Below are 72,089 nucleotides of genomic sequence, written 5' to 3'. Positions count from 1 at the left end.
TTCTTTTTGTTTGCTTTCTAATTCTTTAAGTTGTGAGGTTAGACAGTCAATTAGAAATTTTTCTTGTTTTTTGAGGTAGGCCTGTAGTGCTATGAACTTCCCTCTCAGAACTGCTTTCGCTGCATCCCATAGATTTTGTGTTGTTGTGTGTTCATTTTCATTGGTTTCCAGGAAGTTTTTGATTTCTTCCTTGATCTCCTCGGTGACCCATTCATTGTTTAATAACATGCTATTTAGCCTCCATGTGTTGAAATGTCTTTGCATGTTCTTGTTGCAGTTGATTTCTAGTTTCATGCCATTGTGATCTGAGAAGATGCTTGATATGATTTCAATCTTCTTGAACTTGTAGAGATTTAGTTTGTGTCCTATCATGTGGTCTATCTTTGAGAATGTCCCATGTGCACTTGAGAAGAATGTGTATTCTGTAGTTTTGGGGTGTAATTCTCTGTAGATATCTATTAAATCCATTTGGTCTAGTGCTTCATTTAGAGTCTCTGTTTCCTTGCTAATTTTTTGCCTAGAGGATCTATCCAGTGCTGTCAACGGGGTGTTGAAGTCCCCAGCTATGATTGTATTGTTGTCGATTTCTCCTTGGAAGTCCTCCAGAAGATTTTTAATATATTTTGGTGCTCCTATATTGGGTGCATATATGTTTATCAAGGTTATATCTTCCTGTTGGATAGATCCTTTCAATATTATGTAGTGGCCGTCTTTGTCTCTAGTTATGGTCTTCATTTTGAAATCTATTTTATCAGATATGAGAATTGCTACCCCAGCTTTTTTTTGCTTTCCATTTGCTTGGAAAATTTTTTTCCATCCCTTCACTTTCAACCTATGTGAGTCTTTTGTTGAGAGATGGGTCTCTTGTAAACAACATATAGATGAGTCATGCTTTCTTATCCAATCAGCTACTCTGTGTCTCTTTATGGGAGCATTCAGTCCATTTACGTTTAAGGTGATTATTGATATGTACTTATTTATTGCCATTTTTGTTTAGTGTGGTTCTATTTTTGTTCCCATTTCTACTGCTAATTACAGCAGTCCTTTTAACATTTCTTGCAGTGCTGGTTTGGTGCTAATGTATTCCCTTAGCTTTTTTTTGTCTGGGAAGCTCTTTATTTGATCTTCTATTTTGAATGATAGCCTTGCTGGGTAGAGTAGTCTTGGATTCAGATTCTTGTTTTTCATGACTTTGATTACTTCATGCCATTCCCTTCTGGCCTGTAGTGTTTCTTGTGAGAAGTCAGCTGAGAGCCTTATGGGGTTCCCTTTGTAGGTAACCTGTTGCTTATCTCTTGCTGCTTTTAGGATTCTCTCTTTGTCTTTAATTTGTGGCATTTTAATTACTATGTGTCTTGGTGTGGGCCTGTTTGGGTTCTTCTTACTTGGGACTCTCTGTGCTTCTTGAACTTGAATGCCTTCTTCCTTCACCAAATTAGGGAAGTTTTCTCTCACTATTTTTTTGAATATATTCTCTATCCCTTGCTCCTTTTCTTCTTCTTCGGGGACTCCTATGATGCGAATATTATTACGTTTCCAGTTGTCCCATAGTTCTCTTAAGCTGTCTTCCTGTTTTTTAATAGTTTTTTCCTTTTGTTTTTCTGATTGGTTGATTTTTTCTACCCTGTCTTCTAATTCGCTGATCCGGTCCTCAGCTTCCCCTACTCTGCTTTTTAAACCTTCCAATGTGTTTTTCATTTCGGATATGTCATTTTTTATCTCTTCTTGTTGGTTTTTAATTTCCATTTGGCTTATTTTCAGTGTCTCTATGTCCTTACTCATGCTGTTCAGCTTCCTCAAGATCATGGCTCTGAATTCTAGCTCTGTTAACATGCCTAATTGCTCCACATTGATCTCATCTTCGGTGGAGGTGGTTTGCTTTCATTTGGCTTCTGTTTCTGTGTTTCACCATTTTAGCTATCACTCTGGGCTTTGGAGCCTGTCAAGTTCTCCCTGTGGGTGTTGGTGTTCTGCTGTTTGTGGCTCCCTCTCCTGTGTTTAGATGAGCGAGGGAGGACCCGCATTGAACACCACTGTCAAGTCTTACTTTCCTGGTTAAAGCTGCCAGCCCAGGAAACGTACTGTTATCCTCTAGCTTTTTGCCTGGAAGCTAGCAGTCTAGGTTAATTGATGAGTTTTGGGTTGTCAGTTGATTGAAAAACTCCCTCTGGTGCTCAGCCAAGGGGCTTTCACGAGGGTGGGGCAGATGCTGGTCCTTAGTGAGCCTCAATTAACACTTCAATGGCCCACAGGGTGGGGTTGGATCTCCGAGGGAGGGGCTGCTGCCTCTCTCAGAGCCCTGGGAAGAAGCAATGTGGCCACCGTCCTGAGTGGCTGCACTCAGCCAAAGCTCCGAGAGCCCTCCAAACCCCGAGTGTCCCGACACAGTTCCAGTCCAGTCCGCCCTCCCTCCGCCGGAGCCCAAGGTGAGTGGCTGTGGCTGTTTCAGCCTCTGTCCCGGCTGCGCTGTGGGGCCGCCTGGGAGTGTAACCCGCGGGCGCCGCTTATAGCTAAGGCCGCTGCCGAGTTGCCGACCGTGGGCTCCAGCCCCGTCTCGCGCCTTCGCAAGCCTACCGGGATGGAGTCAGTGTCCCTCGTTGTATGGTCCTCGCAAGCTGCTTTTCTGTTGGTTTTTCCCGTCGATTTGTCTGTGTTATAGTTGTAATTCCAGTTTGGTTCTGGGAGACGGTCTGTGTAGCTCCGTTCACTCCGCCGCCATTTTTCGGTCTCCCGGTTGGATCTTTTTAAAGAGGTAACGTTTGAGTCAAGCTTTGAAGAATGAATAGGGTTTGGAAAGGTTATGTGGACAAAGGAGCATTCCCTTAAAGAAAAGGTGGGAATATCTGCTTAACTGTAATCAGCATGGCTTTTCAATCCTTAATCTCATCAAGAGAACATCCCATCTAAAAGTGGAAGGAAAGCTTCCCATTTGTAACTCAGATACCCAAGACATAATTTCAGGCCAACCCTTCTGGCTCTGACTTGTGTCTTAAATTTCCAACACTGTGTCATATAAGGCATATGATTTTGTCTTCAGATGAGCGGATGGTTTTGTAAGAAGTAGATGACCTGAAAAATGGATATGATAAAAACAAACTTCAACGTGACTGAATTTGTGTTCCTGGGGCTCTCATCAGAGCCAAAGGTGCAGCTCATTCTTTTTATTGTGTTCTTGTTCTTCTATGTATTAACGGTGGTTGGAAATATTATTATTATCACTGTTATCCACATAGACCCTCGTCTCCATACCCCCATGTACTTTTTTCTTACTAATTTATCCTTTCTGGATATCTGCTACACCTCCACCAATGTCCCACAGATGCTGTCCAACATGGTGGGAAAAAAGACCATCCCATTCTCCAGCTGTGCTACTCAGATGTACTTCTCCCTCACCTTTGGAATGGTTGAATGTGTTCTCCTCGGTGTCATGGCTTACGACAGATATGTAGCCATTTGTCATCCTCTTCATTATACTGTCATTATGGACCAAAACACCTGTGTCCAGCTAGCAGCCATTTCTTGGTCCAGTAGCTTCCTGATTTCCATGATTATCAATGCCTTCACTTTGAGTTTGCCCTACTGTGGGCCCAATGTCTTGGATCACTTTTTTTGTGAGGTACCCTCTGTCTTGAGATTGGCTTGCACTGACACCTCATTTACTGAGAAGGTGGTTTTTATCTTCAGTATCATCATCGTCTTCATTCCTTTTCTCCTCATTGTTGTTTCCTATGCCAGAATCCTTTTATCAGTTCTCAGGATGAGGTCAGCCTCCGGGAGGCACAAGGCACTATCCACCTGTGCCTCCCATCTGACAGTGGTCGCCTTATTCTATGGAACTGCCATCTTCATGTACATGAGACCCCAGCTGAAGTCTTCCAGGGCCGGGGGTAAGATCATTGCGGTGTTCTACACTGTGATCACACCGATGCTCAACCCCTTGATCTATAGCCTGAGGAACCAGAATGTGAAAGGAGCTTTAAAGAGAGCTATTGCAAAACAGAAGACATAAGATTTGAATGAGACACCAAGGTTAACTGTCCACCTAAGATAATTGACTTCTGAATATGAAATGACAGAGTAAAAAATAGCTTGGACAGTCAACATCCTCTCTTTCATACATAAAAGACACATAAATCCAGCTGCAAGCTCTTCAGGAATATCTTCTCCAAAGTCAAACTTAGCTTCAATGTGTCAGAACAACTCCCTCTATTGTATGTCTATTTCCTTACTCCCTGAAAAATCTTGGTTCTCTAAAACCATAGAATGTCTGAAAGTAATTGCTTGGAATTACATCAGTAAATAAGCAAGGTGAAAGAACTTACTCCTGCTAGGAAGATCGAAAGCACTTTGATAGAGAGAAGCATTCTTAATTTCCAACTCAGGTACTGAACTTCAGATAAAGGGTTTTTGGGTGCAACATTTCACCTCTATCTTAAATTTGTAGTTTTCAAGGGAAAAAGACCCCACATCTACTTTGTGCTTTGGATCTGTAGTAAAATATTGCTTAATTTAAATTTCAACTGAGCTTTACCCTTCCTTCAGATCCTGGTGTGTAGTATGCCTTTTTGCAATGGGTAAATAAATCTGAGCTTATTTGACTACAGTTTTGTTCCTGGTGGTCTTAGGTTAATTGTGTGGATGAAAAACAATAATGGTAAGCAGCAGAAGATTTAATCAAATATTAATTTATGTGTTCATTCATTCATTCATTCATTCATTCATTCATTCACTACATAGCATTGAATAACTATATAACATAATGTTAAATAAAATAAAAATACTTATTGTCTTCATGTATACATATATACAATATACATATAATATATATATGTATACTGACGAATGGTGATAAATGCAATAAAGGAAATAATTATCAAATTATTGGCAGTGGCAGACAGTAATAGGTTGAGTGACCTCCGAGGAGGCTGCCTACAATGACAAGAGGAGAGGTTAAAGTATGTTGAGAAACATCTGTAACAAAAACAAATTAATAAAAGAAAAGAAAAGAAAACAAACAAACCAACCTTTTTAGCTAGAGGGTGGTTGTAAACAGAGACTGGAGATGTGAGAGAGTTTGCTCTATTTGAAGGAATAAGAAAACCAATGAGAAGCAGAGCAGCAGGCACCAGCTAGACCACGCAGGCTGAGTTGACGGTGATGAGGAATAGGGATTTGTTCTCAATATAATGTATTATGAAGAAGGGTGATATGACACAACTGATTTTGTTGTTGTGAATCCTCACTCAAAGATATTTTCCCATTGATTTTCAGATAGAGTGGAAGGGATGAAGGGAGAGAGAGACACATCAACTGGTTGCCTCCCGCACAATTCCAACAGGGGCCGGGGATGGAACTTGCAACTCAGGTATGTGCCCTTGACCAAGAATCAAACCCAAGACCCTTCAGTCTGTGGGCTGATGATCTAGCCGCCGAGTCAAACTGGCCAGGGGGGACACAACTGATGTTTTAAAAAGGTTTTTCTTTTGCTGTGTGGAAGACAGACCGACGGTATTACCTTTATAATTCTTTGAATGAAGAGGATAGCAAAATACAACTTAGCGTTAATATACTTGGTAAACCTAAATATGGCCTGTGATTAACATGCTGTTAAATTAGAGATAAACTGTTTTTAAAATTGTTTCTCACTCTTTTCACATTTTATTAGAGTAAAATAAAAAGAATGTGATTTACCTTTTAGAGATAACCAATGATAAAAATGCACCCATTTGTTTTACCTAAATGTAAAGTCATCTAGGTCAGTAAATGAAGCATCTCTGATGGAATGAAGTACACATCACTTATTAAAAACTGATTACAAACTGAACAGAAAAATCACCAATAAAATAATCAAATTTATTCCATAGTATGTCTTTTTTAAAATTCTTACCTGAGAATTTTTTTTTTTTTAATTTTAAAGAGAAAGAAAGGGAATGGAGGTGGGGTGAGGAGAGAGAGAGAGAGAGAGAGAGAGAGAGAGAGAGAGAGACAGTGATGTGACAGAGAAACATTGATCTATTGCCTCCTGTGCATGTCCCAACCAGGGATCAAACCTGCAATCTAGCTATGTGCCCTGACTGGGAATTGAACCCTTAACCATTTGTGTACAGGACAATGCTCCAACCAACTGAGATACCTGGCTAGGGCTGTAGTATGTTTTTTAATATTTGCCTTAATATACAAATGACTTGATGTATTTTATATGTTTTCAATACATGAACAAGGATTAGAAACTTAAAATTTAACCAACTTTCTTTGAACAATTGATTTAAAGTGAAAGGTGGCATTTAAAATTCTTATAAACATCACTGAATAAGAAATACCTGCTTAGTTGGCTATTTATAAATTAGAAACAAACAAAAAATACTGCAAAACCTTTCTCATGTGGGCCACATATAGCCAAAACATGAAAAACAAGTGGAATTGAATCTTTGCTTTTCTAGTAAGTCATTATTTATACCAATCATTGGACCTCATCGATTCAGTTTGACTAGATTGTTTGGATCAGTACTTGGAATGGGATGAACTAAGAAAAACGATGCCATCCAACAGCCCACTATCTTAGTTCTCAGGCTCTGCAAGCAAGTGTTCTTCCTTTCCTGTTTGCTTCTATTGATATAAGAGGAAAATATAATGCTTCAAGACATCCAACTGATAATTATGTACATGTGATATTACCATCATTGCTAGAACCAACAACAATTAATTTCAAGACTAACACAAATACTGGTGAACTCAACAGTTGTTGGTCATTCACAACATCAAATGTCCAATTGAATTATTTCCTCCCTACATTTATTTGAAATCATGACAACATGAAGGCAACACAATTAAGAAATACACGAACTACTACTTTGACTATTTTAAATAGAATTAAAGCTCACAATAAACAAAATACTTAGAGAATGGACTACTGTTATGACCTAAATTTTCTCAGTGCTTGATTGATCAGTATTATTGCATATTATGGAAGACTAGGTTTAGAATGAGAATAATGCCAAGGTTTAATTAAGCTATGTTAATATAAAGAAATCATTTCTTTCCTATGGACCTTATTTCCTTCATTTACAAAATTAAATAGTTGTCGGGTTAGAAAATCTTTAAGAATGTATGTATGTATGCATCTACCTATCTCTTTCTATCATCTCTCTATCCATATCTAGATATCTCTGTTTTCTCTAGAACAGATGTATTACCAAATTGATATAAATCTGTCAAAATTTCTTCTGAAATAGCTATATATTTTCACCTTTTTAGTTTTGGCTGGTTAATTATAAGAACAACAACGCACTGTTGAAAAGTTTTAATGTCATCACTGTAGGTATAGGGACCATTACTATTATACACCATGTTATCAGCTTTCCTAATGGGCACCTTTCTTTTAAAAGTAAAAAATGAGAATTTAGTATCCAAGTTAGTTAGTATAAGAATTGCAAAATATTGAAAGGGAAGAAAGTCATGGTGAAACTAATTATTCCTCATCAATATGACTTTGTCAGCATACTCAGAAAGTTGAAATGCTTCTTTTATAGTCTCCTTTTGGCTCTTTCTCTCACTTATTCATGTTATAGTGACTTCTCTAGCCTGTTTGACCTTGCAGAGATTCAGTTCACCAGAGTCATAGGCAAATGTGAGTCTTCCAACAAGCACTTCACAGAACAGTCTTGTCTAAATCCTGACTGATCAATCTAACCAATGTAGTCATGAATCTAGCCCTTAAGAGAGGTTCCCCAAATCTCTTCCCAAATTATGATCATCCCTGTCATTTTCTAAAATGCTCTATGTTTCTCTATCCTATGGAACACTTGATTAGAATTCAGAAGGAATTAGTTCTAATCCTAGCTCTACCACTTGTTATAAAATAAGAAAACGTTGGCATGGTATTTAAACTTCTATAACTCCAGTTTCATTATCTTCAAAAATAGGGCTAATAATGCTGTCCTAAGAAATCTCAAATCTCATACATTTTTTTTTCAGTAAATTTTCTGAGACTCAAAATTGGGACTGGATTTTGGTAGTTCTTCTCTCGTCCAGCAGGATGTGGCATTGATTCACTTCTTATGTACCAGAAAAACAAAAACAAAAAACGAGCCCACCTTAAAGTCTCACAGTCTACCAAAGAGGCCTTCATTTTCAGGAGTACATTTTTTAATGTTATAAAAGAAATATGTGCACTGTACTTCTCTAACACAGAAAAAAGATGCCGTTAAGCCCAAAAGTGCTTAAATACTCTACTTAGGTTTTTCATATATATTAGTATTTGAACTAGGGCCCTTTTGAGAGTGAAAGGTAGCATTATTGATACTCCAGAACAATAGGCAAAAAACAGCAACAAACTGTCTTGAGCTAGAGAGACAACTGTCCACAATATCATTATCTTGCTTACTTCTCATAGCAACCTCATGCTTGTAGGTATTATTGGTAACATTTCACAAATACAAAAACCCTGGAAGGTGAGTCTAGGAGTGATTTATACAAGAAATGATTATTGATATGCAACATAGAAGTGTGTGTTTTCTAGGTGGGTTAGTAGAGTTGTAGCATAGGAACTAGTATAAACAAAAGTATACAAAGGGAGAAATTGCATGGTGTATTGAGTTCAATGTGATTTGAACTTCTGTGAGGCGGGATGTGGAAGGAAATGGCTGAGATGAAGCTGAAAACGTGGAATTTCAGATGTCACCTATGAATTCCGTTAATAGTGTTGACTTCATTATGGGCTCCTAGCTCATTCTCCTAGAACCAGGTTTAGTGAGAGGACTTGCTCTTCTCATCAACACTTGATCTAACAGAGTTAAACACACAGACACCATGATGTGCTCACTATTGCAATGGGGGCTTGGGGCTATCAAAGAAGAAGGGTGTAGAGAGGGCAGAGATTTGGGAAGGACACAGAGGTAGAAAAGTACGAGGGTTATTGAACAAATAGTTTTATAGGAGAATATGTTGAGCAAAGAAAGCAGGGAGAAATAATACCAGAGAGGTGGTTTAAGGAAGGGGACCTGGAATCTTAAGCAAAGGACTTTGGCAATGTTATAGTCCTTTATGAATAGAAGAGGGATAACTATGAAATAGATAAGAGACCTGAGATGCTAATTATTCCAGGTGTCTTCTCTAAGGCAGATATTGAAGGTAGGAACTTTAGCTTAAATCCCTCCCCTGGGAGAAGACCAGACATAGGCTACATGTAAAAGTTTTATTCATGCCCCATTAAGAAAAGCTCACCATCTTAAACCTGCTGGAGGCGCTGTCATATACACAGACATACTAGCTTAGGGGCTAGGGTGCTATACCCATTTCCTCAAAGGTTGACCTGCTGATGGATTTGTGACAGGATTTCAGGGAGCAAAGAGAAATCTTCTTTATTGAACTACACCCCTCCTCCCACTGAACACCCAGGCAAAATGACTCATGGGCATGTCCTGTGGTTCCAGACTCTTTGCTTTTGATTACTATCTTTCCTTATTCTGGTATTCCCGACCTCATTTGCTTCCCTCTTTAATTTCTGAGCCACATTTCAGGAACAACTCAGATGCCCCCTCCTCCATAAAGGTACCCTGAGCTCCCAAGGGAAAATGTTATCATTCTAGTGCGAGCTTACAAAGCACTTTGTCTGCAAATCTTTTTGGACATTTATTTTTATTTTTTCTGTAATACAGGGTATTTGCATTTATCATATCTTCCTATGGGTATAAATTATATGCAATTAGAATTATATATAATCATATATATACATATATAATCATATATATTTATATAAAATCATATTGTCCACCATGTCATAAACACAGATTGTTAAAAAAAAACAACAACTCTCATCTGAGTTTATATAGCTTGAGCATGGAGGAAGCAAAGTTGAATCTAAGCTTTCTTCTACTCTGACAGCTCCCCTTTTAACCACTTCTGCATCAATTTTTTTTTATATTACACTTTTTGAGTAAAAAGAAACCAATTTACATGATTTTTGAAGTCTATAATACAGAATATAATTGACACATTTACCTTTGTTATGATTTTATTACTGGACAAAAATATGTAAAAATAGAATTCAGGCCTTTTCAAATATAAGACATTTGTTGATCGACTTATTTGAGTAAACTAATAGTATACCAGGTAAATAATAGTCCTTATTTTATTGATGAAACAGCTGAAGTACAGAGACAGTAAGGTATTTATCTGAAATAATTATTGGTAGGATTGGGCTAAGAGCAAGGTGGTCAATTCTATCCATTTTTCTCTTGCCATTATAAATTGATATGTATGCTTCTACCACCAACTAGGTGGAAAATAATTTCCTCGCTTTATTGCATCATAATGATAGCGCAAATATGGATAGTTAAAATATAAATGCAGGAAAAATAGAAACAACTAATTTTTATTAAGTATTTGCATATGACAGATTATTTACAGAGATTACTGCATGTCCTTTGAAAAATACCAAAAGGTAAGCATTATTATTCTCATTTAGTAAATGAAGAAATCTTCTGGAGATCAAGTAACTTGCCTAAAATCACATAGCTAGAAAACAGCACAGCCTTGGTGAGGGCTTCTTTCTAAATAGTCCAAAGCTTGAATGTTTGTTGTTTAGTCAAAATGAAAAGTGTGGCCCTTGGGTCAATTTATTTTTCATTTTTAAATTATTTAATTATTATTTTTTGTTAATTCTCACCTGAGGATAGTTTCTATTGATTTTTTTTTTTTTTTAGATGAGAGGAAGGAAAGGAAGGAGCCTGGATGTGAGGTGGGGGGAAGGGGGAGAGGGAGGGAAAGAGAGAGAAACGTTGATGTGAGAGACACATTATTTGTTGCCTCCTGCACGATACCAACCAGGGCTGGGGATCGAACCTGCAACCCAGGCATGTGTCCTTGACAGGTAATCAAACAGACCCTTCTGTCACAGGCCTATGCTCTAACCATTGAGAAAACTAGCCAGGGCCAATTTTTTGAAAAAAATCTTTACCTGAAGATATGTTTTTATTGACTTTTTTAGAGAGAGACAAAGGGAAGGGGGTGGGGAGAGAAAGAGACATCAAAATATTGATCAGTTGCCTTCCATACGAACCTTGACTGGGGATCGAACCTGAAACCTGGGTATGTGCAACCTTGGTTTGCAGTTGTTCAAGAACAAAATTCAGCGGAATGAAGTTGAAGATATAATTGGCTTTGTTAAGTGATTCATCAATCAGACAACATCCCATCTAACAAGCAGTAGAGTGGACACAGACAGGGGTTGTACAAAATGAAAGGTTTTTATATGAAGAAGGCTAGGGTAAGAGAACTATTAACAAAAGAAGAAAAGGAATTGTTTTTAGACCAGGTCATCTTTGTTTGGGGGTCAAGGGAACTGCAAAGGGTTTTATTGTGCAGTTATCTCTTTTTTCTATGGGGCTGGGGGTGGGGGTGGGGGTGGGGTGAAGAGAGCCAAAGTGAGATAACCTCATTGGTATTGACCAGAAAATCCCAAACTGGTGTCTAAAGATTATATTTCTGGGATGGGTTAAAATAGCAACCAGGGAGGCATCAAGTCTAGATTTGGTATCATGGGCTTTACCACAAGTGATGCTATTTTGGGCCTGTAGTTTTCTCTTTAACATAGTTAATGGAATAAGAACATCTTTTATTTATTTATTTTTTCTTCTTACTTTTCACAGAGCCTATATATTTACACATTGGATTATAGAAGGACCTGAAGGCTAAATCTCTGGACTGCCAAATCTATATCTGTCTATTAACTACTGTACTTTCCCCATAAGGTAACACCAGGAATGTGCTTTTGGAAATTCATGATATGATTGGATAAGTTTGAACCAAGCAGTTGCCACTCCTATGTAATGACACTCATTAAAAAGCTTGATAAATAATGGGTCTTTTATTCCTAAAACTCTGGTGTTTTGCATAATGAATGGAGCTACTCGACACGTAAGGACAAGCATTGTTTCCCTGTCCTTTGACTATATTGCACTGGAGGAGGATTGGGGTAGAAAGATTATCGACTGTAAGTATTCAAACTGATGGTGTGATGGAATTTCAGCACATCTGAGAACAACATAGATTTCTCCAGATCTCAGTCTCTTGTCTTTTCCATGCTATCAATACCTGACATTCTTATTTCTTTGTTAAAAATTCGTAGTTCTGAGAACACGTAAAGAAAAATTATATTGTCTTCTAATGCCAGTCACTGATAGATCAGAGTTAATGAGATTATTATCTAATAAGGGCCTAGGGATGATGGTGGAAAGCATGGTTACCCTTGGCATCAAGGAAAAGGTGAGGGTCTAATTAAGATCAGAAGAGAAGGGGAAAAAGGTATAGGGAACATCTTAGAGGGAAGCAGGAAAACAAATCCTGTAGGCATTACAATCATGCTAACATTAGCCTCAGCAATGGATTCAAACTGTATCTTTCACAGGGTCCCAGAGTCTTGTGGTTGCCCTGAGGCCCAAAAGGATGTCAATATGTGAAGCTGAGAAAACATACATGCCCACCACTTCAAAATATGGGGCGGAGGAGATCAAAGGGATCCAGAGATTATTTGGTAAAACCAACCACTTGCCAGAAGGAAAGACTGAAGACAGAAAAGAGAAGGACCTGGATTATTGGGGGCAGCAGTTTCAGAGAGATAATACAGTAACTGCAAGCACACCAAACTCCTTGTTGACAAACGTGTGCCTTCTGTTCGTACCCTCCAGAATCTGGCATATGCTTAGCATTTCCAAGTTTTTGCTGAACATGAGTGGATGGATCCTGGGCTGAGTTAAATCATTTCTCACACCAGCCCCATTCCCATGCATTTAACTACATTTTCTCTAAGAGAAGAGAAATATTCGACATTTAGACCTATCATTCTCCATGACTCTGAAAAAAAAATATGCTTAAGAGTTTATTTCCCTTATCAAGTCCTATCTCCATTTTTAATAAATGTTTAAGCAAATTTTTTATAAAAAAGTAATGAATCTTGCTCAGCACATTTTTCAAAAATATTAATTTATATTTCCTTCAGATAACAGAGTTAAGGGTTACAGAAAACTTTTCTGAAATTAGGATTCATTCAACAAATAACTTGGGTAGTGTTTACTGGAAAGTTATTTTCAGTTTTTAAATCTGTCACCATTCTTCTGCCACTATCACGTATACAGAGTTTCATTTTTTGTTACTTCTAAGGTTTTTTTCCAATTAGTTTTTTGAGAGCGGCTTTCACATCCTTGTTTCGTAAACTATAGATCAAGGGATTCAACATGGGGATGATGACAGTGTAGAACACAGAGGCCCACTTGTCTTGGTCCAGGGAGTAGCTGGATGTCGGCCTCAGGTACATAAACATGACGGTGCCATAGAAAAGTGTGACGCCCGTGAGGTGAGACCCACAGGTGGAGAAAGCCTTAAGGCGTCCCTCAGCTGAGTGCATTCTGATGATTGCGACGAGGATGTAGGCATAGGAGATGAAGATGATGAGGATGGTGCTGAATTCAATGAAGCCACACAGACTAAAGAGCAAGATCTCACTGATGTAGGTGTCTGAGCAAGAGAGGGCCAAGAGTGGTGGGATTTCGCAGAAGAAGTGGTTGATGATATTGGAGCCACAATAATTCAAACTGAAGGTGAGAGAAGTGTGAGCTACTAAACTCACCAGACCAGCCAGGTAAGAGCCCAGCATGAGGACCAGGCAGACTCGCTTAGACATGAGAGTGCTATAGTGGAGGGGTCGACAGATGGCCACAAAACGGTCATAGGCCATGGCAGCCAGGACATAGCATTCAGCATCCACAAAACCTACAAAGAAAGCAAACTGGGTGGCACAGCTGGAGAAGGAGATAACTTTGTGCTTTGTTAGGAAGTCAGCCAGCATCCTGGGAGCAATGGCTGAGGAGTAACCCAGGTCGACAAAGGAGAGATTGCAGAGGAAAAAGTACATGGGTGTGTGAAGTTGAGTATCTGTTATGATCAGGATAATCATACCAACATTCCCCACTACATTGACCAGGTAGACCAAGAGGAAGACCACAAAGAAGATAATCTGTAGCTGAGGGTCCTGCGTGATGCCCATAAAGATAAACTCTGTCACCATTGAGTGGTTTTCTTTATCCATCTTTTTAATTTTATGTGTGCCTGGATTTGGTTTATTGTTTGGAGTAAGCCTTAAAAATCTTCCCAGTGATTAGATTTTATGACTCATAGGGTAACTCAAATGACTTTGGTGAAGGTGATGGTTGTGTGTCCTCTCTAGGTGCCTGGTCAAAATAGAAGATAGTAATGTCTTGGGGATTTCTGCTTCTCCAAAGACTTTGGTGCTCTGAGGTCATTTGTCATATGGTGCCAAAGCATGACCTGATCTATGCATTATCCACTTTACTAATCAGTAAAGAAGAGAAGTTTTGAGTGTTCCTTCCTTCTTTCTAAAACAAAGCAGATGGATATGAACACAGATATGAATAAATATTAATTCTCATTATAGATAGGCACACACACACACACACACAAGAAATAACCAGGAATCTCAAAGTATGACACAACCCATCCTATGCATACACACATTTACAGTATGTGAAATACTTGGAACAGAGGGTGAACAATATTAGAAAAAGCAGTGGATAATAATAATTTTGAAAAAGCAGGAGTTACTGAGTGTTAAATATAGGCCAGAACTTTGAGTGATTTACACATATTACCTAATTTTATCCTTACAATAACCCTATGAAGTCTATTTGCATCTTATATAGGAAAGAGCAAGGCTGGATACCAAATAACTTCAACAAAGTGGACAACCAGTAAATAGCAGAGCTGGTTCTGTCTGACTTGAGTCTGGAGTTCACTTTTTTGTCCTCTGCCTATATGTGATTGAATGGAGGTGAAATATGTTAATTTTTGTGCCTGCCTTTTCTTTTTTCTCCATGTCTTGCCTATCATGAATGCACACTGACCTAATTCTTTGGTTTTCTTGATCTTTAGAAGCAACCAGGGGATTGGCATGGGGTATAATGAGGATGAAGACACAGCTGTGTCTCTGGACAATTTTATTGCCTAGTCAATAGGTTGTTGCATAGCTCAGTTCAAAGTTACAAATCATGATCCCTCACTCAGGGGGAGTTAAGAAATCACTATACAACTCTGCGGTCACACAGGAGCCACATTTGTTAAACTATTTTCTCTTTCATTGGATGACTATGCGGTCCATTGAAGAATTCTAAAAAGGAAGAGGCAAAACCAAACAAAACCAAATCAAATGAAGGAATTAAGAAAAGTAGCATCCTCTACCTCTATCTGAAGGGAGAAGTCAGAGTGCCTATTTTAATTGGTTTATTGCTTAGGAAAGACAAGAAAGCAGATAGCATAATGTGTCCTTCATGGGGGTGTAGACATTCATAACAGGTTGTCTTAAATCCTAGTGGATGAAAGCATTGCTCCCCATGTTATATATACGAATATATATAAATAGCTAAAGTTCAACCAATATAACTCTTTAAGAAATGGTACAATAGTGAGTAAATAAGCATATGTCCTAGTTAACAATAAACTCAAATGTTTTTTTTTTTTTTAATCCTCACCCGAGGACATTTTTCCATTTTTTGTTCAGACAGAGTGGGAGGGAGAGAGAGGAAGAGAGAGAGAAACAGACAGAGTGGGAGGAAGAGAGAGAGAGAAACATCGACGTGAAAGAGACACATCGAGTGGCTGCCACCCGTACCACCAACCAGGGCCGGGGACAAACTGCAACTAAGGTACATGCCCTTAGCGGGAACTGAACCCGGGTCTCTCTGGACCACAGGCCGATGCTCTAACCACTGAGCCAAACCGGCCAGGGCTGAACTCCAATGTTTTTTAAAAAACATTAAAATATTGCAAATATAGACCAACTGTATTTTAGATTTTGATCTATCACCTGCTTTTGCATGTTTAAATGAAAGAATACTGAAGTAAGAATTTGGAATCATGGTTATAGTCCTGATTTTACCACTAATTAATTTTTTGGACTTCATGAATTGCTGTATTAGACAGAGCTTCCTTAACTGTGAAATGAATGGGATGGAGAAAGGGAATTATGTGGAGCTTTCCAAATCTATAATTTTTTGAATCCAGACTTATTATGAGCCAAAAGCCAAACCCATAGCCTGTGTCTCATTTTGAAAATTTAAAATCGAATGGACCTTGTGCCAAGCAAACCCATGCTCAAAGGAGTACTGGAGAGTGTAATGCTCTATTCTCACCAGGTCACAGCAATTTCTCTTTCTGTCCCAAATACTGACCCATGACCTGACCTGTTTTCTACCTGTTGGTGAGTGGTTGAATGTCTCCTCTTCTCTTGGTGGATTATACTGAACAAATATTCTGAGAAGTATCCAAAGACAGTGAGTCACTCTGGTAGTTGGCTCTGAGCTACTTGTTCATCCCACCTGTGCTCCTGTGTGCAGGAGGTATTTAAGTCTCAATCACAAATAATCCCCAGAAGAAATATGATGAAATTCTTTCTGCATTCACAGTAGACCTGAAGATTTGATGAACTGTTATTCCCTAAGGATTTCACTCTCTCTGCCTTAAGCCCTAATAATAAAAGAAGGAAGCACAAGAGAATTCTTATCAGCCACTCTAGTTGTGATTATTGAGTCTACCATAGGGCTGCATGGATTCCTATACCAGCCTTAAGCTGCTTGTATGGTGTGATTTCGTTGGTAATTTAGAAAGGTCTGTTTGCTGATGCTTGAAAATCCTTCCACAGAGGTTGATACTTGCCACTCTATATGGAGCGGTTCATATTTAAATGTACATGTGGTAGCCAGCAGTGTGTAGGATGCCCAGTGGTGCTTACCCATCATTAAGATTCACCAGCACTCCACAAGTATTATTGGGACAATAATTTAGAAATTAACTTAGCAGAATTGCCACTTTTATGTCATTAAGTCTTACTATCAAAGAACATGTATGTCTTCGTACATCTTCAAATCCACTTTTGTATCTTTCTGAAATTTTTCTTCACAGAATTCTGCACATTTTTTTTTCATCTGATTATACTTAGGATTTTATGTTTGGCAATCATACACGAGAGCTTCTCTTCCACGTACATTTTCTAACTGGAGATATTTGTGTTTATGAGGTTATTAGGTTAATTCTACATTTTGCTAATTTACTAAATTTTCTCTCCCTCTCCCTGATTTTGCCAGCTATAAAATCTATTTAAATGCAACTTTGTTAATGGCTAGTGACTACTAGGTAAGTGTCCCCTGGAACAGTAGGTCTCTACCCTTTCAGACTGAAGGGATCTCTTTTTTGTAGCAAGTCCCCTCTGCTTTTTATATCGTTTCCTCGGATTCTGAAATGATATTCATAGATTATTTAATTTACCTACACACACGATTTAAAGGGGAGGAATAAAAATTAAATAACTTATAATAAAATAATACATATTTTAGTAACTAACTGGTGAGGCATAACTACATAATGAAAAAGGCAAATGCTTGCATATATATTGGAAGTCTCCATAAATGTAACAGTTAAACATGCAAGCTGATATGAGTTTGTTATATAGGCACCTCAAACAATTTTTGAACTTTCTAGCTTATGGCATACATTTCTGAAATGATGAATGGCTCTTTGTAAAGCCTCCAGCCAATTTTTTTCTCTCCTTGAGTTACTTAATAAATGCCGATTAAGTGGCATTTTGTTATATATGAAATCCATCCAACAATACGTCATATTGATATTTATTTTTCTGTAAATTTTGTTTTATTCCTTCTACTCTTTTTTTAAAGAAAAACATTTTTAAAGAAAATCTCAAAACACATTATGCTATTTTACAGTAAACAGTTTAGTATGTATCTTAAGTTGATAAGAACTTTTATTTATTTATTAATTTATTTATTTTTGTTACAGATGTTTCTCCTTTTCCCCCCACTGATTCCCTCCCCCTCTCCCTCCCGACCCTATCCCCACCTTTGTTGTCCATGTCCATTGTTCATACATACATGCATATAAGATCTATGGTTTATCTCCCCCCCCCACCCCTCTTCAGGAGATTGTCAGTTTGTACCCCACTTCCATGTTTCTGCCACTACCCCGTTCCTCAGACTGTTATGTTCATTATATTCCACAAATAAGTGAGACCATGTGATATTTGTCTTTCCCTGCTTAGCTTTTTTCACTCAGGATAATTTTTTCCAGTTCTCTCTATGTAATCTCAGAGGATAAGAGATCTTTCTTTCTTAGAGCTGCATAGTACTCCATTGTGTATATGTACCACAGCTTTCTTATCCATTTGTCTACTGATAGACATTTGGGCTGTTTCTAGATCTTAGCTATTGTAAATAGTGCTCTTACAAAAAGAGGGTACATATATTCTTTCTGATTGGTGTTTCAGGCTTCTTAGGGTATGTATATTCCTAGAAGTGGGATCACAGGGTCAAATGGCAATTCAATTTTTAATTTTTTGAGGTAACCCCATATTGTTTTCCATAGTGGCTGCACCAGTCTGCATTCCCACCAGCAGTGCACTAGAGTCCCCTTTTCTCTACTCCCTTGCAAACACTTGTTGTTTGATGATTTGTTGATCGCAGCCATTCTGACAGGTGGGAGGTGATACCTCATATTTGTTTTAATTTGCATCTCTCTGATGATTAGTGATGTGAGCATTTCTTCATATGTCTCTTGGCCATTTGTATGTCCTGTTTGGAGAGGTGTCTATTTAGTTCCTCTGCCCATTTTTTAATTGGGTTCTTTGTCTTCCTTTTGTTGAGTTGTATGAGCATTCCATATATATTGGAAATTAACCCCTTATCTGATATATCATTGGCAATTATGCTCTCCCATACAGTGGGTTGCCTTTCCATTTTGATGATTGTATCTTTCGCTGTGCAGAGCTTTTTAGTTTGATGTCGTCCCATGTGTTCATTTTCTCCTTTGTTTCTGTTGCCTTAGGTGATGTATCAGTGAAAATTCTGCTGCATATGATCTCTGAAATTTTGTTGCCTTCATTTTCTTCTAGGGTTTTTTATGGATTCATGAGTCACATTTAAGTCTTTTATCCATTTTGAGTTTATTTTTGTGTATGGTGTAAGGTGAAGTCTTGTTTCTTTTTTTTTTTGCATGTAGCTGTCCAATTTTTCCAACACCATTTATTAAAGAGGCTGTCTTTACTCCACTGTATGCTCTTGCCACCTTTGTCAAATATTAATTGAGCATATTGCCTTGGGTCCATTTCTGAGTTCTCTATTCTGTTCCTCTGGTCTATATATATGATCTTGTGCCAGTACCAGGCTGTTTTGATTACAGTGGCTTTGTAGTATAACCTGAAATCTGGTAATGTGATCTCTCCAACTTTGTTCTTCTTTTTCAAGATTGCTGTGGCTATTCGAGGTCTTTTTTGGTTCTCTATGAACTTTTGAAGTATTTGTTCTAGTTCTGTGAAGTGTGTCATTGGTATTTTGATGGGGATTGCATTGAATCTAGATTGCTTTGGGTAGTATGGACAGTTTAATGATGTTGATTCTTCCAATCCATGAACAAGGTATGTGCTTCCACTTTTTTATATCTTCCTCTATTTTTTTTTTCTGTGACCTGTAGTTTTCTGCGAATAAGTTCTTTATTTCTTTGGTTAAGTTTATTCCTAGATATCTTAATTTTTTTGCTGTGATGGTAAATGGGATTGTTTTTTTTAGTTTCTCTTTCTGTGAGTTCATCATTGCTGTATAAGAATGCCATCAGTTTCTTGATTTTAATTTTGTATCCTGCTACTTTGCCAAATTCATTTATTAAGTCTAGTAGATTTTTGATGGAGTCTTTGGGGGTTTTCTGCATACAGTATCATGTCATCTGTGAATAATGACAGTTTCACTTCCTCCTTTCCCATTTGGATCCCTTTTATTTTTTCCTCCTGTCTGATTGCTGTGGCTAAGACTTCCAGTACTATGTTAAATAGGAGTGGCGAAATTGGGTATCCTTGTCTTGTTTCTGTTCTTAAGAGAAATGCTTTTAATTTTTGCCCATTTATTATGATGTTGGCTGTAGATCTTTCATATATGGCCTTTATTATGTCAAAATATGACCCCTCAATTCCCATATTGCTGAGTGTTTTTTTTTGTTTGTTTGTTTTAATCAGAAATGGATGCTGGATTTTGTCAAATGCTTTTTCAGCATCTATTGATATGATCATATGAATTTTATCTTTCATTTTGTTTATGTGTTTTATCACATTTATTGATTTTAAATATTGTACCAGCCTTGCATCCCTGAGCTGAATCTCACTTGGTCATGGTGAATGATTTTTTTGAGGTATTGCTGCATTCAATTTGCTAGTATATTTGTTCAGGATTTTGACATCTATGTTCATCAGGGATATTGGCCTGTAGTTTTCTATCTTCGTAGTGTCTTTCTCTGGTTTTGAAATTAGAATTATGCTGGCATCATAAAACAAGTTTGGAAGTCTTCCTTCTTGAATTTTTTGAAATAGTTTGAGGAGAATGGGGATTAGATCTTTCAATGTTCAGTAAAATTCCCCCCTGAAGCCGTCCAGGCCTGGACTTTTTTTGCTGGGAGAGTGTTGATTACATCTTCAATTTCTTCCATTGTTATTGGTCTGTTCAAGTTTTCTATCTTTTTCTGGTTCAGTTTTGGGAGACTATGTGTTTCTATAAATTGGTCCATTTTGCTTAAATTGTCTAATTTGTTGCCGTATAATTGTTCATAATATTTATTAACAATCCGTTGTATTTCTGTGGTGTCAGTTATTGTTTCTCCTCTTTCATTTCTGATCTTGTGTATTTGGGTTCTCTCTCTTTGTTTCTTGGTGAGTCTAGCTAAGGGTCCACCAATCCTGTTTATCTATTCAAAGAACCAGCTCTTTGTTTCATTGATCCTTTGAATTGTTTTTTTGGTTTCCATATCATTTATTTCTGCTCTGATCTTTACTATTTCCTTCCTTCTACTTGCTCTGGAGTTTTCTTTTTGTTTGCATTCTAGTTCTTTAAGTTGTGAGGTTAGATTTTCTGTTAGAAATTTTTCTCGCTTCTTGAGGTAGGCCTGTAGTGCTATGAACTTCCCTCTCAGAAGTACTTTCGCTGCATCCCATAGATTTTGTGTTATTGTGTGTTCATTTATCATTGATTTCCTGGAAGTTTTTAATTTCTTCCTTGATCTCCATGGTAACCCATTCACTGTTCAATAACATGCTATTTAGCCTTCTTGTTTCCAAATGTCTTCGCATGTTCTTGTTGCAGTTGATTCCTAGTTTCATGCCATTGTGATCTGAGAAGATGCTTGATATGATTTCAATCTTCTTGAACTTGTAGAGACTTAGTTTGTGCCCTAACATGTGGTCTATCTTTGAGAAAGTCTCATGTCCACTTGAGAAGAATGTGAATTCTGCACTTTTGAGATGTAATTCTCTGTAGATATCTATTAAATTTAATTGGTCTAGTGCTTCATTTAGAGTCTGTGTTTCCTTGTTAATTTTTTGTCTAGACGATCATCCAGTGATGTCAGCAGGGTGTTGAAGTCCACTACTATGACTGAATTGCTGTCAATTTCTCCTTTGAAGTCCTCCAAAAGATTTTTAATATATGTTGATGCTCCTACATTGGTTGCATATATGTTTACCAAGGTTATATCTTCCTGTTAGATAGATCCATTCAATATTATTTAGTGGCCTTCTTTGTCCCTAGTTATGGCCTTCATTTTGAAATCTACTTTATACTTTATCAGATATGAGTATTGCTATCCCAGCTTTTTTTTTGCTTTCCATTTGCTTGAAATATTTTTTTTCCATCCCTTCACTTTCAACCTATGTGAGTCTTTTGTTGTGATGTGGGTCTCTTGTAAACAACATATATGTGAGTCATGCTTTCTTATCAAGTCAGCTACTCTGTGTCTTTTTATCGGAGCATTCAAACCATTCACATTTAAGGTGATAACTGATATGTACTTATTTATTGTCATTTTGTTTAGCGTGGTTTCATTTTTCTTTCTATTTCTTCTACTAATTTCAGCAGTCCTTTTAGCATATCTTGCAGTGCTGGTTTGGTGTTAATACATTCCCTTAGCCTTTTTATTTTTTTGTCTGGAAAGCTCTTTAATTGACCTTCTATTTTGAATGATAGCCTTACTGGATAGAGTAGTCTTGGATTCAGATCCTTGTTTTTCATGACATTGATTACTTCATGCCACTCTCTTCTGGCCTGTAGTGTTTCTGTTGAGAAGTCAGCTGAGAACCTCATGGGGTTTCCTTTGTAGGTAACCTGCTGCTTATATTTTGCTGCCTTTAGGATTCTCTCTTTGTCTTTCATTTTTGGCATTTTAATTATTATGTGTCTTGGTGTGGGCCTGTTTGGGTTCTTCTTACTTGAGGCTCTCTGTGCTTCTTAAACTTGAATGCCTTCTTCCTTTACCATGTTAGAAAAGTTTTCTGTCATAATTTCTTCAAATATATTCTCTAACCCTTGCCCATTTTCTTCCTCTTCAGGGACTCCTATGATGCGAATGTTATTATGTTTCAAGGTGTCCCACAGTTCTCTTAAGCTATCTTCCTGTTTTTTAATCCTTATTTCCTTTGGTTTTCTGATTGGTTGATTTTTTCTAACCTATCTTCTAATTCACTGATATGGTCCTCAGCTTCCTCTACTCTGCTGGTTAGTCCTTCCAATGTGTTATTAATTTTGCCATGTCATTCTTCATTTCCACTTGGTTGGTTTTCAATGTCTCTATATCTTTGCTCATGGTGCTGATGTCCTTACTCATGCTGTTGAGCTTCTTCAAGATCATAGCTCTGAACTCTACCTCTGATAATTTGCTTAGCTGCATTTCATTGATCTCATCTTCGATATAATTCTCTTGTTTTTTCATTTGGGATTTGTTTCTTTTTTTCACCATTTTGGCTATCTCAGTGGGTTTTGAAGCCTGCCAAATTTTCCCTGTGGGTGTTGGTGTTCTGCTGTTTGTGGCTCCCTCTACTGGGTTAGAATGAGCCTGGGTGGGCCCCTGTTAAACACCACTGTCAAGTCTTACTTTCCTGTGTAGATTTGCAAGCCCAGGAAAGATCCAGTTATTCTCTAGCTTTTTCCTGGTGGCTTGTAGTCTCAGTTACTCAGTGCCTTGGAATGTAGCCCTGGTGTTCTGCTAAAAGAATTTCCAGAGAGTGGGATAGATGGTGGTTGTTAATGAGCCTCAATTTTTATTTCTTTGCCTCACCTGGGAAAGGCTGAATCTCTGAGGTGGGGGGAGGGGGAGCTGCTGCTTTTCTTCACAGCTCTGGGAAGGAGCACACTGGCCACCTTTCTTTGTGGCCGCAACTCAGCAAAACCTCTGAGTGCCCTCCAAATCCCAGGTGTTCCCACAGAGTTCCAGCCCCGGCTACCGCTACCCTCTCTCTGCCGTAGCCCCCAGGTGAGTGGCTGTGGCTATTTTAGTGCTCTGTCCTGGTCCTCTGGGCTGTGGAGCAGGCTTGGTCTTTATTCCCCAAGGGCGCTGCTCACAGCTAAGACTGCTGTTGTCTGTGGGTTCCCAGCCCGCCTCCCTTTCACGCCTCTGCAGATCCTACCAGTGTCCCTGGTTATATGGTCCTGTCCTGTTGCTTTTTTCTGAGGATTTGTCTTTATTTTAGTTGTAATTCCTGTTTGGTCCTGGGAGTTCATCTGTTTAGTTTCTATTCACTCCGCCTCCTTTTTCACATCCTCTAAGCTTATCTTGTGCGCAGCTGGGTTGTACAGGCCTTTCTGGTGCCCCCCGCACCCTGCAGGTTCTGTGTGTAACTGGATCACACAGTCCCTCTGGGGACTGGGCTCTATGCTTATGTTATGGGCTGCTGGGTCACACAGGCCTCTCTGGTACTTTAGCACCACACAGGTCCCATAGGTAACTGTATGGCACAGTCCTTGCTGGGTTGCAAGGGCCTCTCTGGTGCTTCAGCTCCATACAGGACCCGTGGGTAACTGGATCGCACAATCCTTGCTGGGTGACACAGGCCTCTCTGGTGTCCCTGCACCCTGCAGTTCCCGTGGGCAGGCATCTGGATCACACCAGTCTCTCTGGGGCTTGGGCTTCCCACTGCACTTGTGAGCTACTGGACCTCATAGGCCTCTCTGGAGCCCCAGGTCCTGCTGCTGGTGGCTGGGGAGTGCTGCTGCCTGGTGGGGCTCAACTCCTGCTCAGCTTTTGCTGTAGATTTTGGGAATGGGTCTCATCTGCTGGTCTGTGCTTCTGTTACCTGGGGATGGATGTCTGCTCCCCAGCCTCTGTTGCTAGGGGTATATCTGGACTCTGATCAGGCTGCTACTGTGGGGGATGGTGCTGGGCTCTGGGCTGTCTGCGGCTTCAGCGACTGGCACCTTGGGAGCTCCAATGCTGTGCACAGGTCTGTGTTAACACAGAGTGTCCACTGGTCCGATGGTGCCAGGGGCGCTGGTGGACTCAGGTTCCTGGGCCCTAGCTGCTCCCCCTGCCTCCTCCCAAGGAAGACCTGGGATCTTCCAAAATGGTGGGAACTCCCTGTGGCACAGGGAGAAGGGCCACTTACCATGGTAGCTGGCTGGTCCTGTCCACAGCACAGGAACCTTCTGCTCCGAGGCTCTGCACTGCTGGGGTTTGGTCGTCCGTCCACCTTCATGTTCACTCACACACACTCGCTCACTCTCTCACACACTCACCCTCCCACCGGTCCTGCCCACCATCTTCTGCTCATATTGATATTTAAAATGTGTTTGTCTATATGTAAAATGGAGGTTGATGGAAAGCTCTGATAACTTGGTTAAGTACATCAACTGACAATATATGTGAAAATGGTGTGGGGGACGGACAATTCTTTGATGTGAGGAATTGTGCCGCGCCCTGCAGGCTTTTAGCATCCTTTTCCCATGTCCACTGGATTGTACGTCACGTGCACCCTCATCACTGTGACAACCATACATTTTCAGCATGACCCCAGAGGAAAACACCACTTCCATCTAGACCTTCTCAAAATTCTAGGTGTCAAATATTAAATAATTTTTCTCAAGTAAGAGGTGATATAGTTTACTAAGTTAGACATTTAGCTACTCTACTTATATATCCATAACCCTTCTGATTCATGCTTTCTCCAAGCAACTAACACCACCAAGACTTCTGTATTAGTGTTCTCCAGAGAAACAGAACCAATGGAGATGGATGGATGGATGGATGGATAGATAGATAGATAGATAGATAGATAGATAGATAGATAGATAATAGATATATAAATGGGTATGAGATTTACTATAGGAATTGCTTAGTGGCTTTGAAGGCTAAGAAGTTCCAAGATCTGCCATCTACAAGCTGAGAAACTAGGAAAGCCAGTTGTGTAATTCAGTCCAAGTCCAAAGGCCTAAGAATAAAGTGGGAGTGAGGAGTAATGGTGTAAGCCCTGAGTCCTGTGAAAATAAACAGAAAACTTTTTAAAAATGGAGTCAGGAGGCTAGAAGAGAGAACTTGCAGCACATGTCACTCAGCACACACTAGCGGCTCCAACAGAAAGAGAGGCACGTAGCATCTCTGGTAGGAAGTGATACTACTTGCCTACTTCAGCAGGAGGAAGAAAAAATTTTTCCTTGCCCAGTAACAGCTCAGCCAATAGGAGACTGCCACAACTCAGCCAATGAGAAATCACTACACTTGAACTTTCAGTTTCTTCCAATGGCCTCTTCCTTTACAACATCTCCTCTAAAGTCCTTAAAAGAGCATTTCTCTGTTTCTCTGGACTTGCATAAGATTCATCATTAGATCTCATGTTCTATATTGCAATTTTCTGTTGTTCCTGAATAAGCCCATTTTGCTGGAGAAATATCTAGCTGTCAATTTGTTCCCAGTCCACAACAGTCCGAACCTGAGATCTAGGAACATGGATGTTTGAAGGCAGGAGAAAATGGATGTCTGAGCTCAAGCAGAGAGAGATAATTCACCTGTTTTACTGAGGCCCTTAGGGAACTGGATGATGCCTACCCACATTGGTGAGGGTGGGAATTCTTTACTCTGTCTACTGATTCAAATGCTAATCTCCAGAGACACCCTCACAGATGCCCCCAGAAATAATGTGATTTTTAGCCATCTAAGTATCCCTTGGCATAGTCAAATTGCTACATAAAATTAACCATGACAACTACTATACCATCACTCCTGAGTTAGTTCAACTTGGCCAGAGAACATCTAAATCATTAGTCATTATTGTAGCTTGTGTTATCCATATTTAATACAGAAGGATATTTTCCCCAAGCTCTGCTACTCTGGGGCTGTACTAACACAAAATAGTTAGCAGTGCACATTCTGTAGTACAAAAAATCTGTGTTTAAATCTCAGTTATCATCTGTATTAAGTATTTGGATAAATTACTTCTCTAGGCCCCAATTTACTTATCTGTAATGAAGGTGCTCAGTAAAACCCAGAAAATATATGTCTTTAGGAAGACTTGGAAAATAGTACATGGTTAGTTAACACTAGTTATTATTACTTGGCTCTAGACTTTTCTAATTATGACACAGGAGAGGACTGGTTGAACCTTTAAAACATAAGTTTCTCTAAAGGGGAGGTCACATATTAATTAGTCAACATTGTCTCTATTAGTTGATCAATGAATGCTTGTTGCTTCCTTATTGGACTGCAGAGTCCCATTGTTCTCCATGAAAAGTTCATTGTAACCTGTCAATGGTTTATACCTATGGTACCAATCACACATTCTTGTGTCCAGTATAAATTCTCAGAATGTTTCACAGAGATCACATTGCAGCCTAATTGCTGATGGTAGCAATCCTGGTGGCAGGGAGCTAGAGTATCCTCTGGTACTTCTTTGAATGACACTCAAACTAAGACTATAAATTATTTCTTTAATTCTGAAGCTCTTTGAGATTTCCTGTTTTGTACCCAGGGGCTGACTAGGACCTACCACATATCCGGTCCATGATGTTACCCTGTGGTCTCATTCTGCCACTCTGTTATCACCCAGGGTCTTACATCTTGTGTCCCTTACCTCTCAGTGCCATGTGATCTTTGTTCCAACCTCCACCTACACTCCAGTTACACAGAACTTAATCTCATGTCATTTATAACAGTTTGTTTCTATATAAAAATAATTCACACTTAATTGAGGAAGAGTTATTTATTTAATTATTAAGTAAATCTTCATTGTTTGTCAATTATGTTTCAGACTCTGTGTTGACAGAAGCCTACTGTATTTTCCCTCCAAGATGCCAATAAAAAAATAGGGAGGTGTTAAGACTTTGCCAAAATAATTTAAATTTTGCCTGAATTGCCAGAGATAAAGCAACACAGCACATCTTTTAAGTCTTTGTGTTCCCCAGAATTTAGTGAAAATTGAATTGATTAAATAGTACCAAGAGACAAATTAATTACAGTGTCTTCTCATAGGAGCAAGGATAATGTAAATAATCATCAGATATTGATCAGTTGTTTCAGACTCTGTCTTTTTTTTAAATAACTTTTTTCTTCATTGATTTTAGAGAGAGAGGAAGGGAGAGGGAGAGATAGAAACATCAATGAGAGAGAACATTGATTGGCCACCTTTTTCATGCCCCTCCTCTGGGGATTTGGCTTACAACCTGGGCATGTGCCCTGACCAGGAATTGTACCAGTGACCACTTAGTGCATGGGTCAATGCTCAACCACTGAGCCACACTGGCTGGACATGTGTGTCTTTATATGAAAGATATAGTGGGGCAAATGGGGAACCTGGTAAGTCTAAGTCTAGTCTACATAGGCTGAAAACTATTTCCTACTCTGGACAGTAAGGAATAGTGTTTATTTATTAATCATCTATTCATATGCATTTGATGCAGCAACTCACATTTAGTCATTTCTTTTATCAGAGTCATTCTAGGCATTAGCATTTTCAATTAGAAATGAAGTACTAAGGCACAAAGAGATTTAGTACAATATCAAAGTCACACAGTGAGACACTGAATCAGGATTGAAAGCCAAGACAGCACTTGTTCTTGCTACCTCTTAGCACTTCCTTTAATCAGCTCCTCTCCATGATCCAGGTAACATAACTTATTATACAAAGTCCTTGCAGGAGGCAAGACCAGAGGTAGAACTAACCTGCTGTTTTTGTAGATTCTTTCAATGCTTCCAAGGGGAGCAAGCCACCAACTGTCAGGGGAGACAGGAAAAGGATGCTTAATAGTAGTTAGAATTGTGGGACTGAAAATTCACATTCCACAGGGCCCAGGTGTCTGGAAGGTAAAGGAGAAAAATGTGAAAGAAACATTTGATTTCCTTAGTTACAGAGGGGAAAAACAAGTAGATTAAAATGAGGTGACATGAGGGATGTAGTCCCCAGAGACTAAAGAACGAGAAGTATGTTCTATTTAAGATAAGTCAGGATGCCTACTCCACAGTCTGGTCTGGAGACTCTGCAATTGTAAATAACTTCAAAAAATATAGTAGCTGCCCTGCAAAGGTATATTCTATATTTTGTAATGTATTTTACCATAATACAAAACCTGGGATATTTATCTTTAAGGAAAAGTAAGTAAAAGAAGGACTCGACCTCTGCTGAATGAAGAATAACTTTCTTATGACAGGGAAGGAGCAAATGAAGTGTTTCGGTTTTTCTATCTCTATAACAGATGGTGTCTAAGTCCATTCCAGCTGCACCTACTGCTTAACTTGGAGTGAGTACTATCTCTAAGAAGAAGATTTTCTTTTTTCCCCCTGCTTTTTTTTTTTTTTTTTGGTTAATTTAGGCATTGACTAGGAACAAGCAAAGTGATCAAATAGAAGTCCAGAGGTTTAAAAAGGTAAGAAAAAGATATAAAATGTTTGGATCATCTAACTTACTGAACTGAAGGAAAATTCATAATCCTGTAAATTTCCCTAACCGTTACAGATCCAAAGTCCATGTCCAATACTTTAAAAGGCCAAAACTCAAAATGTCAGAGTTTGGAGTAAAGAAATTTTATTGATCAAGAAAGTGCAAATGAGAAGATGGGAGACCTAGTGGTGCTTCATCTGAAGAAAGTTTAGAGTTTATTGTATTATCGGTTCACCACAATACAATATATAGATGATATATTATGAAATTGTACATCAGAAACTCATAATACTTTATTAACCAATCACCACAGTGAATCCAATAAAAATGAAAGTACAGAATTCAGGCTTCTTTTATGTCAAGGGAAGGAGGAAATAGGAAAAGGAAGGGGTGATTGATGACTGTAGATATCTGGGCACCAGGAGGAATCTTGATTTTTAAAATGTAATTAAATGTATTCTAAAATATTAACAAAACTCTGAGTATTACAATATTAATTGCTATGTGTATTCGTGCTCATATCTATTATTATTATTAGTGTTGTTATTATTATTATAAATTACCTCACTTGTTAAGAGAATGAGAGTTGGATTGACTGGTTATAACTTAGTCTCCATTAGGTTAACTCTGTGACATTGGGGAAGGATCACTATTCTTTTGTATCTCTCATGTCCCATGTACAAAAAAAAGAACTATAATATTGCCTTTCTCATAGAATTTAAATAAAATAATATAGGAAAAATACATAACATCGTGCTTATAGGGCATAGAAAATGATCACCTCATTATAGTACATTTTAGTACTTGTCAATTTGCTCATCTATGTGTCTAGCACATACACAAAACATCTGTGACATTTATTTTTTTCACTACTTTTGTAGAATAATACTCTTGGAGAAACTTTCTGGGTGAGGACGAGAAAAGATTTATTCTTTCATTTTAGTTCCTTCTTCTTCAATTCCTTTGGGAGATGCCGTTCTTTAAAGTTCATACAACAAGATAATTCCTGTAAAATACACAGAGAGGCAATGTGGTGTTGAGGAAGAATAAATAATTTGGCTTCAAGGGACCTACCTAAGTTTTAACCCATGATTCACCAGTGAGTAGCTGAGAAATCCCCATGTCATTGGCCTCATCTAACAAAGATCATCTTACTAATTTTCTTGTAATAATACCTGCTCATCTCCCTCACAGATTTGTGGTGAGGTTCAGATGGGTACAATTACACATGGAAAGTATAATAATATTGTATATAAATTATTGTTTGGGGTATTGAGCCCCTATCTGAATGGAAACTAGGTGGAGTAGAGCATGGACAGGCACTTCTGTGTATGGCATTGTCTGTGAGACTGGAACCCAGCTGTGCTCAGCAGATCCTTTCTCTCCAATGGTAGAATAAGTATTGGGTTACTTTGGGCCCTTATTTTAATTTTTGACAATATGAAATAACTTCTTGCTGTGAATAAAAAAACATTTAACACTTTGAGCTATGATTTAACAGCTAGACTAGTGCAGTTTTATTTACCGTTCAATAATATGAGATCAAGGAAGGCAGAGGGGGGTGGAGCGGAAGTGGAGAAGAATTCCACTGGAACTGTTGCTTAAATTTTTACTTAGAAGATCTAGATGGGCATCTATTTTGAATTGTTCTTTTTTCCTATGTATTTGGATTCATTTCACCTTGCATTAGGTGAATATTATTTCCATTTAGATGACCTGCTGTTAAATTGTTCCCCAGATTCAGTGTGGTGGCTGGAATATTTCTCATGACACTGCTGGTGTTTTCTGGTTCTGCTGTGATCCTGTGAATCTGAGTGTCAGGTAGAAGTGTTTACTGCTGTGGTTTGTTCTATTACTTTTATCTGAGATGTCTAATCATTTCTATGATTGGATTTAAAAAATATTAGAGTGATTATTTGAAATTCTCAATATTTACCTGAAACATTTTTTTTGGTAGATGTTGGCACTAGAAAATTAGGGTAGAGTTAAAACCATGCTACCTACCTACATGGGGATATCCTGTTTCTTTCCTTGGTCATCACTTTTTATACTTCTCCACACACCCAAGCTATTTGATTATTTTCTTCTTGTTTGGCACTGTTGATTAATTTTACTAACTTCCAGTAGTTTTTATTCTTTCCATTGGTACTGTGGAGGAATACTCAATGAGAACTGGGAATTAATTTTGCCATCTTTCTCCAGAATTTGTGTCTAGAGGGTATGTTAATATATAAATTAATTTATTATGAACAATAGAGAGATACTTCTTAAAGACAAGTTCCTGTAAGTATCCAACAAGTGGTTAATGCCAGAAATTAAGATTTTAGTGACTGAATATGAAATCACTCTTCTCCGAGTCATTAGTTAGTACACAGCACACCTAGAACTCAGATACAATCTTTCAATGTCTTTTGACTTGACATCAAGTCCAACACACTTTGTATTGTTTTTCATTTTGCACTCTTCTGTTAGAATTTGTATGTGTATATGTCAGCAAAAAGATGTTTATAGCTTTATCATGTACTCATCTGACCAAATACCATGTTCCTTCTTCTCTGTTACTGCAGCTCAAATGATCAGATATATGAAAGAAGTTCAAAGCAGGAATCAAACTGAAGTGACAGAATTTATCCTCTTAGGACTCTCGAGCAATTCAGATCTACAAATTTTCCTCTTTGGATTGTTTCTGTTTATCTATTTGGCAACTATGGTGGGTAATTTGGGAATGATAGTGTTAATTAAGATCGATCCTCATCTCCACACCCCGATGTACTTCTTTCTCAGCAGCCTCTCCTTTGTTGATGCCTCTTACTCTTCTTCTGTTACTCCTAAGATGCTGATGAACCTGGTGGCTGAGAATAAGGCCATTTCTTTTAGTGGATGTGCTGCCCAGTTCTACTTCTTTGGCTCCTTCCTGGGGACTGAATGTTTCTTGTTGGCCATGATGGCCTATGACCGCTATGCAGCCATTTGGAACCCTCTGTTATACCCAGTTCTCATGTCTGCAAGAATATGTTTCTTGCTAGTAGCTAGCTCATTCCTAGCAGGCTTTGGGAATGCAGCCATACACACAGGAATGACTTTCAGGTTGTCCTTTTGTGGCTCTAACAGGATCAATCATTTCTACTGTGACACCCCACCCCTGCTCAAACTCTCTTGCTCTGATACCCACATAAATGGCATTGTGATCATGGCTTTTTCCAGTTTTAATGTCATCAGCTGTGTTATGATTGTCCTCATTTCCTACCTGTGTATTCTCACTGCCATCTTGAGAATTCCCTCATTAGAGGGACGGCATAAAGCTTTTTCTACCTGTGCCTCCCACCTTATGACTGTCACCATATTCTTTGGGACAATTCTCTTCATGTACTTGCGCCCGACATCTAGCTACTCAATGGAGCAGGACAAGATTGTTTCTGTATTTTATACTGTAGTGATCCCTATGCTGAATCCCTTCATCTACAGTTTGAAAAATAAGGATGTAAAAGGGGCCCTAAAGAAGATCTTAGAAAAACATGTACTGTAAAGCCACATGACCATCATCCTGTTACGTAGAAGCAAAAGTGCTTTCGTATTAATTTTGTCTGATTGCTTAGGCTCTTTATTTGTGTGTTAAAGTAGATTGTTTAAAATATGGTAAACTTCTTAATCTGGGGTCTTACATGTGTATCCATGGGCCTAGATGATGAATTAACACAGTGGGGGGAGCGCATTGTCTGGTAAAGTATAAAATACTTGGAGTTGGGCGACCTAAGCTTAAGTTCCAATTTTAATATTTAGCTTTTCTTAATATCAGTTTTATTATATATAAATATTGTAAAAATTATGAGAAAAAGGACCGGGTATTTGTACCTCCACGATGATCTGTTTTGGATATGTGTCACTCACTGGGAGGGAGGATAAGCTTGGGCATAGCAATTCCTTTCAACAGGAACAATTCCTCCGCTGTGCAGTGTCAGTTTGCAGTAAACTTGGAAGCTGGAGAAATAAATACTTCAACCCTGAAAGGCAAATCTGGTTAGTGTACCACAACATCCGCTATAAACAATAACACTATTCCACTCACAAGGATGTCAAGAGTACCAAATGAGAAACAAGAAAGCATCATATCAGGTGTTATAATAATATGGCTACAACAGCAACAATGGAAGAATATTTTACTGACTTTGTGAATTCATTGGAATATTTTGAGGGTAACAATCAATGTGTTTCAACTTTTTATCTCTATCCCTTCCAAATTTTTACATAGCTTGCAATAAACAATTATCAAGTTAAATGATCTATCTTATTGTTCCCTGTATTGGGGTGGAAATATGTCAATGTTGGAGCAATGGGGAAACAACCTTTTTCCATGAGATGACATGATGAAGGATTCAGGCCAAAAAAAAATGATTTGGAAATGCCTATTTTTATTTCTTTCCATTTCACTATCTACTGCAGACGAGGAGGGAGAACATCAGTGCTTCACATACTCCACGTGAGACCACCTCACCCCTAAAAAATTTGTTAGGGGCCACAAGGGAAGAGTTAACTCATCCTATTCACTCTCAGCAGTCCTCCCGTCTCCCTATAACTTCTACTTTCAACTGTGAATGAAGGTTTTTCTTAAAGGCATTCAAAATGATCATGGCTGACATCCTCCACGTTTCTTTTAGTTTATCTCATCTATAATGTAATATCTATCCTTTGACTGCTTCTTATTCACCAGTCTAGAGAAGTAGCAGTTAATCATTATTCATCACTACTCTCACATCCACATTTGTTATTGCCCAATGGGGATTTCATGGCACATCATAAAATGACTTGCCCTCAATCACCCTCAGTTCTATGGTTTCACTTTCTCTCCATGCTACTGTCCTGGCTAAATCCCAGTTAGGTTAAATTTAATTGTTTTTTCCTCTGTCCTACACTTACGTTGCCTACGTCAATTGTGGGAAACCACTCAGCACTTCACTCTCTGCTGCTGATCTTGCCTCATATTTCTTCCTCCAAAATATAAACATTTAGATAAGATCATCCTCTTACTACCTCTAAGCCTTTATACACATACTTTTCTTCCCATCTGTCATAATGAATAATGTGTCCCTGCTTCTACCTAAGACTAGTTCTTTCACATTTTTGGAGCTTTTCATAAACTTTACATGGAAAATTACATGTCTACTCTTCCCAGGCATCAGTTTATCAAGCTCTACTGAAATATTTTTATTGGTTTATAAATATCATCTCGTGTCACCATTCTTAATAATTTCCTTGGCTGAAAATCCCATCCAGTCACCAACTTATTTCTCTGATCCCTTTGTAATTGTACTTTTCAAAAGTACTACCTCTAGTCATTATCCCTACTTTCTCATATCCCATGACATGTTCCAATTATACGTTTGTGTCACTGCTCCATTGAACCTACTCTTGTCAAGAACATATAAATATTTGACTCAATTGCATTCAAATATTACTATTCTATTTTACTATTATTTGCTATCTCAGAAGGAATTTCCACAGTACATTCCTCCAGCTATCCCCAAAACACTCCTTCCCAAGTTTCTATACTGCCTCAATCTTTTGATTTTCTGTCTCACTTTATGGCCACTTTTTTAAAAAGACAGGAAATACTTTATTTAAACCCATCAGAGAGATAGACAGTTTGAGTCTGTAACCAAGCATTATGTTTTAAAGCATAGGCCAGTAATTGTTTATGAGAGTATACATCGCTACATACAAATTAACTGATCAGACCACAACTTTTCAATGTTTAAAACAGAATAAGCTTCCCTGTAAAGGCAGCACCATTGTGACACTTTAACTTTAGTATTTCTCTTCTTCTTCCTCACCTTCTCCTTCAATGGAATCCACACCCATCTCCTCATAATCCTTCTGAATGGTAGCCATGTCCTTATTGGGTGCAGAAAAACCCTCCTTCCTCCATGCCCTCCCTCATCCATGCATGGCCACTTCTCAGATAACTGATGGCTCTTTCTCCTCTTCAGGCTGGCTTTGGAGCCAAAGACTTAAACCTTTCCATTGTTTGTTATATTGGTTCTCCATCTTTATCCACTTCTTAGGTGATTTAAGAAGTCTGCCATGATTCCAAAATTCACATCTCCAGCCCTGGCCTCTATCTAACCTGAGTTCTAGATGTGTATATTGAATTGACAACCTGGCATCTAAGGACTTTGAAGACATTAAAGAATTAAGAAATTATCTTTTTTTACTTAGTTATCATACTCAGACATCTATAATTGCATCTTTTGCACTATGAGGAGGAACTGTATCTTAGCATCATACTTATGTTCCTTGTGCTTAAAATATCCTTCTCCATGTTAAGGCATAAATGGTGTTTTCTGTTAAACTTACTCAGTTTGTGCTTGGAACAAGAAAACAGGCACCCTTTATATCTTAATTTACTCATAATACATTCAAAAACTATTTGTTGGTATACAAAAAACTGCACATATTTAATGTATATAATTTGATGAGTTTGAACATATGTATACATCAATAAAGCTGTTTAAAAGTCTATTAATGAATAAACTAGAATGTAACATGTAATGAAGATAAAGCAGGTAAGAAAACACAAAGTTCCTTTGTGCTCTCATGAAACGTATATTTAAATAAGGAAGGCTTTGTTGTCTATACCAAATGTGTGTGCATGTATGCACAGGTATGTGTGTGTGTGTGTTTGACATGGATATGAGTGGTACTTTGAAGACACATAAAGCAGGAAATAGAATAGAGAATGGTATAGTCAGAGAAGAGCTCCCTGAGGAAATAACATTTGATCGATACCTAAATAGGGATAATATCATGTGAATGTCTGTGAAAGAGCATTCTAGTTATGCTACAGCAAATACTGAGGTCCTGAGGCATAATTCTGCTTAGTTTGCTAAAGGAATAGTAAGGAGATAAATATATGTGGACCAGAGTGAACAAATGATAGGAGGAAAAAAACTGAAATCAGAAAGGTGTTGTGAAGGACCAGCAGGTTACATAAGCCTTATAGGTCATATATAGGCTTTACTCTTCATTCTTTCATATCATCCCATGACAGCTGTTCTCCAACTGTAAGCTGCATGAGGAAGTGACAAGGTTGATTTTGTTGGCTACTCTGTTAGTACCAATGGTATTGTCTACTCCACTAAACAAATTTACTACATTTTATTGAATGAATCAATTCATGAATGCAATGAGAGCCATGTTCTAATAGAAATAAGCAGATATCATATTTTCAGTGGAATTCTGAGGTTTGGAGGCAGGAACTGGTTAGTTATTTACCATTTAATTCCTTGTTGTGCTCCATGGAATCTCAGAATCACAAAGTAGGTTTTGCCTTTCTCTAAAGGCCTAAGTTTCCCTCCATGGTATACATGATTCACTGGGGAGAATGCAGTTCCATTATCTCAGTGGAAAGTAAATGCATGTTTTAATTTTGGATCAGCACATCTTGCAGAGACTAAATCTCATGAGAATGAGCACAGCCTTAATAAGGCTGACTGACTCTTTGTCTCAGACTCAGTAGCAGCATTTTTTACTCTTTGTGGAAAGAGTAGCTGAGTCCTTTAGACCACTTCTATTTTCATCAAAGCTATAAACTTCACTTGAGGAAATAGAAACGTGTATTCATCCAAAAAACAAACAAACAAGCAAAAACAAAAGTAAACTCATAAATACCACTACTTCCAGTGAATATTTCTTAAGGACAAAAGGTAAGATGATTTAATTTATCTCAAAGTGTTCAGATATAGAAAGTTTCCAAGAGGACTAAAAACATATTCAAGTGATTAAGACTAAACATCTCAATTATAATATGTTTGAATCACTGAATTTATTGTTACCAACTAAACTAGTGTGAACTGTTTTTTTAGAAGAGAGACATTTAATATCACTAGTAACAGATGAGAATTTTATAGACTATTGAATATCCGCATACACATGCACATATGAATGTATGTATACTTGCATACCTATGTTATATATGTATGCAAAACAGGGAAGTTTAATTAATTTTGTGTAGAAAGAGTGCCAAAACATCTGGCATATTTAATGCCCTCTGAAGCCCTTATGCTCTTATATGTACAAATTGAGAGAATGCTTATAACTTTCAACCTTCATCATATGTATTATACATGTATGCATGTATACATGTGCACATATGGGATCATATAAATCATAAAGAATATAATTGTTTATGTCAATTTATATGTTTGTTACATATGTAATATGTATTTATACATATATTGCATAAAGCAGAATTCTATGAAATAGCTACAATATTTTTAAAGTGGTTATGTTACAAGAAAGGATTCAGCTGATTTTAGAAACAGAAAGATCAGTTAAGGGACTATTGCAATAATTTAGATGAAAGATGATGTTGGCTTGGGTCTCAGTGGTAGGAATGGAAGTGGTGGGAGATAATCGGCTTATTAATATATTTTGAAAATAGAGCCAACATCATTATCTGACAGAATGGTCATGGGATGTGTAAGAAACAGAAGAGATTAATTTTTCTAATATTTATTTGTCTTCATTTGAGCAAATGGAAGTATAGAGTTGTCATTGACCTGAGATAGGAAATGCTTTGTTTGGAGCAAGTTAAGAGAGAACACGAAGAATTCAGTTTGGGGTCATGATGAGTTGTTATTCCATACTAATGCAGATATGTGAGTAAGAAGTTGCTTAGAAGTCTGAAGATTGGAAAAGAGGTCAGAACTGGAGATATAAATTGAGGTGTTGTAAGTATACAGATGAAATTTAAAGCCATGAGATTGAATAAGACCACCAAGGTCAAATGTAAATAGGAAAGAAAGGAGAATCAGGACTGAGCTCTGAGGTACTTCAACCTTAAGAGTCAGAGGGAAGAAGTAGAATCAGCAAAGAAGACTGAGAAAGAGCAACCCGTATGGTAGGAAGGAAGCTCAGTCTGGTGTTCTAAAAGATAAGAGAAGAAGCTCTTTCAAGGAGTAGTAAACAATGAACTCTGTCAAAAGTTACTGATGGACAAAAAAGGTGAGGAATGAGAACTGACTGATGGGTTTGGCCACATGAAGATTCCTGATGACTTAGACAAGAGTGGTTTCCGTGGAGTAATGTGGTTAGAGCCTGATTTGAGTGGGCTCAATAGGAAACAGAAAAAACAGAATTGGATACAGCAAGTATACTAAAGTGTATAATATTTTTAATTGCCAATGTGAATGCAAAACAACTGGATGACAGGTGGTGAAGACAGAAGGATCAAGAGAGGAGGAGAGAAAAGTTAAGAGTTAAGGTAAAATATGGAAAAACAGTGGTCAATCATTGATGACTTTATATACACACACATATTACATTTTAAATAAAATAGGTTACTGAGTTTACTGAAGAAAACTTTTTTTTTTAACTGCAATAAGGAAATAAAGAGATTTAATACATATGCTCTTAAGACATCTTATAAGCAATCTAGCTCATAGCAGAAAATAAGCTATTTGATTTTTCCTGGTATTTTTTTGTACACGTTATTCCCTTGATTTCTTTCTTATTCCAGTAAATGCAGCATCCATTCGGAGAAAAAGGTATGAGCAACCATTCAACAGTGACTGAATTTATTCTCCTGGGATTCAGCGATCATCCAGAGCTACAGTGTCTTCTTTTTGTAGTGTTTCTAGTCATCTATATCACCACTGTGTTTGCAAATCTTGGCATGGTTCTATTAATCAAGGTTGACTCGCGTCTGCATACTCCAATGTACTTTTTCCTCAGTAATTTGTCCCTTGTTGACTTCTGTTATTCTTCTGTCATTGCCCCTAATATGCTGGTGAATTTCTGGGTGAAGAACCCAGTCATTTCATTTAATGAATGTGCTACACAATTCTTCTTTTTTGGTTCCTTTGCTGGTATTGAAGGCTTCTTGCTGGCTGTGATGGCCTATGACCGGTATGTGGCCATCTGCAAGCCTCTTCTTTACACAGTCACTATGTCCCCCCATCTTAATGTCCTTTTGGTGTTGGCCACCTATCTTGCAGGTTTTATGAATGCTGCCATTCACACTGGCTTCACCTTCCAACTGTCTTTCTGCCATTCAAATGTCATCAACCACTTCTTCTGTGACACCCCACCTCTACTGAAACTCTCTTGTTCTGACACGAGTGTCAACGAGGTTGTGATTTTTGCTTTTGCCAGTTTTAATGAATTGAGCTGCCTTCTGACTATTCTCATTTCTTACCTCTACATCCTCACTGCCATCTTGAGGATCCATTCTTCAGAGGGGAGACACAAAGCCTTCTCCACCTGCGCATCCCACTTGATGGTGGTTACCATCTTCTTTGGCACAATCCTGTTCATGTATCTGCGCCCCAGCTCCAGCTACTCAATGGATCAGGACAAAGTGGTGTCTGTGTTTTATACAGTGGTCATCCCCATGTTAAATCCTCTCATCTATAGTCTGAGAAACAAGGAGGTCAAAGCTTCTTTAGGTAAATTTTAAAAACAACCTCTTTTTACTTCTGTGCTTAGAATCACATAGCATGGGACTTTAGCACACTGAGGGAATGTAGAAATGACCAAGTCCACCTTTATTCACTCAGGCTCCTTTTCATTCTATAATGAGGCTTTTTTTTTTTTTTTGTCTTGATAGTGGAGTTGGACCAAATGTCCTAGGCATCACGGGGAACACGATGACTCTGTGTAAATTCTACTTATTTCACAGAATCTATATGCTTGAAAATAACCTAATATCTATATTCAGAGGTATAAGGCCCAGTCTAAAAGTAGGTGGGCCAGCCCTGGCCAGTTTGGCTCAGCAGTTAAAGTGTCAGCCCGTGGACCAAAGGGTTGCAGGTTTGATTCCCAGTTAAGGACACATAGCTGGGTTGCAGGTTCAATCTTTGGCCTTGGTTGGGGTCTTGCAGGAGGCAACCAACCTATGTGTCTCTCTCACATTGATGTATCTCTCTCTCTTTCTCCCTCCCTCCCTCTCACTCTATGTAAAAGAATCAATGAAAAAATATTTTCGGGTGAGGATTAACGACAACAACAACAACAACAACAACAACAACAACAACAACAACAAAAGTAGATGGGACAGAGAAAGACTGAGTGGCTGGAGGAATGACTCCATCTTCTTCCTTGTTTGATGGTTCAGTAATTGGACAGTGGTTTTGTAACTGCCAGAGGACATGTGATAAGTAGGTTGAGCCAGAATATGTCCAGAAGACCAAAACTTGGCTTAGAGACTGCCTCTTGTCCTTAGTGAACCAGAAAGAAATATCAGAACTTAATCTCAATAGAAGTGCCAAAGTCAAGTGTTTTTAACCTGGGCGAGTAATCTAGACGACTGAGTGGATAATGGGAACAAACTACAGCGTAAACATAAGGGGCAAGCACAAAACAAGAACACCAAGGCTCATGGAGCAGAAATTTCTGGGGCTTAGAAAAGAGGTATTCTCTACAATTCCTGAAGATGAAGTGTCATGTTGTTTGATCTTTGAATGAGTAAGCAGTTTAAGCGTGAAGAGCTAGGTAGGGCAGGTTCTTTGGCAAATAACCACACAAATCTATTTTACTACTAGCTGCAATTTAGTTAGAATAAGTTTAAATCTTTTGCTGGTTTAATGGGTATTTTCATAACTGGGCCATCTCCCCGACAGGACTGGATTTTCTTTACAGAAAGTGACCACTGACATGTCAACAGAAAATGTTTTAAAGTGACTGAAACTGGGTATACTATACTAGGTGTGATCCTAGCATGTCTCTTTGCCATTGAAAGACTAATACATCATAATACAAAAGCAGCCACTTAAAAAAGACTAAGTAATAATTTTGTTTTCAATTTCCACCTATGGTTTTTGATAAGATCTTTTCATTTAATCCTCTGTTATTCTGCTTTTCAGACATTGCATATTAAAAATGTCATTTTCTTGCTTTTCAAATGGTTCTTGCCCATATCATCTTTTTTATTTTTTTTTCAGGAGACCTCTTCATATTTTAAGATACAGCACACATACTATCTCCTCTGATTCCTCTGACAGTCCGTCATCCCTCCAAAGTGTACTCATACCCATTCCTGTGATTCTAGAGATATTGCAACTTGAATCAAGTTCTTGCTCACAGATATAAATAATAAAATACAGTTTAATATTTCCTGACATAGACTAAAAGCTCCTTGAGACAAGAGACCTTTTTATATCTACTTTTACATTTCCATACTCCATAATGAACCATCAATAAAAGTTTTTAAATTAAGAAAGGGTAAGGACAGAAAACAGGCCTTTCTGTTTTGTTACTATTTTTCCCACAGTTTATGAGAAGCACCTGGTAATTAAACACAAGACTACTGGTGTCTATAACTTCAAGCTCCCTTTCTATTCAAACAGTAAAATAAATAAGGGCTGGGCTCCCCACACCTCTCTCTCAGCTGTTTTAATAACCCAAGAATAATTCACACCAAAGAGCCTCTAATGAAGGGAAACTTTTCTTACACCTTCCCCTCAAACAAGTCTTCCATTTTGAACTCTGTGCAACCCCTTCAGACAAAACTCCATCTTTTATACTCCCGGTAACTTTTTTTACTTGAAAGCATATTTTACAGGCTAAAGAAGATATAAAAATAGCTCCCTGGCCCAGCCGGTGTGGCTCAGTGGTTGAGTGTCGACCCATGCACCAGGGGGTTGCCAGTTCGATTCCCTTTCAGGGTACATGCCAGGGTTGTGGGCCCGATCCCCATGTGGGGCATGCAAGAGATGGCCAGTGGATGTTCTCTCTCATCAATGTTTCTCTCTCTCTCTCTCCCTCTCTTTTTCTCTCTCTCTAAAAATCAATAAAGAAAAAAAAAAAGGAATACCTCCCTGGTACATCAGCTGTACTGTCTCCTAGAAAACAAACAAATTGTGACTTCTCAAGACAAAACCTCAGCATCTGTTCACTGTCAACAGGATCCCTTCCCTAAAAACCCCCAATAAAAGCAACTCGTCCTATGTTTTGTTGTCCTGTGCCACCTGATACCTGGCCCTTTCCCTGACTATGAAGAAAGTAATAAAGTTCCTCCTTTTTCCTCCCTCTTCTCTCTGTTGTGAATTCTTTCCCAAGCCTGTGCCATGGACCAAATCCTAACAGAAAGAATCATTCCAATGGGAGGTGTGGGGTGATGGAAGACAAACTGTTGCTTCTGGCATCTGAACCACAATTTCAGAAAGGCGGAGTTAGAAAAGTTCTCTTGTACCTGGTTGGATCATCTGTTAGATCATGTTTTATTCTTTTTAAAACAAACTATAAACCACAGAACTTGTATACATGTGTGCATGAACAATGGACATGGACAACAAAGCTGAGGACAGGGTGGGGGTGGGGAGGGGAGAATCAATGGGGGAAAAAGGGGAAACATCTGTAACAAAAATAAATAAATTAATTCAATAAAAAATCTATTACACTGCCAAAATAAATAAATAAATAAATAAACAAATCTATCTTTTTTTTTGAAACATTTTAATAAATGTTTTAATAAACAGATGATATTTTAGTGTCCTATATTTGTCACTTTATATTAATATGATTTTAACATATAATGATAGAGTATTCAGGACTTTTTTCATGAAGGAACAAATAGTTAATTCAAATTAGCCTAAGCCTGGAATTCTCAGTGCCCCTTGATCTCTCTTTCTCTGTTTTCCACTTTCTGTCTCATATTATGGGTTCACTTACTCTTTTTCACAGACTTTGCACATCATGGCCTCAAATTTACATACTTTTAGGATGATTGCATTGCAGTCATGGTTGCTTCTCTTTAGAAAAAACAACTGTTGCCTGAAATGGCTCAAGTGTTTATTATGTTGTCAACTAAGAACATCCAAACCTGTAGAGAATTTTTATGTTTATTTGTGTTTATTTTAGCCAAACTGAGGACATTGCCAGGACGCAAGATCTCAAATTCTCCAGAGAATGATAGAAATACATTTGGAATTAAGGTGTGAACATAAGAAAAATTACATGAAAGTGGAAGAAAGGCAGGTACAGACTCAGTAAGATTATGTGCTCCCTGGAGGGTGGTTACAGTGCCCAGGAGTGTGGTGTGACAAAGAGGATTACCCTGGTACTTGAAAGGTGTGTTAACCTGGCTGCACAGAGCAATGGACAGGGCTTACTTAAGGCAAAGATAGATCAGTACTAAAGAAGCTGTGTGCCTAAAGTGTGCCAAACTACCATGACCTGCTCAGTTAGAAATTTATAATTAGATCATCCTGTGATGTTCCTTTCTGTCACTGAACTAATCAGTTAAAACAAAAAAAAATGTTTTTATTGATTTTTTAGAGAGAGAGGAAAGAAGAGATAGAAATATCAATGTGAGAGAGAAACATCATTCGGCTGCTTCCTGCAAGCCCCCTACTGGGGATCAAGCCCACAACCCAGGCATGTGCCCTGACTGGGAATCGAACCGGGACTTCTCAGTCCATGGGACGATGCTCAATTCACTGAGCCACACTGACCGGGGCTGAACTAGTCAGTTTTATTACAAAACCTCTTTTTCATCCACAGTGTGAATGTGTGTCGTGGTATGCATGCATTTGTGTATGTGTGTATGTCGGTGATAAGTTACCAGGAGAACTCTTGCTCTACAATAGCTACTGCATCCACGGTACATTTACTCAGTAAAACTGCATGCCTTGCCTATCCTCTGCCCATTTTATTTACAAATTCCTCATTTGGGCAGCGATGCTTTATGCTGTTTACACCTCAACAAGAATGTTAACACTGGTGTTAACTTTATTAGTAGATGAGTTAGATGTTTTCCCATATGATGCAATTTGGGGATTCTGTTTTCAAGCTTCTGCTATCTACAGTATAAAAGCTATTAGAACATTGTGCCCTGTTTTATTTATTTTAGTAGCTAACCTCATGAGGTGTTTTTTTATTTAATTTTTATTTTATTTTATTTTATTTTTTAGCAGACACATGAATTAATCATTGCAATTGAACTAAGGAATTCATGTCATTAAAAATCCTTTAAATATCACTTTCTAGGAAAATAAAATAAGAATGCCTAATAATCTTTGAGTTAGTGTCAAACTCTGTGCACTATAATCTTCTTCTTTGCTATATAAATAAATATCAACTTCTTATGTGTAGAATTCTGATCAAGAGTTGGTCCCCTACTGAAAAGCATGGATACTTTGCCCTTTCATAGCTGAAAGTGTTAATTCACTACATTTTGTCTACTATTCCATAACTATTAAGCCAGTCTTATTTCTTATTGAAAAATACTTCTTTGTAAATCTTATGATTATTACAATGTTATCCTATATTAAAGTATATCAGAAAATACTTAAATACATACAAGCATAAGTACTTTGGATCCAATTTTCTTCAGAGTGAAAACTGACATTCTGCTTAAAGAAGTGTCAAATCTTTAATTATTATGTAAAACAAGGAAACCCCACATCAAGGAGTCAAAAAATGAGGACCCTCCAACCCTGCAATGACATACACAATACTAGAAGAAACCTCTTTTTCATGGAAATATTTAAACCACAGATTTTATTCTTTAAATTTTATGATTTCACTTGTGTAAGGAATTAGGATAGAAATTGAGATTGAGAAATAGTTCCACTTCAATTTGAAAAGAATATGGTAATGCTTAAATCTTCTCCAATGTGGTGAGGTGATAACGACCTACAGTTTGATATTGATTTACAGCTTTATCTCATTGACGTCTTACCCTCTAACCCATCATTTGGAGATGTAACAAACTCTGAGACACCTCTCTTGACTTGGTCAGACTACATTTGAACTCTTCTGACTATGCTGACCTGAAACTATCATGCACTGGAAGATACAGACCAGCGAAAGCATCTCTAGAGTCCTTTAGTCTCCAGCAAATGCAGCTCCAATGTCCAACTAGTCTTTATTCAACTTTCCACCTTCCTTCCAATTCACCAATTTTATGAATGATCCTGGCACTCAGACCCAACTTAATTCCTAGCATGTTGATAAAATTAGTTCAATGGAGCAAACTGGTTTCATATAAATCCATAGTGATCACCTTTCAAAGGATCCTCACCCCTGACCAGCACCTCTACTTCCTTCCATTAGTTATGTGACTTTTCTGCTCTCTACGCTCCTTCTGATCCCCAAATTTCTCACGGACTTCGCCTTTCTTCTCCTCGTTCTCATGAGATCACCTTACCTCAGTGTTTAGAAACATTTTGAGAATATTTCTAAATGAAGTCTTCTGATGAGAAGTCTCTCATCTTTACTACATTAAAAACACAAAACCTATCTACTCATATTTTTCTCCTTTCATAGTATTATTTGTGATGGCTAAATTTTCTGTCTGTGCTAAAGATTTTAATAAACTCAGTCCCAAGCAGTACACAGATGTGAGAAATTTTGGCCTCAAAGGAGCATCTAGTATCTCAAAGCTCCAAATTAAAATTCTGCCCATGAGGAAAAAAATGACAATTTTAATTGGTTCTTCAGAATTATTTTATAAATACTCTAAGGAATGTGCCCAAGGAATATATTATAAATCTTCACACCTTGTTTTGACAAAATATGGTAAGTCATCTTTTACAGGTAGGTCATTTGCTATGTTTGTTCACTGAAAATATGTTTGCTTTTCAGTGTGGAGATTAACATCCCACTAATGTAGAAGAGATTTTCAGCAATTTTACTTGATTTTTCTATTGGTATAATATTTCATGGCATGTCTAGAAACCAATCATTGTGTGCAAGACTTTTTGATGTGTCTGTAAAAGCTAAATAAAAGTGCTTTGGGGTACAATTCTTGAGGCACACTTTTTCTAGTCATATCTTGTTTTCACCAAGGTTTGACAGATAATGACTTCAGCTGGGAGTAAAGCCCAGATTTACATGTTAATCATGCTTCCCTAAACAAACATTTTCATACGTGTGTTAGTTGTGCAAAAGTTGGGGACACCCCTCCCATTCTTCTCCAGATATTTGCATTCTTTATTTTCTATTTGAATTTTACTTTCTCAGAAAGGCCTTCTCTGAATGGCCATCTAAATGCATACCACCTTTATTTTGCTTCACAGTACTTGTTTCTGACTGACATTATGTTATAACATTTCTCTACGGGTTGTACTTTCTCCTACAATTTATGCTTCATGAGGATGGGGAATTGGGTCACTGCTGTGAACCCAGAAGCTACAAGAGAAAAAAAATCAGCCTTTGTAATGTACATGATAAAATGGTGATTTTACAAAGCAGAGAGAACAATTCCTCATTTGGTATCTTAGCCACACAGGGTGGGACAAAAGCAGGTTTATAGTTGCTCATATGGAAAATGATATAATAATTAATAAATAATAATACAAAAATAAACTCTGTATTTTGTGTACTCATAAGTATAAACCTACTTTTGCCACACATCAAGAGATGAATGTGCTAATTCAATGTTTTCTGAAGAAAATTAAGTCAAACAACTATGGGTTTCACATGGGAAATGCTGAACTGAATATTTATTTTCTCTTTTGTGTTTGAAAAATAGGATAGCAGATCTGGAGGAACCTCAGAAATCCAACTTTCTTCATTTTCCCATTTGAATGATGCCATTGATCTGCTGCTTTTTATGTCTGATTTTAATTCCTGTGGTTTTCTTTTCTTCACAAAATTTGAAAACAATACTTAACATGGACTTCACTAAGAATACAGTATAAATGTGTGTGTGTGTGTGTGTGTGTGTGTGTGTGTGTGTGAGAGAGAGAGAGAGAGAGAGAGAGAGAGATTGAGATATAAAGAGGAAGAGAAAACATGGAGATACAGGGATACAGGGAAAACTATTTGTGTAGAAATTCTGATGTGTTATTGAAAAAAGAAGAGAAAGCTCCTCATAGATGAATCAAAGAATAAATGATAGAATGGATGGGCTAAATGAAAGAATGGATGAGATTATAAATGCAGAATCTTGATCAGACAGAATTCTTCACTTTTCTTTGTCACTTTCAGTTTTCAAGGGATAAGAAAATGTCTTCCAAAAACCACACTGTAGTGACAGAATTCATTCTCTTGGGACTCACGGATGACCCAGCACTAGAGAGGATCCTGTTTGGGGTGTTTCTGGTGATCTACCTGATCACGCTGGTGGGAAATGCGTGCATGATTGTGCTGATCAGGACCAATTCCCACCTCCAAACTCCCATGTATTTCTTTCTTAGCCACCTCTCCTTTGTAGACATCTGCTATTCCTCCAATGTCACTCCAAATATGCTGTACAACTTCCTCTCAGAACAGAAGACCATCTCCTATGCTGGATGCTTCTCACAGTGTCTTCTCTTCATCGCCCTGGTGATCACTGAATTTTACATCCTTGCCTCGATGGCGTTGGATCGCTATGCAGCCATTTGCAGCCCGTTACATTACAGCGTCAGAATGTCCAAGGACATTTGTATCATTCTAGTCATGGTCCCTTATGCTTTTGGCTTCTTTAATGGACTTTCTCAGACACTGCTGACTTTTCACTTGTCCTTCTGTGGCTCCTCTGAAATCAATCATTTCTACTGTGCCGATCCTCCTCTTATTATGTTGGCCTGCTCTGACACCTACGTCAAAAAGATGGCAATGTTTGTAGTTGCTGGATTTACCCTCTCATGCTCTCTCTTCATCATCCTCCTGTCCTACCTTTTCATTCTTGCAGCCATCTTGAAGATGCATTCTGCTGAAGGCAGGCACAAAGCCTTCTCTACTTGTGGTTCCCACCTGACAACAGTCACTATATTTTATGGAACCCTCTTCTGCATGTACTTAAGGACTCCATCTGAGAGATCTGTAGAAGAGTCCAAAATAATTGCAGTCTTTTATACTTTTCTGAGTCCAATGCTGAACCCGTTGATCTACAGCCTAAGGAATAAACATGTGATCCATGCTATGCAGCAAATGATTAAAGGAAATCTTTTTCATAAAACAGCAGTTTAGGCATCAGTTAATTAGAAATTAATGGGATCTGTGATAAAAGTGATTAGAGCCTAGAAGTGATTAAGAAAGGGCTTCTAAATATAATAGAGTTCCAAGTTCCAACTTTTTTTAAAAAAAAAAACAATTATTGAATTTATTAGGGTGACATTGGTTAATAAAATGATATATGTTTCAGGTGTACACTTCTATAATACATCATTTGTACATTGTATTATGTGTTTACCACCCAAAGCCAAGTCTCCTCCAGTCACTATTTATTGCCCCTTTACCCCCTTCTACTTGCCCCCACCCTTCTTTCCATCTTGTAATCACCATACTCTTGTCTGTGTCAATGAGTTTTTTTGTTTGTTTGTTTTTTGCTTAATCCATTCACCTTTTTCACCCAGCCTCCCAACCCCATTTAGTGATTCCACTTCTGGAAATATATCCATTGAAACTCAAAACTGTGACTTGAAAGAATGTATGTACCCCTATGTTAATTGCAGTGCTTTTTACAATAGCCAAGATTTGTAAGCAGTACAAATGCTCATTAGAAGGTGAGTGGCTTAAAATGCTATGGTACATATACACAATGGAATACTATTCGGCTATAAAAAAAGAATAAAATCTTACCTTTTGTGACAGCATAGAAGGACCCAGAGACTATTATGTTAAGTAAAATAAGCCAGTCAGAGAAAGACAAATGCCATATGATTTCATATATATTGTGGAATCTAACGAACAAAACAAACAAACAAACAAAAAAGAAATAGACTCATAGATCAAATTTCTTTTTGAAGATCAGCATCATTTAGTCTGGGGGACATTCCATAATGTATAATAAACTTCCCTTTTTGTTAAACAAAGAGTTGTGTTTTTATTCCTAGCAACTAGAATATGCTGATATCCAGAATTCTAATGCTCTTTGAAAAATGTACTGTAGAATCACTGTAAAAGTATTTTATATTTTGTCTAAATGATTGTATGCTTCCTTTTATTTTCTAGTCTGGAGAATCACTGTGGCTTTCAGAAACCAAAATTAAAGGCTCAATAATGGCAATTGTCTTAGTCCAAATGATTGACCTCTTTGCAGTGTTTAAAAAAATTATATTTATTTATTTATATTTTTCTTTTTTCCCTTTTTATTGAATTTATTAGGGGTGACACTGGTTAACAAAATTATACAGCTTTCAGGTGCACAATTTCACAGCACATAATCTGTATATTGTGCGTTTACCACCCCAAGTCAAGTCTCTGTCCATCACCATTTATAACCCCTATAACCTCCCCCAACTCCCCACACCCCCACCTTACCCTGGCAGTCACCACACTGTTGTCCATGTCCATGAGGTTTTTTCCTCTCTCTTTTTTTCTTTTTGCTCAATCCCTCCACCACCACACCACCCATCCTCCCAACCCCTCAACTCCCTCTCCAGGTCCATCCATGTAGTCACAAATGGTAAGATTTCATTCTTTTATTACAGCCAAGTAGTATTTCATTGTGTAAATATACCACAGCTTTCTTATCCACTCATCTACTACTAGACTCTTAGCCTGCTTCTAAATCTTGGCTACTGTAAATAACACTGCAATGAACTTTCTTCATTGTCTAAGTTTTTCATTGAAAGCCACATCAAAATTTCTTTAGAGATAGATAGAACATAAATTAACATGAAATAAAATAATATGTGACACTCTATTTTAGTTTAATGCTCACTTTTATATCACTACATTTTAATCTTTACAAATGAACTTAATAGGAAATTATCTTGGTTTATAACACTCGGAGTTTTAGGCACATAGATTAAATGACCAATCAAAAGTCATTCAGCCACTAAGTGGCACACAGGCAAATCCTTGGATTCTCAGTTATGTCTCTTTCCAACTCATTGCTATATGTGAAATCATGGTAAATGTGATGGCAGTAATATAACTAATAATCACTAATGTAGACTTCCTCTGATATTTCAGGCAAACACGATAATTTTTGTGCAATATAAGTAAAATTGTCTTATTGTCCCATGGAAAACAGATGATTTTGCTATATGGCAGAACTATGTAGGCTGTATTTTATGAGTATATTGTCCAAATTATAAAAACATACAGGTTTATTATAGATAACTAGAAAATTCAGACAAAAAAGAAGAAGCAACATTTATCAGTGGATAATTTCTATTTGTGTTTTATATTTCTCCTCAATAATTAATATAACAAAAATGGAATCATTTGCCATACACTAATATGAACATTGATTTTTCACTTGATAGTATAATGCTTGCATTTCATATAGACTAAATATTTTGGTGAACACTATTTGTAATATAATATAATAATAATTAATTCATAGTGAACTTAATTATAAAATAATACATATCAATTGTAGCAAAACAAATCGAAAAATCCTAAAAGATATAAGAAACGAAAACAAAATGTATTTGCAATTTCCTACCTACAGAGAGTTTGTCTCAATATTTTGGTGTATTTTTTCTTGTTGGTTTATCTTGCAAAGCATTATTCCAACATGCTGATGTATCCTATTATTTTTAAGATTGACTAGTATCTAAGTACATATCTCTCTGACAGTTCTTTTAGGATAGATTCCTAGAAGTGTAATCGCTGAATTAAATCTTTTATGCATTTTCAAAGTTCTTGTTAAATTACTTTATGGGTAAATTTTCATCAGAAAGTTTGTAATAATTTACATCTATTAATAGTAATATTTGAGAATAACCATTTAACTATACCATTATTTTAGATTATTTGCTTCTTTGTTGTCTCAACTGAAATTCTTAGAAAGAGATTTTGTTTTATTTTGACAGAAGAATTTTAAAATATATATTTGACAAATAATCAGTTTGATGACTGCCTTTCATGTTATTTCTGATGATACTTCACATAAAAATATTAACATTTTTTATTTAGAAAATTTTAATCTATTTTTTTGTTTTTGCTTTATAGTTTTTGTCAATCCTCAATTTAACTAAGCAAGTATCTATATTATGTTACTCATAACTCAGGACCATATTTTATAAGAATACCTTAAATTATTCTAGATACAATTTTGTTATATATTGTAATGTTGTTTGTAACGTTTTACCTCACAATTTTTTGTTGTTTTGTTAATTCTCACCTGAGGATATTTTCTCACTAATTCTTAGATAGAGTGGAATAGAGAAGGGAGGAGGAGAGGGAGAGGGAGAGAAAGAGAGAGAGAGAGAGAGAGAGAGAGAGAGAGAGAGAGAGAGACATCGATGTGAGAGAGACATATTGATTGTTTGTCTCCCACGTAACCTCAACCAGGGCCAGGAATCGACCAGCAACCCAGGTATATTCCCTTGACTAGGAATCAAACCCATGACCTTTCAGTCTGCAGGCTGTGGCTCTTTCTGCTGGGTCTAACCAGCCAGAACCTTACCTCACACTTTTAACCCATGTATTTCTATTGTTTATTAAGCAAACCTTTGTTTATCCACTAATTTGTTATCTTCATTGTATCTTCATTGTACACTAAAGAAATCTATTTCTGGTCTATCTCTTCTATTCCTTTGACTAATCTACATATATATTTTAAAGCAAATTATTACAATAATGTAGATTTAAAATGTGTTAACTTCTTTTTTTTAAAACTCATCTTTATTGTTGATGTATTACAGATGTTTCTCTCTTTTTTTCCCCATTGACCCCTTCCTCCCCAGGCTTGCCCCCCTCCTGCCTTCCCCACACTATTGTTGGTGTCCATTGGTTATGCATATAAGCTTAGAAGTTCTTTGGTTTAACTCATCCCACCCTCCCTCCCCACTTCCCTTTGAGGTTCATCAGTCTAACAAACAATCGTACTTATTAATTCCTTTATCTTTTTCACGCATCCCCTCAGCCCCCACCCATCTGGCAAGCAAAAAAAAACTTCTCTGTACCTATGAGTCTGTTTCTGTTCTGCTTGCTCATTTTGTTTGTAGATTCAATTGGGGATAGATTTGTATTAATTGCCATTTTATTGTTCATATTTTTGTTCTTCTTCACCTTCAAGAAGACCCTTCAACATTTCATATAATGCTGGTTTGGTGGTGATGAATTCCTTTAGCTTTTTCTTGTCTGGGAAATTCTTGATATGGCCATCAATTCTAAATGATAGCTTTGCAGGATAGAGTAATCTTGGTTGTAGGTCATCGCTTTTCATCACCTTAAATATCTCTTGCCACTCTTTCTGGCCTGCAAAGTTTCTTTTGAGAAATCAGCTGACAGTCTTATGGAAGCTCCTTTGTAGGTAACGAAGTGCTTTTCTCTCACTGCTTTTAAGATTCTCTCTTTGTACTTACCTTTGGCATTTTGATGATGATGTGTCTTGGTGTGGACCTCTTTGGGTTCAACTTGTTTGGGACTCTCTATGCTTCCTGGAATTGTATGTCTGATTCCTTCACCAAGGTAGGGAAGTTTCTGTCATTATTGTTTCAAATAGGTTTTCAATTTCTTGCTTTCTCTCTTCTCCTTCAGGCACCCCTATGATGGGAATGTTGGCACACTTGAAGTTGTCTCAGAGGCTCCTTACACTATCCTCATTTTTTTGGATTCTTTTTTCTTTTTGCTGTTCCCGTTGGGTGTTTTCTGCTTCCTTATATTCCAAATTGAAGGTTTGTTTCTTGGTTTTACCTACTCTACTATTGACTCCCTGTAAATTATTATTTATTTCAGTTAGTGCATCCTTAATTTCTGACTGGCCCTTTTTTATGTTGTTGATGTTCTCACTAAGTTCCTTGGAGGTCTCCTTAAGTTCCTTGAAGGTCTCATTAAGTCCCTTGAATGTGTCACTAAGTTTCTTGAACAACCTTATAACCAGTGTTTTGAATTCTGCATCTGATTGATTGCTAATCTCCATTTTGTTTAATTCTTTTCCTGACGTTTTGTTTTTTTCTTTCATTTGGGACATGTTTCTTTGTCTCCTCATGTTGGCTGCTTCCCTGTGATTGTTTCTATGTATTAGGCAGAGTTGCTATGTCTCCTAGGCTTTATAGGGTGGCCTATTATTGTAGGTGTCCTGTAGGATCCAGTGGCCCAGTCTCCCTGATGACTCAAGCTGTGCCTTCTAGTGCACCCCTAATGTGGATTGTACAACCTTCTGTTGTATTTGAGTCTTGATTGCTGTTGGCATGTCAGTGGGAGAGATTTACTCAGGCCAATCAGTTGCAAGGACTGGCTGTACCCACTAACCACTGACCTCTGACTACCTTGGATGATCGGCTGTGCAGGGATCCACCATGTAGAGCAAGACTTACTTCATCAGAGCTCTGGTACGCACTGAGTCTACTCACTGAGTGTGTTACTTGTGGAGGTGGTTGGGTGGTGGTGTTTTAATGTGGTCTGAAACTGTCCACTGCATGTGCTGGCTGTGGGGCAAGGTCAGCCTCTGCCTGTGTTCTACCAAGGGCCACCTGGCATAAGCTACAAAATGATCTGCAGATGACTGCTTCTTGTGCTGGGTTTGGAGGTGTCCAGGGAAAGCCAAGCTGTGAACCAAGGCTGGCTGCTTCTAGCGCCAGGCCTGTGGCCACTTAATGAGAGGTATGGGGCTCACTGAGACCAGATGCTGCTTGTTTGAGAGATTTTAGTAGACTCTGAAGCAGGATCGAAGACAGGCCAATCCTATGGTAAAGACTTTGGAAACAGCTTGAGTGGGCCCAAAAGTTGGGTGGGGCGGGGCCTCAGGGAATCACCAGGGCGGGGCCAACAGTGTGAGCCAGGTTGCTGGAGTCCCAGATATGGTGGCAGTCTGTCTGCCCTGTGGGGGAAGGGTTCACCAAAGGAACAATGGCCTCCACCAGCACGTCTGTCCAGGAGGAGGCTACTCCTCCAGCCCTCATCCCAAGGCCAAACAGCTCAGTTCTTCCCTGTTCTCTGGTGCCCCTAAAGCTGCCTCCCCTCCAAGCTCTGAGGGAGCAAGTCTGAGTAAGTCTGTGTGTGGGCCCTTTAAGAGGTGTAGCCTGGGGCTCCAGCAGCCTTAGCCTCCCTCAACCTCAGTTCTTGCTGGTTTTTACAGCCAGAAGTAATGGGGACTTTTCTTCCTGGCCCTGGGACCCAGAGCTGGGTACCTGGTGTGGGATGGGGACCCCTGACTCCTCAGGGAGGACCTTCCCATCTGAGGTGTCCCTCCTGATTTTTATCTGCCACATGTGGGTTTGGGACCAACCCCTCTGCCCCTGCCCCTCCTACCAGTCTCGGTGTGGCTGCTTCTTTAATTCTGTAGTTGTAGGACTTCTATTCAGCTCAATGTTAGGTGGCTCTGAATGATGGTTGTGTTGTAGTTTTGTTGAAATTTTGATGTGGTTGTGGGAGGAGGCGATACTGTGTTTACCTACGCCGCCATATTGACTGGAACTAAAATGTGTTAGCTTCTATTAGAGAAACTTCATCTTTATTATTATTTTTTTTTCAAATTTATCTTAGAGAATACAAATTAGTGCTTCTAGGTAGCCAATATTTTTAACTCAGAAATTATATTTGTGATTGTTTAATCCAGAAAGTATATGCACACATACCCATGAAAATCAAATATGGCTATATACTCAATAATATCCATTGTAAATTATTTTGAAAATATGGAAAATGTTTTAATTTTAGTAGTATTGTTATAACTTGGTCCCCAAATTTGGTGGAGATATGTGTAAAGTGCAGACCATTATGAGGTCTGCCTCTGAATGAGAGTTTACAGGTAAATTCAGGGTCTTTTTTTTTTTTGAACCAGAAAAGCAGATAGGTGCTTGTGGCTTATAACTTAGGAGAAAAACATGTAACCTCAGCATCTTAATATTGTGTATTTATTAACACTGTGACACAAACATTTTTTTTTTGTACCAGACCAGTGTCCATAATGCAACATTACGTTTCAACAAAGATGTCTAAACACAGAATTGTATACTTAAGTAGATTGTCCTTTGTCAGCAACTGTCTCCCCAAAGAATTGACATTTCCACACATATTCCTCATCGCTGAGGTGAAAAACACTGGAAACATTTATGTAAAACTGAATTAAAATAAATATTGTTAAAAACAACGAGGAGCAAATTATCTTTGAGTTTAGCTGCAGTGGAGAAATGTACAATTGAAGAGTCACTCAAATTTGACCATATACTACTTAAAATTGAGAGTCGTATAATATTTGAAAGTATTTGCTCCAGATAAGATAAAGCAGTACATTTATGAAGATACAATAAGATCAAAGAAATCACTCAAGAGACTAGAACATCTTGATATAAATAAATATCAAAGGTTATGTATATAAAATGGATAAAAATGCAAAAATGCTATAATTAATTAGTCAAAATATTAGTGATCAAAAATATGAAAGATATTCTTTTGTATTTTTACCCTCAAGAGAGTTCCAAAAGACTGGCACTTTCTCAATGAAGGGTATTAGGACAAACGTTAATGTATAGCTTTTCTGGAAATCATTTTAACATTATGTTTTAAGGAGTCTTTACAATGTTTGTACACTTTTATTCAGCTATTCCAATTTTAAGAATGTGTGGAAAGCATAGCAAGATATTTGGGAGAAGATGATCATTGTAACATTTGTGTAATAATTAAGGAAAAGGGAGCAAGTGGTGCATTAAATACAGGCAGCCCTCACTCAGCAAGGCACCGTGTTAACTGAAACTTGCGAAGCCCGGAAATGTGTCCTTGCTTTGCAGGGTCTGTTACCATAGCACTGTGCAGAGGGAGGACAGCCTGCCCTGACTAACTGGCTGGACGCACAGAGGGCAGACAGGACAGAGGCTGGTGGTATGTAGCTGGATCCCTGTAAGGGTGTGCTGCCTGGACCCCAGAGGAGAGTGACTCTCACATGGCAGACTTTTCCTCTTAAAGTTATCCAAAGTGAAGCAGCACCCAGTTAAGGCAAGGGCAAATCATTTTATACAGCTTTTTATATATAAAAAAGAAGGGTACAACAATGTATACATTATGATACTTTTGTAAAATATGAGGATTAAAGAAAAATAAGACATGTTCTTCATATCTATGTACCAAATTTATAGGATGAGAAATTATTAATTTTATGAGCAAGAAAACAAGCAAACAAAAACTGCATATTCCCAGAATCATCCAGATCTCACTATTTAAAAGGAAAGGATTTTATTTACTAATATTAGTATTTAAATATGAAAGTAGGAAAAAGCAAGCATTTAACACTGTCTCATAACAGTATTGTACTGGATGGCCATCCAGGTTCCTTCTAATTCAAGCTGCTGTTAATTGTTCCCCTTAAAAATCGGTTAGAACATAGGCCCATGGACCAAATGGTTGTGGGTTGGATTCTCGGTCAAGGGCACATACCTGGGTTGCAGGTTTGATCTCTGGCCCCACTCAGTGTTATGAGGGAGGCAACCAATCGATGTGTCCCTCTCACATCAATGTATCTCCCTCTTCCTCCTTCTTTTCCACTCTCTCTAAAAATCGACAGACAAATATCCTCAGGTGAGGATGAACAACAACAACAACAAAAATTGTGCTTCTGAATAAGTTGTGATTCTTTGGTGGTACCTAAATCTAGACTTATTTGTTTGTTAGGAGAGGGAGGTAGGAGCAAGTCCCACCTGAACTGGGTTAGCACACATGGAATTTGACAGCTCATTGGTGTCTGTAACCAGCCTATGGAAGCCGAACCCCTGATGTTGAAAATGGCTGCTGCGATGGTCTGATCACAACACAAATGCTTGGTCAGGGAATGGAAAGAATGGATGACTCTCTACAGAATGGTTCTACCATAGTCGGTGAAGGCAAACCTTTATTCAGTACATCTACCTCTGCAGAGCCTGTTGTGTATTTATTCAGGTTCAGTATTTTCCTCATTGGTAACTTAGCCTCCAATAGCAACTAACCTCTCCCGGTCCTTTGGTGTTCTGTCCATCCCATCTCCTTTGTTCCAAATCAGCAATTTTCTTTTTTAAGTTCATATGATTATAATAAGTGTTACATAATTATAAAGTGTTGTTTCTTCCCCTAATATACCCTTTGATCTCACTAACCTTTTTTATACCAATTTATTTTATCTTTCATATATGTATGTCATGTTCATAGTTTAATTCATCTCGTACCCTTGACTGCACACTTTATATTTAACCATTAGGAAGTTTTAATTTGCTCTACTTTCAAATATTAAATATTGAATCTTGAAAGAGCTTGTCAGCATTTTCTTTGCTACTTGTAAGGTCTAAGACAAAATTACATCTTACATAAGCTAATACAATGAATTTCCTTTTTCCAAAATTGAAATCCTTTATCTTCCAACACAAACCAAAGATATTTATAAACATAATCATATCATGTTGCTGATGTGGTAAAATAGTCCGAGAATTTTCATCATACTTTTACTAAAATTTAAACTTCTTACCTGAGTCTACAAGATCTTATGTGGCAACTTCTTAACTCCCCTCTGTAAAGTCTTCAACCACTTTATCTTCAGTCCTTCTTTGCCTGCCACACGGACCTTGTAGATGTTTCCTGACCATCCTGAGAACGTCCTTACCTCAGGGCCTTTGCACATGCTGTTCCTTCTGCCTAGAATGATCTTTCCTCAGACCATTAAGTATCTCACTTTATTACTTCATTCAGATCTCTCCTCTAATAACCTTACCTTGAAAAATATTGCCTGGCTGCTTGTCTAGGTGAGCTCTATTCAAAATATGGACCATGATTTATTTTTTCTCATATATTTTATTATTTCTAAAATTGTTACTTACTCCTGTGATTCTATATATAATAGATTTCTACTTCTAGTTCTGTATTGGCTGGTCAGTGGCTAATGTTACCAGAGCCCAGTGAGAGCTAAAACCAGGAAGAAATGTCCTGGCCTACTTCTTCCCCAACACACATATCAGCCGAAGTTTGCTTGGAAGGACTCAGCCATTCTAGCACTTTTATTGTGAATTTAGAGAGAACAAGAAAGAAACTAAGCTACTTCTCTCTTCTTCCCACCTCTGACATTCTGCTTATTTCTCTCATTGTCCAAATTCAGCTGCATAGTAGTTACTAAAGAAGTTTAATTGATGCAATCCATAAGGGCTAAATTCCCGATGGATGAAGCAAGGTAGAGAAGAGAAGACAATGGGTCTGAGTGGGGCAGGGTGACAATGGAAGACCACCAGCAGAACTATATTACCTAGAATATACCCACAATGTTCCTGCATCTACTTATTATTGTTTCTATTAGAAAGATAAATCACAAGGCTCAGAATCAGTAAATGACAAGGTGATTGAAAGTTAGTTGATCACCCTGGCCAGTTTGGTTCAGCGGTTGAGCGTTGGCCTATGGACCAGAGAGTCCTGGTTTTGGTTCCCGCTAGGGGCATGTACCACCCAAAAAAAAAAAAAATGTTAGTTGATCTTCCAGTGCTTTTTCAGTCTTCAAAACTTTCCTGCTTCACCATGCACTATTTTATATAAAGTGTTATAGACAAGAGAACTTAATATTTTCCTCAATTCAAAAGATATTAAGACCCTCAAGCATAAGCTAGAATAAATAATGAATCCCATCACTTCATGTTTCTTAAGAGATTTGATTCCCTGATGATATTGGAGAGTGGCAAAAATTAAGTCCTCAGTGAGCTTAAGATGTACAAAAGAATAAAACCACAATGGTTGTTTTCTGCTAGAAATAATTGAACCATAGGGATTTGGTCCCTAAATAACAATTTTGTTATAAACTCTTCAGGTTCTTTGTGTCCATGCTGTCATTGAGAAATCACTCTTCTTTCACAGGTAAGATTAGCTGTTATAAAATATATGTTGGAATCTAGAAATTTTATGCAATAAAATAAAATTATGAGCTGAAACATATTCTGGTGAATTAGTAATTGTCTTGAATTAAATTGTATTATATCACACTATTCTCAGAATAAGGATTTTAAATGTACAGTGGAATGGTATTTACAATGATGAGAGAACTAGACCAAGGAGAACATTCACTCCACCAGGAATCGCCGATTGCCCCCGTTTGGGAAGGCACTGGTCTAGGTGACATTGAGGCTACAGCTACAGAGTGGATAGAATCCTTATTCCAAAGGGGCTCACACTTTGATACTGAGTTTTATTTTAGACTATATCTGAATTTTTTTTTCACCAAAAAATTACAGTAGCTACAACTTATTAAAGGCTTACTGCATGTCAGGCATATTTTTAAAGTTTTACCTGGATGAGCTCTCTGACATGGAGGAAGGTGGTATTAGTAATTACATTGTATGCCTGTGGAATCATGGGGACAGAAAAATGAACATGCCCAAACCTCACCAGGAATTACAGGAAAATGAACATGCACTGCCTGATGAAGGTATAACCTGAAAACAGACTTGAGTTTAGAGAGGCAGGTAGACAGATTCTAATTGTATAAAAATGCATTTCACTTCCTTAAGTCCATTCAGATGTGAAAAACAGATGAGTTTCAATAATGATCCTGTAGATACTACACAAAAGGCACATTGGAAAAAATAGTATTACAATTTCCAAGAAAAGCAATACTTAAAAATATCATTTCAGGACATTGTAGGTGAACAAATGTGAGAGAGACTTGCAGAAAAGAGAAAGGATTTTCAAATACGAACAGACGTTCAGAAAAGCATGTAACAATATGACTCCCTTTATATAAAAGAGTGCCATATATATTTAGATATTGAAACATTCAACGGGATGCTTAGTAGGCTTCTTCTTTATGCCACAGGTATTTACACATTTGGGAGAAGAGGAAGAAGTATCAGAAGACATGATGGGGATAATGGATGAGTGACGAGAGACCTGTATCTCTGTTTTCTTTATTGAGACCTCTTTGGAAGCCAAGCCAAGACAATGTCAAAGAAGAACTACACAGTGGTGACTGAGTTTATCCTCCTGGGTCTGACCGATAGAGCAGAGTTGCAGCCTGTCCTTTTTGTGGTGTTCCTGGTCATCTACCTGATCACAGTAACTGGCAATATGAGCCTGATTTTGTTAATCAGGAGTGACTCAAAACTAAACACTCCAATGTACTTCTTCCTCAGCCACCTCTCTTTTGTAGACCTCTGTTATGCCACCACCATCACCCCCCAGATGCTGGTTAATTTCTTATCCAAGAGAAAAACCATTTCTGCCATTGGTTGCTTTATACAATTCCACTTTTTCATTTCCTTGGTGATCACAGATTATTATATGCTCACAGTGATGGCTTATGACCGCTACATGGCTATCTGCAAACCCTTGTTATATGGTAGCAAAATGTCCCGAAGTGTCTGTATCACTCTCGTTATGGTTCCTTATACTTATGGCTTTGCAAATGGTCTGGTCCAGACCATCCTGATGCTTCGTCTCTCCTTCTGTGGACACAATGAAATCAACCACTTCTACTGTGCAGACCCACCTCTGTTAGTTCTTGCCTGCTCAGATACTTATGTCAAAGAAACTGCCATGCTCGTGGGGGCTGGTTCCAACCTCACCTGCTCTGTCACCATGATTTTCCTCTCCTACATTTTCATTTTCGCAGCCATTTTGCGCATTCGCTCCGCTGAGGGGAGGCGCAAGGCCTTCTCCACCTGTGGGTCCCATCTGACAGCTGTCACTATCTTTTACGGGACACTGTTTTGCATGTATCTGAGATCCCCTTCAGAAACATCAGTGGAACAGGGGAAAATTGTAGCTGTGTTTTATATCTTTGTAAGTCCCATGCTAAATCCTTTGATCTACAGTCTGAGGAACAAAGATGTTAAAGAAGCGTTCAGGAAGGTTATCCAAAAGAAATTGTTTGCTAAATAAAGTAGACCTTTTGGACACAAGCATGCAATATATTCTTATTATCCGACCAATTAATGATACTATCACTTGCAATTAACTGATCAGTTTCTGTTACTGAGTATGTTTTGTCTTCCATAATTAGCATATGGAACGTGGAAGAATGTGTCAAATTATTTGCTAGTGTTTACAGTATCAAGTCAGTGAATTTAAAAGAGTGCATAGATATTCAAAGACATTACCCGAAGGCATTGTTATTGCTCTTTAAAGTCAACAGAGAACAGCTGATCCCATCCATGATACTCGTACTGGTGCAAAGTTATAAAGACATTACCAAAGGATGCTATGGCAATGACCATCCATTAGATTTGTATAGTGCTTAATAATTTTAAAACTACTTTCCAGAAACTTCTTAACCATGGTAGATGAGTTTTGTTTTCTTCTTCCCGTTATACAAACTATATAGCAATTAACATCTGTGGGGATCTGAGATATTTTTCTCTTAGATAAAAATGCCACATTTTCCTTAGAAGGTGTTTTATTTATTTATTGTTATTATTATTATTTCTTATTTTTACTCACATGTATCCCCATCTGAAAACTGGTTTTGTGTTTTCACTCGTTCATTTTTTATTGTGTACTATTTTCAGCATATAGTAAGAAATAAAAAAAGTAATAAAAAGACCACCTGTGTAAGCCTTGCTGATCATTATTAAGTCTCCACACAATGCCACTTTTGTTTCAAATATTTCAGAGATTCAAATATTTCTGAAATTGAGTCTTCCTGGCCTGAATCTGTTTTTCTCTCAATTTCTTGCACTAAACCCTAATATGAATTTAATGTTTCTCATTCTTATGTTGAGCTTTGTCACTTGTTAGTGTTCTTGTATACACAGAATTATAGTAGTTTTTATATTTAAAATGATATAGATAAAATCGCTCTATGTATTCTTGTGCAATTTATTTTATTTTTCACTACACATTGTTAGACTTAATCATGCTGAGTCATTCATTAGACTTATTCATGCTAAATCAGCAGCATTTTTCAATGATATACAAGGTGTGGCAAAAGTAGGTTTATAGGTGTGAGATTGTGAAACACATAGTAAATAAAGCTATTTTAATAATCATAACCTGCATTTCTTTTTTTCATATGAACATCCATAAGCTACTTTTGTCCCACCCTGTATTCTATGTCAATATATAAATCTGCCACAATATATTCTTCTTCCTAGTTCTCCTACTAATTACAGCAGTCCTTTTAGCATATCTTGCAGTGCTGGTTGGGTGTTAATATATTCCCTTAGGCTTTTTTTGTCTGGAAAGCTTTTTATTTGACCTTCTATTTTGAATGGTAGCCTTGTTGGATAGAGTAGTCTTGGATTCAGGTCTTTGTTTTTCATGACCTTGATTACTTCATGCCACTCCCTTCTTGCCTGTAGTGTTTCTGTTAAGAAGTCAGCTGAGAGCCTATGGGGTTTCCTTTATAGGTAACCTGTTGCTTATATCTTGCTGCCTTTAGGATTATCTCTTTGTCTTTAATCTTTGGCATTTTAATTACTATGTGTCTTGGTGTGGGCCTGTTTGGGTTCTTCTTACATTGGGCTCTCTGAGCTATTTGAACTTGCATGCCTTCTTCCTTCACAAAGTTAGAAATTTTTCTGTCAATATTTCTTCAAATATATTCTCTAACCCTTGCCCATTTTCTTCCTTTTCGCTGACACCTATGATGCGAATGTTATTACGTTTCAAGGTGTCCCACAGTTCTCTTAAGCTGTGTTCTTATTTTTTTAATCATTTTTTTCTTCTGGATTTCTGATTGGTTGATTTTTTCTAACCTATCTTCTAATTCACTGATCTAGTCCTCAGCGTCCTACACTCTGCTGTTTAGTCCTTCCAATGTGTTCTTAATTTCTCCTATATAATTCTTTATTTCCACTTGGTTGGTTTTCAATGTTTCTATATCTTTTTTCATGGTGCTGATGTCCTTATTCATGCTGCTGAGCTGCCTTAAGATGATGGCTCTGAACTCTACCTCTGATAATTCGCTTAGCTGCACTTCATTGATCTCATCTTCAATAGAGTTCTCTTGTTCTTTCATTTGGGATTTGTTTCTTTTTTTTCTTCACCATTCTGGCTATCTCAGTGGAGCCTGCCAAATTTTTCCTGTGGGTGTTGGTGTTCTGCTGTTTGTGGCTCCCTGTCCTGGGTTTGGATGAGCCTGGGTGGGCCCACGTTAAACACCACTGTCAAGTCTTACTTTTCTGGGTAGATTTGCAAGCCCAGGAAAGATTCAGTTATGCTCTAGCTTTTTCCTGGTGGCTAGTAGTCTCAGTTACTCAGTGCCTTGGATTATAGCCCTGGTGTTCTGCATAAGAGGATTTCCAGAGGGTGGAATAGATGGTGGCTGTTAATGAGCCTCAATTTTTATTTCTTTGCCTCACCTGGGAAAGGCTGAATCTCCAAGGGGTGGGCTGTTGCTTTTCCCCACAACTAGGAGAAGGTGCACACTGGCTACCGTTTTTGTGGCTTAACTCAGCAAAAACTCTGAGTGCCCTCCAAATCCCTGTTGTTCCCACAGACTTCCAGCCCAGTCTGCCCTCCCTCTGCTGTAGCCCCCAGGTGAGTGGCTGTGGCTATTTTAGTGCTCTGTCCAGGCTCTCTGGGCTGTGGAGCAGGCTTGGTCTTTATTCCTCAAGAGAGCTGCTTATAGCTAAGACTGCTGCTGTCCATGGGCTCCCAGCCCACCACCCTCTTGTGCCTCCGCTGATCCTACCGGTGTCTCTGGTTATATGGTCCTGTTCTGCTGCTTTTCTGTTGCTTTTTTCTGAGGATTTGTCTTTATTTTAGTTGTAATTCCTGTTTGGTCCTGGGAGATCATCTGCATGGCTTCTATTCACTCTGCCTCGTTTTTCACATTCTCTAAGCCTATCTTGTGTGCAGCTGGGTCACACAGACCTTTCTGGTGCCCCCGCACCCTGCAGGTCCCAGGAGTAACTGGATGGCACACGCCCTCTGGGGACTGGGCTCTGTGCCTATGTTATGGGGTGCTGGGTCGCACAGGTCTCTGGTGCTTCAGCACTCCACAGGCCCCATGGGTAGTGGGTAACTAGATCTCGCAGTCCCTGCTGGGTGGCACAGGCCTCTCTGGTGCCCCTGCACCCTGCAGTTCCTGCGGGTGGGCAGCTGGATTGCACCAGTCTCTCTAGGGCTCCAGCTTCCCACTGCACTTGTAAGCTACTGGATGCACAGACCTCTGTGGTGCCCCAGGTCCTGCTGCTGGCGGCTGGGGAGTGCTGCTGCCCTGTGGGGCTCAACTGCTGCTCAGCTTTTGCTGTAGATTTTGGGGATAGTTCTCATCTGCTGGTCTGTGCTTTTGTTGCCTGGGGATAGATTTCTGCTCCCCAGCTTCTGTTGCTGGGGGTATATCTGGTCTCTGATTGGGCTGCTACTATGGGGAATGGTGCTGGGCTCTGGGCTGTCCAGGGCTTCCATAGCAGGCACCTTAGAAGCTCCACTACTGTGCACTGGTCTGTGTTGACACGGAGTGTCCACTGGTCCGATGGCGCCAGGCACAGGTGGGTTCGGCTTGCTGGGCCCTACCTACTCCCACTGCCTCCTCCCAGGGAAGACCCGGCATCTTCCAAAATGGTGGGAACTCCCCATGGAGCAGGAAGAAGCACCCTGAAGGGCCATTTATTGCGGTAGCCAGCTGCTCTTGTCCACAGCACAGGAACTTTCTGCTCCGTGTCTCTGTACTGCAGGGGTTTGGTTGTCCACCTTCATGTCCACTCACACTCTCTCACACACTCGCTCACTCTCTCACACACTCACCCTCCCTCCGGTCCTGCCCACTGCTATCTTCCGTGTTGAAATCCAAATAACCTTTATATATGAACCATGCTTTATTTTTTCTCATATATTTCATTACTTTTTAAATTGCTATTTATTTATGTGATTCTATATATAATAGATTTCTGCTTCTAGTTCTGTATTGGCTGGGCAGTGGCTATTGTTACCAGAGCCCAATGAGAGCTAAAACCAGGAAGAAATTTCCTGGCCACCTTCTTTCCCAACACACATATCAGCCGAAGTTTGCTTGGAAGGACTCAGCCATTCTAACACTCTTATTGTGAATTTAGAGAGAAGAAGAAAGAAACTAAGCTACTTTTCTCTTCTTCCTACCTCTGATATTCTGCTTATTTCTCTCATTGTCCAAATTCAGCTGCATGATAGTTACTGAAGGAGTTTTATTGATGCACTCCATAAGGGCTAAATTCCACATGAATGAAGCAAGGTAGAGAAGAGAAGAGAAGACAATAGGTCTCAGGGGGGCAGGGTGACAGTAAAAGAACCACCAGCACAACTATATTACCTATAATGTATCCACAATGTTCCTGCTATTTATATTTGTTTCTATTAAAAAGATAAATGACAAGGTCATTGAAAGTTAGTTGATCTTCCAGGGGTTTTTCAGACTTCAAAACTCTTCTGCTCTACCATGCACTATTCTATATTAAGTGTTGTAGACAAGAGAACTTAATATTTTTCTCAAGTCAAAAGATATTAAGACCCTCAAGCATAAGCTAAAATAAATAATGAATCCCATCACTTCATGTTTCTTAGGACATTTGATTCCCTGATGATATTGGAGAGTGGCAAAAATTAAGTCCTCAGTGAGCATAAGATGTACAAAAGAATGAAACCACAGTGGTTGCTTTCTAGTAGAAATAATTGAACCATAGGGATTCGGTCCCTATATAACAACTGTGTTGCAAACTCTTCAGGTTCTTTGAGTCCATGCTGTCATTGAGAAATCACTCTTCTTTCACAGGTAAGATTAGCTGTTATAAAATATATGTTGGAATCTAGAAATTTTATTCAATAAAATAAAATTATGAGCTGAAACATATTCTGGTGAATTAGTAATTGTCTTGAATTAAATTGTATTATATCACACTATTCTCAGAATAAGGATTTTAAATGTACAGTGGAATGGTATTTACAATGATAAGAGAACTAGACCAAGGAGAACATTCACTCCACCAGGAATCGCCGATTGCCCCCGTTTGGGAAGGCACTGGTCTAGGTGCCATTGAGGCTACAGCTACAGATTGGATAGAATCCTTATTCCAAAGGAGCTCACACTTTGATACTGAGTTTTATTTTAGACTATATCTGAATTTTTTTCACCAAAAAATTACAGTAGCTACAACTTATTAAGTGCTTAATACATGCCAGGCATATTTTTAAAGTTTTACCTGTATGAGCTCTCTGACATGGAGGAAGGTGGTATTAGTAATCACATTGTATGCCTGTGGAATCATGGGGACAGAAAAATGAATAACGTGCCCAAACCTCACCAGGAATTACAGGAAAATGAACATGCACTGCATGATGAGGGTATAACCTTTAAACAGCTTTCAGTTTAGAGGGGCAGGTAGACAGAATCTCACTCTATGAAAATGTGTTCCATTTCCTTAAGTCCATTCAGATGTGAAAAACAGATGAGTTTCAATAATGATCCTGTGGATACTACACAAAAGGCACATTGGAAAAAATAGTATTACAATTTCCAAGAAAAGCAATACGTAAAAATATCATTTCAGGACATTGTAGGTGAACAAATGTGAGAGAGACTTGCAGAAAAGAGAAAGGATTTTCAAATATGAATAGATATGCAGAAAAGCATGTAACAATATGACTGCCTTTATATATAAGAGTGCCATATATATTTAGATATTGAAACATTCAACGGGATGCTTAGTAGGCTTCTTCTTTATGCCACAGGTATTTACACATTTGGGAGAAGAGGAAGAAGTATCAGATGACATGATGGGGGTAATGGATGAGTGACAAGAGACCTGTATCTCTGTTTTCTTTATTGAGACCTCTTTGGAAGCCAAGCCAAGACAATGTCAAAGAAGAACTACACAGTGGTGACTGAGTTTATCCTCCTGGGTCTGACCGATAGAGCAGAGTTGCAGCCTGTCCTTTTTGTGGTGTTCCTGGTCATCTACCTGATCACAGTAACCGGCAATATGAGCCTGATTTTGTTAATCAGGAGTGACTCAAAACTAAACACTCCAATGTACTTCTTCCTCAGCCACCTCTCTTTTGTAGACCTCTGTTATGCCACCACCATCACCCCCCAGATGCTGGTTAATTTCTTATCCAAGAGAAAAACCATTTCTGCCATTGGTTGCTTTATACAATTCCACTTTTTCATTTCCTTGGTGATCACAGATTATTATATGCTCACAGTGATGGCTTATGACCGCTACATGGCTATCTGCAAACCCTTGTTATATGGTAGCAAAATGTCCCGAAGTGTCTGTATCACTCTCGTTATGGTTCCTTATACTTATGGCTTTGCAAATGGTCTGGTCCAGACCATCCTGATGCTTCGTCTCTCTTTCTGTGGACAAAATGAAATCAACCACTTCTACTGTGCAGACCCACCTCTGTTAGTTCTTGCCTGCTCAGATACTTATGTCAAAGAAACTGCTATGTTTGTGGTGGCTGGTTCCAACCTCACCTGCTCTGTCACCATGATTTTCCTCTCCTACATTTTCATTTTCGCAGCCATTTTGCGCATTCGCTCCGCTGAGGGGAGGCGCAAGGCCTTCTCCACCTGTGGGTCCCATCTGACAGCTGTCACTATCTTTTACGGGACACTGTTTTGCATGTATCTGAGATCCCCTTCAGAAACATCAGTGGAACAGGGGAAAATTGTAGCTGTGTTTTATATCTTTGTAAGTCCCATGCTAAATCCTTTGATCTATAGTCTGAGGAACAAAGATGTTAAAGAAGCGTTCAGGAAGGTTATGCAAAAGAAATTGTTTGCTAAATAAAGTAGATCTTTTGGACACAAGCATGCAATATATCCTTATTATCTGGCCAATTAAGGATACTATCACTTACAATTAACTGATCAGTTTCAGTCACTGAATATGTTTTGTCCTCCATAATTAACATATGGAACGTGGAAGAATGTGTCAAGTTATTGCTAGTGTTTACAGTATTATGTCAGTGAATTAAAAAGACTGCATAGAAATTCAAAGACATTACCCGAAGGCATTGTTATCGCTCTTTAAAGTCAACAGAGAACAGATGATCCCATGCATGATACTCGTACTGGTGCAAAGTTATAAAGACATTACCAAAGGATGCTATGGCAATGACCATCCATTAGATTTGTATAGTGCTTAATAATTTTGAATCTCTTTTCCAGAAACTTCTTAACCATGGCAGATGAGTTTTGTTTTCTTCTTCCCGTTATACAAACTATATAGCAATTAACATCTGTGGTTATCTGAGATATTTTTCTCTTAGATAAAAATGCCACATTTTCCTTAGAAGGTGTTTTATTTATTTATTGTTATTATTATTATTATTTCTTATTTTTACTAACATGCATCCCTATCTGAGTACTGGTTTTGTGTTTTCACTTGTTCATTTTTTATTGTGTAGTATTTTCAGCATATAGTCAGAAATATAAAAGTAATAAAAAGACCACCTGTGTAAGCCTTGCTGATCATTATTAAGTCTCCACACAATGCCACTTTTGTTTCAAATATTTCAGAGATTCAGATATTTCTAAAATTGAGTCTCCCTGGCCCAAATCTCTTTTCTCTCAATTTCTTGCACTAAACCCTAATATGAATTTAATGTTTCTCATTCTTATGTTGAGCTTTGTCACTTGTTAGTGTTCTTGTATACACAGAATTATAGTAGTTTTTAGATTTAAAATGGTATAGATAAAATCGCTCTATGTATTCTTGTGCAATTTATTTTATTTTTCACTACACATTGTTAGACTTAGTCATGCTGAATCATACATTAGACTTATTCATGCTAAATCAGCAGCATTTTTCAATGATATACAAGGTGTGGCAAAAGTAGGTTTATAGCTTTGAGATTGTGAAACACAGAGTAAATAAATCTATTTTAATAATCATAACCTGCATTTCTTTTTTTCATATGAACATCCATAAGCTACTTTTGTCCCACATATATCTATGTCAATATATAAATCTGCCACAATATATTAATCTATTCTATTATTGATGGGCAATTGCATTATTCTATTTCGTGATAATATGAAAATCCAGAAATAAATTTTCTTGTGAAATTCTGAATGCATTGTAGTTTTAGAGTTCCTTTCATGTAGGTACCTAGATGATAATATCTGTTATGAGATAGGAGCATCTGTGCATTTACTAGATGTAGCCGAATTGTTTTACCAAATTACATTCCTGTCAGTACCATGTGAGAGTGTCTTTACTCCACATTCTTGTCAACCCAATACATTGTCAGACTTTGAAAATATTTTCCAATTTGATGGTGCAAAATGTATCCTCATTTCTTGTTTAAGTTTTTGAATTATGATTACAACAGAAGCTAAGGAATTTTAAGTGCTTGATGGTAATTGAAAATTTTTTTTTACTTGTATGTCTATATTCTTGTTTGCTTTCAGCTGGGTTATTTTATATTTATTTTCTACATTTGTAATAGATCTTATGTATTCTTTACTAGGTACTAATCTGTTAATGATCTATGCAATGCAAATATCTTCAACCTGTTTGTAGTTTGAATTTTATTTCTGTGCATGGTATATTGAGTGGTACAAAAGATTTTCATTTTAATGTAGTTCAAATAGATCAACCTTTTCTTATGGTTGTGTTTTGAATGTCTCGTCTAAACAATAATTTTCTGTTATACACATACTCGCCTAACCTTTCATTTTTTAAAGTTTTGCTTTGCATGTGTAAGTCTTTATTTTTCCAGCTATCATAAATATTGCAAAACAAACTCTAACAAACTTTTAATAAAAACAATTAAATTTCTATTTTTGAGTACTTAATACCTTTCTCATTGAATGTTCAGTGTGAACTGTGTTATGTATCAAGTTTTCATATATGTATCAGTGTGTTTCTGGGTTCTTTATTCTAGGACCAAGTTGTCAATCCGTTCATCACTACAAACTTCTTTATAAGAATAGCTTTGTTGACCCTCATCTGGAAGTTTGAAACATTAGAATATTTTCTTTAAGGATCTATGACAAAAGAAGCTTTTAAAATGAATAGAAGTACCTGTATTCTATGCAGAGTCTATCTCCATCGTTTCTCCAGAAGGCACGTGAAACCAACCTCATTGATCCAGTTTGGTGTCTATGAGAATGAGAAATAAAAATATTAATAGTCTCTATTTTGTCTTGTACTTACTCTCTTATTTTGGTAGTCACCTTCACAATTATTCCTTACTTATGTTATGGTTTAACATATTTTTCAAGGTGTCATCAGTTCTGAATGCCTTGTATATTCTTTCTTTTCTATCCAAACTCGGTCAATTCTCAAGCCGGAAGATGCTATATTGTGTTTCAAGAGTTCACAGGGGAAACAGCAGCAGAAGTGATTTTACTCGTTAGGCATCACAGGTGATACATTTCCTGCTGGGCAGTTTGCACACCATCCATGTCAGGCCATCCTTCTGAAACCAGACACAAAAGGGTCTGGTCTGCCTGCTGCTACCAGATTCAAATAAGTAGAGAAGATATTGAACCTTTGTGGATTATTAATCAGATAGCTGGCAATCTGAAAGCGCAACATATGTAACACCCTGAAAAGACCACACTGACATTTCTTTTCAAACAAGCTCTTATATAGGGTTAGTGGGTGGGGAAAAAACCACTAAAGTTAGTGAGTTTCCAGAGTTTGCCTTCTTTCATTGTCCTTGCAAAGATTAGCGCTGGAATGTTGTCTGCCTTCAGATAGCTTTTGTCCTCGATCTGCACTTAGAATGTATTTTTTTTTGAGTGACAGGCTCATCTGGGCTCCAGGGCTGCCTTATCTCCAAGGCCTCTTCTTCTTCTTGCAGAACATCCTCCAGTTCCCTGGGGTCTGTAAGAAAATCTCTTCTTTTAGTGAGTAGCTATTAGACAACTGTGATTCTATTTCTATTATGTGCCACTCCCCTATCACTTTGATCATCATTGGCATTTCCTCCTGACACATACCAAATTCTCATTTGTAAAACAAAGATAATAATTCTAATGACTCGTGGAGTACTATGAGTGAATGCCTAGTACATGTTAAGTATTCAGTGCTTACTACCTATAATAATTACCCACATTCTGTTTTTTGTTGTGGTGGTGGTTTCTTAAGCAAATTAGTTACTTACCACATTTATCTCCCTACATTTTGAGAGATAAGAAAATGAGCTCAATAAAATACAAAGTTACTTGGGAGAGAATACCAAGACTTCTTTTTTATCCACTGGATTAAGTATACATTGTATACTCCTTCAGTTACGTAGCAAGTGTTTATTGATCAACTGTTATCTTCTAGGGCCTACACTTGGTATGATTACAGTTATAGCCCATAAGGCTTTGTAGTCTAATGGTGGCAATAAAATCATTAGAAAGAGTCAAGCTGATGTGGCTCAGTGGGTTGAGCATTGGACCATAAACTGAGAGGTCCCGGTTAGATTCCCGGTTAGGGCATATGTCCAGGTTGTGGGCTCAATCCCCAGTAGGGGGTGTGCAGATGTTTCTATCTCTCTCTCTAAAAACATCAATAAAAACAAAACAAAAAACATTAGAAAGTAATTAAACAGTGTGTGTTAGACAAGGACAGGGAAAGAGTGCTACAATGCATGGAGGAAGGTCAAACTCAGTTCTCTGAAAGTAGAGATAACATCCTTGGAGAAGAATTCAATTTGCCTTTCCTACTGCCCAAAACAACTTGATTCTGATGAGAATAGGAAAAGTACTGATTGGAGGAAATCTAAGGGAATGTTATTAAAACGACGAGGGAAGGATAAAACGTGACTGTAGCTTGAGGAATGGCAGCCACCTGCCATTGATAAAGTACTCAATTTGCGATGTGAGGACAGGAATTCAAATCCTACCCTGCCACTTACTAGCTGTGAGGCACCCGGTACAATCAATCACTGTTCTTTTAATGGAGTCTGTGTTTATTTGGCTGTAAGTTCAGGGTCGAGTCCCTAACCCTTAGGGTTATTTGGAGAAATCAATTAAATCACCTTCGTGAGAGTTGTCCACACATAGTGAGTGTTCACCAAGGTGTTTGCCAAAGACCCTGCTTGTTTCGCAGTCCTGTTGATGGCAGACCCTACTCTAGACATCAGTGTTCATGAGAGAGGATAGTGCTCTGGATTTTAATAAGCGATACTCTGAGAAAAAGAAAACAAAATAAAACATCAAACATCACACACACACAAAAAGAAAAAAAAAGTGTAAAATCAGACCATGGCCGAAATTTCAAGATGACACCTTTTTGTGTGTCTTCCACAAATGGTGAATTTAACATTATAGAAATTATGACTGAGACATATAATTAGCTTTCTGATCCCAGCGTGTTCCAATTAAACCCAAGAGGGTGATTCTTAATGTAACACTCATTGCTGATACTCTTAAGTCCTTCTGAGATTTGCTTTAAGAGCACATCCCTCCCACATCCGGTTATAAGTAGAGTTACATTTTACAGCTTTGAGAGGCATCAAGACACTTCCTTAATCAGAGGTTGGGAAAACAGCTGCTTATCAGGACCAGAAGTAAGTCTTGGTGTTTTACCATCTTTATTCTTTATTTTGAGTCAAAAGAAAATTGTATTCAAGTCTTAAACCGAGGACCACAAATTATACGCATTTCCATTCTTAAAAATCAATTTTTTTTCCTGACTTTGCAAAAAAGTGAGCTTGT

At 38.0% G+C, this 72,089-nt stretch overlaps 7 protein-coding genes across 7 annotated transcripts; 6 read left to right on the top strand and 1 right to left on the bottom strand.

Annotated features, from left to right (window-relative positions):
• Positions 1-3,076: 3,076 nt before the first annotated feature.
• On the top strand, positions 3,077-4,009 carry LOC118627548 (olfactory receptor 2G3-like). The gene has a single exon (XM_036257775.1). The coding sequence runs from the start codon at positions 3,077-3,079 to the stop codon at positions 4,007-4,009; it is 933 nt and encodes a 310-aa protein (XP_036113668.1).
• A 9,144-nt stretch (positions 4,010-13,153) lies between these two features.
• On the bottom strand, positions 13,154-14,083 carry LOC118628771 (olfactory receptor 1019). Its single transcript, XM_036259720.1, has one exon. It carries the CDS (start codon positions 14,081-14,083, stop codon positions 13,154-13,156), a length of 930 nt encoding a protein of 309 aa, XP_036115613.1.
• Positions 14,084-31,302: 17,219 nt separating this feature from the next.
• Positions 31,303-32,284, top strand: LOC118628364 (olfactory receptor 5AP2). Its single transcript, XM_036259269.1, has one exon. It carries the CDS (start codon positions 31,320-31,322, stop codon positions 32,271-32,273), a length of 954 nt encoding a protein of 317 aa, XP_036115162.1. The 5' UTR covers positions 31,303-31,319; the 3' UTR covers positions 32,274-32,284.
• A 6,007-nt stretch (positions 32,285-38,291) lies between these two features.
• On the top strand, positions 38,292-41,274 carry LOC118627924 (olfactory receptor 1020-like). The gene is made up of 2 exons (XM_036258467.1): positions 38,292-39,193; positions 41,247-41,274. The coding sequence occupies exons 1-2, from the start codon at positions 38,292-38,294 to the stop codon at positions 41,272-41,274; spliced, it is 930 nt and encodes a 309-aa protein (XP_036114360.1).
• Positions 41,275-46,631: 5,357 nt separating this feature from the next.
• On the top strand, positions 46,632-47,643 carry LOC118627923 (olfactory receptor 5M10). Its single transcript, XM_036258466.1, has one exon. It carries the CDS (start codon positions 46,694-46,696, stop codon positions 47,639-47,641), a length of 948 nt encoding a protein of 315 aa, XP_036114359.1. The 5' UTR covers positions 46,632-46,693; the 3' UTR covers positions 47,642-47,643.
• An 11,806-nt stretch (positions 47,644-59,449) lies between these two features.
• Positions 59,450-60,388, top strand: LOC118628262 (olfactory receptor 1030-like). Its single transcript, XM_036259104.1, has one exon. It carries the CDS (start codon positions 59,450-59,452, stop codon positions 60,386-60,388), a length of 939 nt encoding a protein of 312 aa, XP_036114997.1.
• A 5,891-nt stretch (positions 60,389-66,279) lies between these two features.
• On the top strand, positions 66,280-67,218 carry LOC118628043 (olfactory receptor 1030-like). Its single transcript, XM_036258728.1, has one exon. The coding sequence runs from the start codon at positions 66,280-66,282 to the stop codon at positions 67,216-67,218; it is 939 nt and encodes a 312-aa protein (XP_036114621.1).
• Positions 67,219-72,089: the final 4,871 nt, after the last annotated feature.

This window comes from Molossus molossus, unplaced genomic scaffold (genome assembly GCF_014108415.1).
Source record: "Molossus molossus isolate mMolMol1 unplaced genomic scaffold, mMolMol1.p scaffold_m16_p_13, whole genome shotgun sequence".
In the NCBI taxonomy this organism is placed as follows: domain Eukaryota; kingdom Metazoa; phylum Chordata; class Mammalia; order Chiroptera; family Molossidae; genus Molossus; species Molossus molossus.
This window is presented reverse-complemented; position numbering and strand designations above follow the sequence as displayed.

Bases quoted from the DNA above. Each gene is read 5' to 3' on its own strand.
- LOC118627548 (XM_036257775.1), top strand. From the start codon at position 3,077: ATGGATATGATAAAAACAAACTTCAACGTGACTGAATTTGTGTTCCTG.
- LOC118628771 (XM_036259720.1), bottom strand. From the start codon at position 14,083: ATGGATAAAGAAAACCACTCAATGGTGACAGAGTTTATCTTTATGGGC.
- LOC118628364 (XM_036259269.1), top strand. From the start codon at position 31,320: ATGATCAGATATATGAAAGAAGTTCAAAGCAGGAATCAAACTGAAGTG.
- LOC118627924 (XM_036258467.1), top strand. From the start codon at position 38,292: ATGAGCAACCATTCAACAGTGACTGAATTTATTCTCCTGGGATTCAGC. The intron at 39,194-41,246 runs ATTTTAAAAACA...ACCCCTTCAGAC, and splicing joins GTCAAAGCTTCTTTAGGTAA to AAAACTCCATCTTTTATACT.
- LOC118627923 (XM_036258466.1), top strand. From the start codon at position 46,694: ATGTCTTCCAAAAACCACACTGTAGTGACAGAATTCATTCTCTTGGGA.
- LOC118628262 (XM_036259104.1), top strand. From the start codon at position 59,450: ATGTCAAAGAAGAACTACACAGTGGTGACTGAGTTTATCCTCCTGGGT.
- LOC118628043 (XM_036258728.1), top strand. From the start codon at position 66,280: ATGTCAAAGAAGAACTACACAGTGGTGACTGAGTTTATCCTCCTGGGT.